This window comes from Cyprinodon variegatus, unplaced genomic scaffold (assembly GCF_000732505.1).
Source record: "Cyprinodon variegatus isolate N-32 unplaced genomic scaffold, C_variegatus-1.0 Scaffold1159, whole genome shotgun sequence".
NCBI classification, from domain to species: domain Eukaryota; kingdom Metazoa; phylum Chordata; class Actinopteri; order Cyprinodontiformes; family Cyprinodontidae; genus Cyprinodon; species Cyprinodon variegatus.
The window spans coordinates 169,598-233,885 of record NW_015151612.1 but is presented as its reverse complement, the minus strand read 5'-3'; the positions used below and the strand labels follow the sequence as shown (position 1 = coordinate 233,885).

At 37.5% G+C, this 64,288-nt stretch overlaps 3 protein-coding genes across 5 annotated transcripts; all 3 read left to right on the top strand.

Annotated features, from left to right (window-relative positions):
* Positions 1-3,599: 3,599 nt before the first annotated feature.
* On the top strand, positions 3,600-30,986 carry dcn (decorin). The gene is made up of 8 exons (XM_015400892.1): positions 3,600-3,912; positions 14,461-14,684; positions 21,639-21,751; positions 26,245-26,458; positions 26,688-26,801; positions 27,803-27,896; positions 28,269-28,407; positions 29,849-30,986. The coding sequence occupies exons 2-8, from the start codon at positions 14,480-14,482 to the stop codon at positions 30,047-30,049; spliced, it is 1,080 nt and encodes a 359-aa protein (XP_015256378.1). The 5' UTR covers positions 3,600-3,912; positions 14,461-14,479; the 3' UTR covers positions 30,050-30,986.
* Positions 30,987-46,998: 16,012 nt separating this feature from the next.
* LOC107101834 (lumican-like) lies at positions 46,999-52,289 on the top strand. 2 transcript variants are annotated; one of them, XM_015400896.1, is made up of 3 exons: positions 46,999-47,135; positions 48,647-49,525; positions 51,402-52,289. In XM_015400896.1, the coding sequence occupies exons 2-3, from the start codon at positions 48,652-48,654 to the stop codon at positions 51,554-51,556; spliced, it is 1,029 nt and encodes a 342-aa protein (XP_015256382.1). In that variant the 5' UTR covers positions 46,999-47,135; positions 48,647-48,651; the 3' UTR covers positions 51,557-52,289. The 2 variants fall into 2 exon arrangements, with proteins under 2 accessions (XP_015256382.1, XP_015256383.1); XM_015400897.1 differs by having other exon boundaries at positions 47,061-47,135; positions 48,620-49,525.
* A 3,641-nt stretch (positions 52,290-55,930) lies between these two features.
* LOC107101822 (keratocan-like) lies at positions 55,931-61,518 on the top strand. Of its 2 annotated transcripts, XM_015400883.1 has the most exons (4): positions 55,931-56,260; positions 58,698-58,757; positions 59,704-60,571; positions 60,661-61,518. In XM_015400883.1, the coding sequence occupies exons 3-4, from the start codon at positions 59,710-59,712 to the stop codon at positions 60,828-60,830; spliced, it is 1,032 nt and encodes a 343-aa protein (XP_015256369.1). In that variant the 5' UTR covers positions 55,931-56,260; positions 58,698-58,757; positions 59,704-59,709; the 3' UTR covers positions 60,831-61,518. The 2 variants fall into 2 exon arrangements, with proteins under 2 accessions (XP_015256369.1, XP_015256368.1); XM_015400882.1 differs by lacking the exon at positions 58,698-58,757 and having other exon boundaries at positions 55,932-56,260.
* The last annotated feature ends 2,770 nt before the right edge of the window (positions 61,519-64,288 follow it).

Below are 64,288 nucleotides of genomic sequence, written 5' to 3'. Positions count from 1 at the left end.
TCCAACCAAGCAATAGCACACCAGACTCCAGTCATCTCCTCAATTGAGTCCAATCTGAACATAATGACTTGATGAGATGCCTGGAGTCTGGTGTGCTATTGCTTGGTTGGAGAGAAAACCTGCAGCCACATGGCCCTTTCTGGAACCAGTTTGACACCTGTGCTCTAGGGGCACTAGACCTATAACTTCCAGATTTAGCATCCCTGAAATCAAATTCCAACACTGCGCTGTCACATAATCAGTTTTGCTTTCGCCGTTTTGAAATCTGATAGCTGACCACTTTAGACCAGCGAATGGAGACATCATGAAGTTACGTGTTAAGATGAGGCCGCATTCCCCCCTCTAGATTAAATCCTACATCAGAGGATCAAATAATCTGCTTGGATTATACCTGTTTGATCAACATGTCTGATCAGGCAGTATCATACGTTTTGCTGCATAATAACTTTGATCTTATGTTTAAGGGGAGCTCAGACTGTGGTTAAGTGGTACATTGGTCCACATGATCCATTCGGTTGCAGATTAGACCCCTTTCAAGTTGTATAGGTAAGTTTTTAGGAAATGCAGCCTGCATGGAGCATTGATACACACTTTGCTATATATTTACCTGAAAAATCCTTAAATCAAGCGAATACTCGGGTCAACATTTATGCATCTGCCCAGCCTCCCCCAACTGAATGCTTAGAATTGGGGTTTTGTCCCAGGACACCAATACCCAAAATCTGCAATTACTAATCTTAAAAGAAGAATTACAAATTAAATTAGGAAAGAGTTTTCTCTCCATAGCGTTATTCCATGATACACCAGTAGCTTAGCAGTATACTAACAGTGGCTAAACTGAAGGTATGGGAGTAAAGACAGAACCTGAACCTTAAATGATTCAACTTAAAAAAAGAATAACAAAGGAACAGACAAAGGTTGAGTCAGATTCAGTCACAATCACTGATAGAAATGTTGCATTAATGAAGCTGTCATTAATATAACTTTGACTTGACGTTGTTACAGAAGAGAACTCAGTTTTTTTCAAGCACTTAGCCCAGTGGTTCCCAACTAGGGCTGCGACTAACGATTATTATGCAAATGGCTTAATCTGGCGATTATTTTTTCAATAATCAATCATTAATCGGATAGACAAAGGTTCCACAAAGACGATTTTTTATTAAATTTATCTAGGTGAAACTAAAACTTTCCATTTCAAGAGTTCAGGATAGAGCATATTGACAGGCAAAAAAAATTATTATCTTATATGCAAAATGTTCATCAATTTTTTTGTTACACTTTTGATATAATTAGAGCTCTACGTGGGTCGCTCTGACCGCTAAAAAAATAATTTTACAGTCTCTATACTCCAGTTAACGATTTAATTGATTACTAAATTCGTTGACGATTATTTCAATAATTTATTAATCAAAATTGATCAGATTAATTGTTTGAGCCCTTTTCCAAACCCTGGCCTCAGGGAAACATGTTTTAGATATGTATCTGTTCCAGCACAACCGATACAAATTAGGACTCCTCCTCTGCTATCAAGTGCTGCAGAAGCCTGTTAATCATCTCTATTTTTCTGGTGTGATGCAACAAAGAAACACATAAAACATGTAGGAAAGGGGTCCCTGAGGAAGTGGGTTGGGAACCACTGACTTAGCCAATCTAATGGCCTCCAGTCAGAATGATGAATGAAGTACAGTCTACTTCAGGTAAAAAAAGAAAAACAAACCTAAAATCCTCCTACTTTCCTTGATTAGATGATACTTTTGATCAAACCTACACAAGGTCCACCATTTATTTTTATGTATTAAGTTTCCCATTAATAATAGGGAAATTACTTTGCCTTTTTAGTAATTGTCTTACCAGCTTGGTAGATACTGTGCTGTTTAGGTTAAACCAGCAGTGTTTTGATTTAATGTTTTGACTCAAGCACCTTTGACACCTGGCAGAAAGCTTAACAACACCCACTAACATCTGGCCTGGACTTTTAGTGGGAATTCACTCCCACATAACAGGAACCTGCATTGATGGTGGGGATAAATCAATCCATCCATCCATTTTCTCCTGTTTAATCCTGTGAGGGTCGCGGTAGGGCTGGTGCCTATCTTTGGCAGTCTATGGCAAGGTACACCCCGGAGCGTGCAGCCTAAATCATTTAGGTGTGCTCTCTTTCACTCTGGACAGGTCACCAGTGTCTCGCAGGGCAACACAGATACACTCAGAATATACACACTCACATCTAAGGAAAACTTAGCCAATGGGAGGAAGGTGGAATGCCCAGAGAGAACCCACACATGCATGAGGAAAACTTGCAAACCCCATGCAGAAAGACCCTGGGCCAGAAATCAAACCCAAGCACCTTCTTGTTCCAAAGCAGAAGTGCTATTCACTTTTCCACCATGCAGCCCCTGGATATAATCCCAGATTGCTAAACATCAAATACCTAAAAAAAAACTTTTTTTTTTTTTGTTCCAGAAAGCCAGGCTAAACTAAAGAGAATTTTCTGGATCTTTTCACTAAAATAAAAATGATTCACTTTGCTAATTAGGAATTAGGATATGAATCATGTTGCTTTACAAGAAGTGATTCAGAGCCATGTTTATATAGTACTTATTCTAAAAATGTAAGAAAGTCTCAGACTTTTGGTGGAATTATGGTTGCAGATAACTTTTACAGTGAAAGTTTTCGACAACTGTGGCCATTCAAATTATTTATTGCAATAATTAATCTCCCATTGTAGTAGCAGAATCTGCTTTTAATACAAACCTTTTGATCTTTATTTGATCACATTTATTTATTTTGGGTAAAAGGTCCGTTAGGTAATGCTTTTTTATAAAGGGGGTCATAGATATTATCATTAAAAACATTCGGTAACAAATATATTTAGCTTTTTTTATTTACAGTTACATTTTTTCAAGTAAACAGATCATCTAGTAGCTTTTAGGTAGCAATGCATGAAAGAGACCAAATTCTTTAAAACTTTTGTTTAAAAAAATGGAAAAAAATATATGTTTACACACATTTCTGTTAATGAACAATTGGATAAATAAAAGTAGTCAGCATTCGTTAATGATTCAATACTTACTGATCTTATAAGAATATATAGCTGAAATATAACCTGAGAAGAAGTGTGAATATGAAATTTCTTCCTAAATTCCATCGTTCATTGTACTTTGTTTAGGCCATAAATTTCAATTAGACTCTCTCAGATTCCCTGGAGGAGCCTAAACTAAATTAATCAAGAGATGCAGAGTGATTCAGTGGGTGATGTGTTTAAAGCAGTAATTAATTTCAGTTTTTAGTTAAATGTTTCTTTTTTATGTGTGTTTCAGTTTTACTTTGATGTCATTCATATCAAGGATGAATGCAAATGAATAAGATGCCATGACAGAGAAAGAAGGAGAGTTTGTGTGCACTGCTGCCTGCACAGCTCCTCAAGACCTATCATTACCAGATGTCACTCAAAGGTGGCCGCTTAAAACCCTAAACTTCAGCTCTCTGCCACTTTTTCTTCCACTTCTGCCTTCCTTCCTTCCCTCACTCTCCCCGTCTCCTTTCCTCTCCCACAGCCCTTCTATTTTTCCCTTCTCTTCTGTCCTTCCAGCTGTTTTTGGCTCCAAGCAGCGGGAACGGAGGGGAAGTTCTCCACCAATTGTCTCGGTCCTGAGAGGAACTGTTGATCGGACCCCACCCTCCCTCTGTCTCTCTCCTCTCCCTCCTGTCCCGTTCGCTCTCTTCTCCCTCCTCGCCGTTTTTCTCTCCTCCCCCTGTTGTGAGAGAGAGCACACCTGCTTGATTTTGGCTGCATGCTCTCCGATTCAAACAACCCCCACAGGCCCCGTCAGCCACATCGTAGTCTCATTTTGGAAGTCAAGCTCATCTCACCGGCTTCAACTCCACTTGCGTGGCTTCCACTGAGAACAGGTAGGTTTACTCCTCTATGGCTGGGAAAAAGGAAATTCATGGATAATAATAATAATGCTAAAAAGATTTTTTTCAACTCAATAGATTGCTCTCTTTAGATAATTGCAGCATCTTAAAATGTCTTAAAACTAAGGTGATTTACAGTGTATGCATGTTTCTTAATCATTTACAAGCATTACATTGTTTCTTCATCTACTCTTGTGTTGTTATATTCCAGTTATATTGCCAAGTCCTGTTCTCACAGCACTCCTCATATGTGAGGAGACTCCTTAATCAGTTCAATCTGCATACAGGACTAAACCAGTGAAGAAAAGAGCAGTTGCTGTAGGAAGGGGGTGTGGTAGGGCTGATCAGACTGGTACCCAACTTCTCTGGCAGAACTGAATTCCCCTGGCCTCTCGATTGTTTTTAAAGTATACACATTATAGACTCATATGAGGCTTTGGGGTTTACAGAGTGAGTGATTTCTTTTGAGTGTGTTGGCATTACACGTGGTTGATTTCAAGTAAGCACTGGAATCAGAATCACAATATTGGATAATTTTTTTTAAATTAATGAATCATAAAGACAAATACAGGGGCAAAAAAGCTAAGAGGATTCTGTGTATTTTTAACCTGATTATGCAGCTGTCCAAAGCTTTAAAATGAAAATTTCTTGCATTTACTCTCCAAACTTATCATTTCAGCTGGTAATTTGATATTACAGCCCGTTTCTTTTCAGCAAAAACATATTTGTAAATGGCCAGAGGGGGCAACTTAAAAGTAGGTGACTTTGAAGAGGAAATGAAGAAAGTTTTTTTTTTTTACCTGGCAACACACAGTGCCATTAATCCTATAATGTACAGCTTCCTCTATCAAAGAGACGTCTGAAGGCTTCCCGGCAAGCCTCTGCACAACTCTCTGCTAACTCATTAGATCTTTTTTTCCAACAAGGGGAAACAAATGCAACGTGTTTCAGCTGGAGTGAATAGATTAAAACTTAGAAAGGCAACATGGCTTCAAAATAGCACTCATTTAAATAAAAGCTAAAAGAAAAGACAGAAATAATGTACTAGAGAAAAAAAACTCAAAGCAATAAAAATGAGCAAATGGAAAAGTTAGAAAAGGCAAGGCCCCAATACTTGTACACACAAGCTGTTTTTTTTTTCCATCTGGACTTAATTTTTCCAGGTCAAAAAGAGCAAAAAGAAGTTTTCTCATCAAATGAGCTGCAGAGAAACTAATTTCCCTGTCTTACTTTGCTAATGCAGCAATGCAAGCTTTACCCTTCTGCATGGCCAAAGTTTTGAGGGTCAGAAAACTTAAAAAAAAAATTAAGAAAAAAGGGCACAGAGAAGAAAGGGGAGGAGAAGAAAAGGGAGGGAAGGTTGTTCCACGTCTGTGCAGTGCAGACTGATAATGAGATTGAGGTATGATGGCAGGCTGACGGTTTTTCACACAAAACAGTTGAAATGTGGTTTAGCCACTGGCTATCTCTCAGGCATGTCTTACTGTAGAAGTCCCATAATGATCTTTCAGTTATAGCTGTTGGCTCTAGGATGGGATCACACTGATCTTGGTGGTCCAGTGGGGTTCATTGGCTGAGTGCTTTTAGGTCTCTATAAATGAAAGCAGCTCTTGAAGATCAGGCTGATTCACTCATCACTATTAAACTTCCAGAGTTGGAATAACTTGCTCCACATGCTTTAATAAGAACAATTAACAATTAGCAAAATTGCTGGTTCAGGATGAGGGACTACAGCAAGAGTTGGGATTGTATCAAGTTAGGACTTGAAGCCATTGGCCATGCTTTTTAGATGGATAACTGTGCACCAACTGTCATTATATAATAAACATAAAAACTATTTTTGTGGAAATGATTAAACCAAATAGTACTTTATTTGAATTTGAGTCTTTCTATACTGTTGGGTTTTACTTAAACCAACTTCATTGATTTTATATTTCTGCCTTTAGCCTCAACTAGATACACAATCCTTCGCCTAGCAGAAACATTTCAGCAGTGAAGACCTCTGACTCCTCAGAAGACAGTCGAAATGATATGTTTAGGGAACCACGTGGGAGGGGAACTCACGGTCATTTGCTGACAGACTAAAAGGGCCTCACATGTTTTAAATGTCCTGTGGCCCAGTAAATACTTCACAATGATTAATTGCTGACAGACACTCTGCAGATTCAAATGCAGGCCTTTAGGGAGTTAGAAGGAAAAGGGGAGGTAGTGCACTAAGTTGAAGTTGGTAGTTTATGTTTTGAATGTTTTTTTTCTTTTATTTGCTTGATTTTTGAGTTCACAAAGTCAGGGATCATACTGATCTTCCAAGCCTGAACATTTCAAGGAAAGGCTTCTGCAGCAAAGGAGAAAAAGAATCAAGTAAAGAAAGGATAATTACTTCTTCCCATCATGAAAACTCTGCAGGCTTTCTATCTGGAAATCATTAGTAATGCTGTGGCCTAACCTAGGAGATTGTGAAGGGAGAGATGAGAGATACAGGAAAAAGGAGGAGAAGAAGGGAACCCAGACAAGGTGGCTCCCATCACAGGAAATGTACCCCTCCACCCCTTTTTTCTGGGAAGTCATAAAATAAATGATGCATCGCAGCTGAGAGAAAAACAGTAGCATTTTGTTTGTAACTTCAGCATGGCTTTTGATCTCATGCTTAAAAATTGTGTATTCAAGTGGTATTCAACTATTTGTCATCTTCTGCCTTGTTTTGTCTTTAGTGTTCATCAAACTGATCAAACTGAAACATGACGTAAAAAGACTCTAATATCGCCTGTAAATAAAAGTACAACTCTAACTATACAAATCCTCTTACAGAAAGCAGCGATTAGTGCCATTTTTTTTTTTTTTTTTGTCAAGGGTAATGACTATTGCTTTGGGTGTGAGCCTCTCAGGTTTCAAATCCCGGAGGAGCCCCCATTCATTTTATGACCCAACTCAGCTAGCAACAGGAAAATGTAACATTAGACAAAATCAGACAGGTAGAAAGAGAAAAACACATTTTATATCTGGTTACATTGTGTGAAATGTGTGACATATATCTCAACATGATACTTTTACAATGTAGCCGACTTTGAGGATGCCTGATCTGTGTTTACATTGAATATCTTAAAAGCCCAAGGATACCAATTTTCCTCAAAATATTGATGACAAATACAGCTAGTCTTCAATAACTCACATTTTGCTCATGCTGACTAACTGAAAAGTTAGCTGAAGTGCATTATACTGTTTTCATCTCTGTTTGAATTTTGCCTGCTTAACAAACATAGAGCTTTGGTTTGACTTCAGAAAACAAGTAATTTTTTTTAGCCATCCTCTCCATTGCAGAAAATGCAATGTATTTCAGTGTTAACCAAAACATGGTGGGTTTGGAAAAACCAAGGTTCATTAAATAAAAATAAGATGCACTAATGTATGATTTTTCCAGATTTACATAAAAAATATGCAGTCTTTTACTTAAAGTAGCTGGTAGTTGCAGTTGTAGGGATACAAAAACATAATATCCCATAGTACACTTACAACAGGTATTTGGATTTCCTATGCATAGAGGATACATTTTAAGCCCAAAAATACTAAATCTAGCAAGATATCAGTTTTCTTTGATCCATTCCTATTTTACCACCATGCAAAGTAGCCCTTACAATGGAAACAATAATGGTACTCAAGATTTGTCAATTAAATTCTTGTAACCAAGCATGCTGAAGGACAAACCAGACAAGCTACATGCAACAAGTTAGTCTAAAATGAAGCAAAGACCTGACTTTGATTAATTGTGATCATAATAATACACAGTATAAGAACCTTGTAAGAGTTTTGCTATTGTATTAATATGTTCCCATTTGGATGCTTTGCCCCTTTGAAGACGAGACATAAACTGTTTCAAATCAAATCAACTGCATTTTATCCTAGAAAAGATTATATTGTACAACAGGATGTTTGATATCAGTCAGAAATAGAAGCTCTTAGACGGCTATAAGCTTTCCAAGGTGGTACTTGGTCTAAAACCTTTAAGAACCACTATACACTATGTTGCTCTAACCTTGCACTGAGCTCAGTACACAAGCACAACCTTTGCCAGGAAGCATAAAACATGGAGGAAAGAAGTTTTCTTGGTCCTTTTCCAAGTTTAGTGGACATGTGTGAGTTGACTGGTAATGAGGAAACTCCCGTCTGGGGGCACAGCAGGTTGTCTCTTGTATTGTCTTCATACATTCAGTCCAGCTTAATCCACCTGGGAAAGCTCTAAATGCAATGGATTTTTGCTATGTTTGGTATTCTAATCTCTGTTGCAATTTATTGAACAAATTGCAATTTTTGCAAATCTTTTCTTGAAGCTAAGATTTGGTTTCCAAATTACTTGATCAGATAATTTCACATTTATCCATCAAGCCATTTATTCTCTGGAGTGAATATGCCTATCTGTCTCCTTTGAATGAACCCTTTCCAATTCATTCTGGGTTAATTCGGGCAATTCTCGGGCTACAAGGGATACATAGTACTTAAGTTGGGACTATCCTGATCTTCCAGAGGAACGTGCTTGAAAACTCCCAAAGTTAGGCATCATCTAGATTCTTCCCTCTGAATAACTTACCAACTCACCCTATTGCTAAGGCTGAGTATACTTGTCCAACAACTCATTTCAGCTGATTGTATCTTAAGACCATGTTTCAGGGTCTGAACACTTATCTAAAGCTTTCCATTTTGGCTCTTCTTTGTCTTCCTGGAAAACAGGAAAGTTTTGACAATCATACTCATACCAATAATCCTAGCAATCAAATCTGCTTAAGCTGGGCTTGCATATTGTGATATGGTTTTTACATTTTGTTCCAAAAAATAATCCCAGTAATTTTCAACAGTAATTTTCTATAATGTTGTTATTGTTTGTCACAATCATTATGTTATCATATAATGAGTTCCAACAAGATTCCTCAGACTTCAGATTTTTGCAAGAAAGCTGAAACCATTAAGACTAATGGTGCATTTTCTTGTCTGTTTGTCGAAATGTTTGTTGAAAGCATTTGACAGAATGATGGCAAGAAACGTGGAAAAATATTTGTAACAGAGCACCAATAAACATTTTTTTGTGTATATCTGTTTATATGCTTGTGGCCCAAGGTTAAAGCGAGGATCTATGGTTCATTATTCCAGCAATCAAATTGCTGTTATTTTGAGAGTGCTGGCGTTTCTATCAAGCAGAACTGCAGCAGAATATCTGTCTTTGCAGAAGTAGCCAGATGTTAATGTTTTACAATTTTTAAAGCTCAATGACAGAGCTGATGTAGTTGCTTTGGCAAGCTTGATTTTGATAGCAAAGAGACATAGCTATGTGTAGCAATTGTGTCTGCTCCCAATTAGGCATCCCAAAGATGAAATATACAGTAAGCTACACGCTCCATTTGACCCTGCGATGCTATAAACATTTAAAGATAGAAAACAGAGCACTGCTGCCAAGTCTCTTGACAAAGTTTTGGTTGGACTGAACTATCGGATTTTCTTAGATATGAGAATTGAACATCGCCAAGTCGGCCTGTTACAACTGTAAAAAAGTCCTTGCTTTGGAACTGGAGTATGCCATGTTTCCAATTGCTTGGAAAACTTTTCTCCTCAATTAAAGCATGACACATAATTCCAGATTCATGCGAATGAAAGTCGTTTTTAACAGCTTTAACCTCTTTTTTCGCATGCATACACCCAAAACAGGAGACAAAGACACTGAAATGGAAGTGACTCCAAACTTCCACAAACTGAAGCTATACAGTTTGATAAAGTACTGGCTTTTGTGGAGAGAAACTATAATTACTGTTGGAGTAGAGCCTTTCTCAGCTCTGATTCCAATGCATGACCTGACGTAACCCTAACCTGCATTAACGATTGTCAGTGTTTTCCATCCATCTCACAGTTTTTTAAACTCATGTATAAAGAAAGAAAGGCATTAAATAAAAGTTACTAGGAGCTTAAAAGTAACCATCTCCATAGGGAGGGGTTATAAAGTTAATCTCAATTTTGAGGTTTCCATGTAGTACAACTAAGGAGAAACAGAAGAAAATTATTTAGGACAAACAGGAGAAGTGTGGGTGATTTCAATGTACAATTGGTCCACAGCTGTAGTTAAAGCCCTTATAACGCTAAAGACCCAGTGCTATTGAGCTTAAGCAAGAAAAACATAGTTGGGAGAATAGAGATAGAATAAAGCAGAATGATTAAAAGTAGTCCCTATGTTCTCCAGCAGTATAAATCTATAACAGCATAACTATAGAGATACCTCAGGATCACCTGACACACTAACTATGACAATTCAAACAGAGTTTAGGTTTTGGAGTGACCTAGTCAAAGTCTAAACTTAAATCTAATAGAATGGCTGTCATATTTCAGGTTGAAAAACCAAACGATATAACTACATTCAAACAATTCTGCAAATAAGAGCTGATGATAAGTCGAAGAAGATAACTCTATAATGAAATTGCTGATGCTGATTACTTTATCAAAAATGAACAGAAACCTCATATTATATGCTTAGGTCATCAACACAAAAACCTTTAATATTGACACAAAGCAAACACATGATATTTTATAGCAAAATATCTGCTACACATATGTTATGCTTAAAAATCTATTAAAGAACATTAGATATATTAAGTAATTTAATAAAAATAGCATGCACTCGCAAGACAGAAAAGCTCGAAGGAACATTATTCTCACAGATCATTTGAATTGACTGAGAGTTTCTTTTAGGCCGTGACCAAATGCTGGTCTTGGGCAGGTTTCCTCTTCCCGATCATGTTTGGGTCAAGGTCCACTGCAGCTGTGGCTCAAATCCGCCCTTCAATTATTGTGGCACCGCTTTGCATGCAAGTGCTTTCAGCTTCTAACTAGCATTTTCTTTATTCCTTTTTTTTTGTTTTTTTTACTGTGTGAAAGAAATAGGATCTACTCTACGTGGGTGTGTGTAGCTGCTGAAAAAAGTTGAGACATTGTGTGTCTGCCGTGTGTATGACTTCAATACAACGTTCGCATGTGTCATCTTAGTTGTGGTGGAGTTTAGAAATAGACAAGAAAGTATGAATTTACCATTGCCTTCTACTTCCACAGTAAATTGATGTTCTCTGATGCATTTGACACACACTACTAATATAAAATGCTTGGCAGAGAAACAATCTTTGATTTATTACTGGATGAGAAAACGTGGAACAGCGGTATACAGTTACAGCCATGCAATTTCCTGCAATACATCCCCTGTGTATCCCTGTAAAAGTTAATGCAGATGTTGCAGCAGCAGTTAGTTCTGTTATCAGTGTTGGGCCTTACTGTACAAAGATGTTTAGTAAAAAAAAAAACAAATCACATAAATTATATATTTGGTTTTTTTTAATGAGTCAGTTAAGTTCAGTAAATGTTTAACTGTTATTGGTAGAGTCAGAAGGATGCTTAGTCTAGAAATCGGTTAGATTTACAGTTTAGTTGAATAAACAAGTGTCCATGGGGTTTATCCTTTGAGCATCAATGCTTTGGTGATGTCAGTAAAACATGCAAAGCATTAGAAAGTACCAACATCAAAATGAATTAATGACTTAATGATGATCTTCCTTTACAAAAACAGTATATTCAGTCTTTCTAGTATATCTTGGAAATAACTCTTTCCTTTACAGCTAGGTCTTTGAGTTTTTGCTGCTTTTAGGTGTTTTTACAATTTATTAAATCCTTAAAACATCTGGTGTAAGGAAGCTATTAAGATAACTTATTGTTTTGAGGAGCTGTTAATAAGTCTGTTGTATAAATTACAACGAAAATGTTTTACAATATGAGACCCATATAAGGTGTACTTGTTGAATCTTGAGAGAATAAGCAATGGTTGATAAGACATTAATTTATACAATTTGTTTTAAACAGCTATGATTTTAAATCATCTAAAAATTCCCATCATACTGTTCCTGCATTAAATGTAATGATCTTTTGCCACCATACCCCACCAGCTGGGTGGCACTGCCGGTCAGCTGGTTAAAAGAAAAACTAATTTGGCTATTTGAGATATTTCCTGCCATTAAAAACACAGTTGCTATGTTGGGGGAACTAAAGAAACAACCCTACTTTGAACTGTTGTTTATGAGCAGCATAAGTGTGAAGAAGCTGAATACAGGCTAGCTAACCAAGCAATACATCCAAACTAATGAACCAACTGCAATCAAAGAGAAGTACATTTAAAAAGTAAACAGTGAGAGCGGTGGAGCTTCAATGACTGGCTCGAGCCGGGGCTAACTGCATGCATAAATAATAGACGTTTGCATGCGCAGCACACGTTAAACTCGCAAGGAATGTGAGCACATAACGGCGTTAGGTTGGTGTCTGGGATAACCAATAGATAATATAATCCCCAAGAACTCAAAGCCTGCAGATCATCCACTTTACCTTTAATGCAGGCATTCCCGAAGTCGGTCCAAGAGGGCCGCTGTCCTGCAGGTTTTAGAGGTTTCTCTGCTTTAGCACAGCTGATTCTGATGATTGCAGTTCAACAAAAGCCTATTAATCAACTATCAATGTAAATCAGCTGTGCTGGAGCAGGGACACCTCTAAAATCTGCAGGACCGACTTTGGGGATGCCTGCTTTAAAATATGAAACTTATTTTTGTTAAAAATTAAAAAAGGAAAGAAAAAAAGGCTTTTCCAGCACAAAACCATTTAAGTGTTTCATTCCATGAAAGTTTTATGCTGGCCAATGCCACACTGACAATTTGCTTCCTATACAATGGAGGAAATATAGGCTTTTTGTGTGTTTTGTTGTTTGTTGTCTTTATGGTGTTTTTTAGGAAAGATACCTTTAGAAAAAAAATAAAAAAAGTGATCTAGTTTATTTTCTCTGACTATATTAAACCTTGAATGAGAATACTTAAGTCTAGCTATCTCTAAACCATATTTTTCTACAGTATGTTGTTAAATAAATGCATACTGACACGTACACTGTCATTTTAGTTGCAGTCCCTAATGCTGAAGTGGTTTAAGGTTTAAGGGGCACCTGGGTTTAAACCCTCATTGTGACTGGAATGGCATATGGTGTAAAAACTCTGCCCTCCATGTGAGCAAGTTGTAAGGACTTGCTGTGACGGTTCTTGAATATGAGAGCAACCAAAAGGACACATTGTCAATGTCATTTCACTTGAACAAGACCCAATAACAAATTAGACCTTCATTTTAGCTCAGCGTTCTGCAGTTAAAGTTGAAAATCCTTTTGTGCATTCTGTTTCTTTTGTATTCGGGTCATAATGACCTAAAACAGAGCTTAAAGGCAGAGAAAAAACTACCTAAATCTTATTTTTACAACTCAAAATTTGATTATATTTTTCAGGATTTACTGCAACATGAGAAAAAGTGAAAATGTTACATTTATACTCACATATTTTTTTAACAGACAGTCACCAATGCACTACTATTATGTGAAAATGTTTCAATTCTGTACAGATTTATGAAAAGCCAAAAAATAAATTACAAGACATACGATCTTCGCCAGCAGAATACATTGCCTGTACAATTACCTGGCTTTTATACTGTACAATACAGTATAAAAGCCAAGCAGATGGCACTATAAGTAGATAAATGGTATCTATAGGTGGCACATGGCCTCTACCTATGTAGTAAGTTTTCAAGTCAGGGGATGCCAAAGCCATTTACTGGTGGACCTTCATTTGTAAGACAAACTTCTGCATCCTACACCAATGTTTCTCTAACAAAATGCAGAAACGTAAAGAATATCAGGATGTGTAGATTCCCATCCTACAAAGGGCAAAAAAAGACCTGGAAAGTACAGGTTCACATGATTAAAATGTAACAGTACTGCTATTCTTTAAAGTTGCTGCAGATGATACATCAAATCCTCACTGTTGCAGCCAGGGAAGAATGTTTAAATAGGTTCTAGAAAAAGATTATTTCAAATGACCAGCAAAAAAACTCTTATTCAGAGGAGGAAGAAGTATCGTTAGAAAAATACGAGGAGGAAAATGCCCAATTTCATCTACATAAGAAGAAAAACTGCCTCAATCTGAATAAAAATCTATCCTGTCAAAAGACACTGAGCAGGTTAATAAATGCAATATTTCTATAATGGGGAAACTGAGGCATTTATTTTTTGTGATGAATGGTAAATCATTGTATCAGTGAAAATAGACTTGGCATTTAAAATTCAATTGTGCTGCTTTATTTTGAAGGTTTAGTAAAGCAGGGATTTTATAACCCATAGGACGGGGGAAACGCAGTACAAGGAGTGTTAATGCTACTAGTTGCACAATCAAAACTAACAAATGCCTCCTGTTTCTGACTTGCATGTATAATACAATCAGGTTAGTTATTATGTAGAGTAATAAGGCAAATCAAACTGAGTATGACCTTTCACCTTTTACCAAAAACAAACCAACATTTGACCAAACTTTAATTCTAAAACCCTCATCATTAATCTTCTGAAATTTTTATTTTCTTAATATCACTGCAGCTAAAAATATAAAATGAAACATTTATCCAAATAGTAGATTTGTTTTGTAACAAATTATTTCTATTGTGTTGTTATAGGCTCTCTGCAAGCAGCACCATGAGGACCGCCTGTCTCTTTTTGCTCCTGATCACTGCTTGCTGGGCTCTGCCCTTCCATCAAACCGGATTCCTAGACTTCATGATGGAGGATGATGCTGGATCAGGCATACCGGTTGGGGAAACCCCCCGTAGCGATCCTGTAGGACCAAAGTGCCCATTCAGATGCCAGTGTCATCTACGTGTGGTCCAGTGCTCTGACCTTGGTAAAACAGCACACCTCCAAATGATGGCTTGCATAAAACAGAAACAGTTTTGCATGATGTTCACACAAAATTACACCTCTCACAGTCAATCCAGCCTGCACTGTGGCATATTATGCGGCATCATAATATCTGAGCTGAAGAAAATGTTGCAATCCTTCACCTTGTTACCAGGAAATTAACCTTAACAAAAACAAAATCTTAAAGAGTAAAGTTTTACAGTGTTTTAAGCTCAAAGTAAGTAATAAAATGTAACAGCCATGTCTAAATATTACAGTGTAATTCTCAGATATGTAAATTGTTCAAATTGCATGACCATTTCTGGATCAATAATATTATCAAAGGTGTCAGGTGTCAGTAACAAAGTACAGATACTTTGTTACTCTACTGAAGTACTTTTTTCAGGTATCTATACTTTACCCCGGTAGTTATTTTTCTTCCCACTTCTGACTTCTACTCATTACATTTTCACACAAGTATCTGTACTTTATATTCCTTGCATCTTTAAAACAAATGTTACTCGTTACTCTTGGCTTCAGCTTAATGTTGATAAATATTTATTTCATGCCATCCAATGCAGATCATTGGCTCCATCCACATCTAGTGAAAACTAGTTTAATTGGATGAGTCATAAAACGCAAACACTCATTGGCTAATTAAAGGCAATCATCAGAAGCAAGCAGGTGTTCTTCAAACTGCAAACGTGAATTGTCTATGCCATGCTACAATGTCGGATTCAGAAAAAGATGTTGAAATGTCTGAAAGGTCAGACAAGACAAGACCTCCCTCATCCTTGGACCTATCTAAAAGAATTTTTCAGTATAGTCGAAAAATTTAGCTTTCAATTCATATAGTGGCATCTGGCTGTTTTTTTTAAGCTTACTTAATAGTTTTATACTTTAAGTAGTTTTTGGAGCACATACTTTTTCACATTTACTTGAGTAAAGAGGTTAAGTTGAACTGAACTCTAAACTGCAGAATCTAATCTTCTAAAGTAAAAAATGTGTGTACTTTTGACAGCACTGTCAAATTGTATACATGCAATAACAACATGCACTGATTAGGGCCCTCGGGGGTCAACCTCTTATAGGATAATGCAATCAATGGTTAAAGACATATTAATTTACATTTTGATATTACTTTGATGGCTCAAACTTAAAAACAGCAAAATACAAGATTTGCCAGAAACACATTAAAGGCATAGTGGAGGATGTTCTTTTTCTGGGTTGATCATTAAAATAAGTGGTCCTCCTAATTGTCAATCATTCTGGTGATATGTTTACGTAAGTCTGTCCTATGTACCCGTCCCCATTTTCATTTACTGGTGGTCAGTCTGACATAGTGGAAAACTGCAAATCTTCTTTTGGAAAGTGAACTTGTATGAGCGATGCAAACAGCAACTTTTAAATAGAGCATGCATGAGCAGAAATGGGCTCATGCATGCTCTCGCACGCGTTTAATAGGCGTTCCCCTCAGGAGCGGGTACAGGGTTGTGCATGTGCATTTTTTTTTAAAGTGGAAAGCAAAGGTTTTTTTCAAAAATTTGTGAAAATCCTCCACTATAGCTTTAAGAAACATGAACCCCTACGGATGTCTTTTTTCTTTCGATTCTAACTAAAATCAAAAACCACAGACATAGAAAAAAACAACCTACCTCTGTTGTTTGGGAGGAAATATGTTTATTATGTCCACAACAAAGTTGTGTAAGGACTTTCAAATGGGATAGGTTTACCGTAATTTCAGACTATTATGTGCCACCACTGCACTGTCAAAACAGCGAGGGTTAATTCATGTAATCCAATGAAATCAGAATTTGCCACACACACTCCTACAATCCTCCAGAGTGAAGACATTTATCAGCTATCAACCGACATATTGATGGGAAAGCTGCTTTTAATTCCAGGGTGAAAAACCCCAGGATATAAAGACATCTTGGGAAAAAGTCTGCATTTTATTCTTTAAATCTGTGAAAGTTTTTTAAGAGTTCTCATGTTCATTTTCTCCAACCATCTTGGATTTCATTCTTAAAAAAATTTAAAAAATCATAGTACGCTGAATTTAATGAACCAGGTCCTGGGGTCAGACAGACAGCTGCAGTTGTTTTACTGAAATGTGACTGAGTTAAATTCATGTTTTAAAAGCCATATAAGTCACAAACCCCCGACAGACCCACCCACCCACCCACCCAAACCTTGCTCGGTCATTTAAGGGGCGTATTGTGTTACACATTACTGCAAACCTCTCTAGAGGACATGAGGCCATGTGTTGATATGTTAATCACTTACAGATGCTCTGAGTCTTGCTTCACTTCCTGTAACAAATGCATGATCTGCTCTTTCTGGGAAATTTGTTTTCTTAAACATTGGGGAAGATTAAAGCTTCTCTCCAGTTTGGAAAGTCCTGAACAACCCCTTAAAGATGAGTTTCTCAGTGTAAAGCTTACTTTACAATTACTTTGTGCACTTTTTTAAACTTCAACATAAACACTTTTTTCAAATAGTGTCTTTAGTGTTTGAAACTCATCTGCTATGTTAGTTTAATCTGATGTATAGAATATACAACAGTTTGAGTAATCTCTGCAAATACTGTCTGAGAAACTGAAGTCTCTTCTTGCTTGTAACATAAAAAGGATAAGCCAAGCAGTAAGATTAGATATCTTTTTTGGCTCTTACGTTGTTTGAAAAGGGAGGGGCATTCTTCAAGAGAGCAGATAAAAAAGAAGGGAGGTGAGCCCAGAGACGTTTCTGTGAGGATGAAGTAAAACAGAAGGATACAGACAGGAGATGTTTTGGATTCACGGGATCAAACAGAATGTAAATAATAAGATAACTAAATCTACATTCATAAGAGCATATGTGTCAAATGTTCAAGATAAAGACAGCTTGTGTCAATAACGGTCACATATATTTGGCTTGATCCCACAAAGACATCAAATTGCCTAGATTGTACATAACTACACAAGCATTGCTGTCCCTGAACCCCCATCTGCTTCTCTTGGCATCAACACAAACTCATTTCCAGACTGAAACATGAAGGAATAAAAATCACCGCACAAACTCACAGCAGCTCAGGCCATATAGACGACTTCGCTCTGCTCATCATTTTAATACTAAAGGTTAAGGTCATGTGGGTAGTGTGATTAAGTCTAAGAGAAATATTCAAACAAAAATTGCAAATATTCAGACACTGATTCACCTAGTCTTAGTAAAAAAATTCTAAGTTGTATATATCTTTGAATCTTTTAGGTTAGTTTAATATTTAGCCAAAACATCCAACAACCCCTAAAAAAAGAGATCCCCAAACACATTTTTTACATCATAGAAATCTAATCCAAGCAGAAACAAAGTGAAAATTATGATTTCCTTTTTCAAAGAAAATAAACTATCCCATCTGACTTGGCCAAGTGAGAGAAATACTTGCCTCAAAAACCTAAAACCTATACCTCTATACAGCGTTTCTTTGATTCAGTCTCAATCAATCAATCTATTAAGGACAGACAGATTAGACTGCTTCAAAGATCTTCACTTTGCATTTTAGCCATGCAGACGTAGATGTACTGCTGTTCTTTAGCTCTATGGACCATAGTAAAACTCCAAGAGTGCTGGTGTTTAATGTATAAAAACTGACAGCTAGACATTGTTCCCTAGTCTTTGGATTTGAGCAGAATTAACAGTTTCATCAATAGGCTTGGTGGTTTCTCACCACATGATAAACCACATAATATTTTCTTTATTTATTTGTTTTGGTTGGAAGGTGTTTAAACCCATCCAGTGGATATCATTTTGATCAATCTCTTTATTATTGTGGAACACTCTACTGTGCTTAAGATATGTTCTAGATTTCTTGTAACCTTAGATGATTCATTAATATGCTCTTGCAGTAATTTTTGTAGGTTTTGCACTTATTGGGCAGTTTATTATTTTTCTATTTTTCTCAGTTTGTTAATAATGACTCTCACTGTAATTTGCTGAAGAACAAAAGCCTTAGAAATGCATTCCTGGCTCTTGACTTATTGATGGATACATATGACTGCTCTTTTCAACTATCGCTAAAAACCGGGACAAGATGTTTTGCTACAATATATGAGAGGCAGACAAGAAAACATTCAAAATTAATAGTGTCACTGTTTGATCACTATGAATCTGTAAATAAACTTCAAGAAATTGATGCATGCATTAAAAATCCAAACATTCTTTTGGAAACTTTAATGGTGATCTACTTGTTTAGCCTAATCACAAAGAAAAAAAAAACAAATGGGAAAAAATAATAATTCTAAAATAATGAACAAAGAAAATAGCACAGGTAGTACTATGGTGTATTTTCATAGTGATGTGAATGTACGAAGAATTCTGAGCTGCAGTGTGTTTTTCTGGAAGAACAAAGGCTTGCAAGCACAGAGGTAAAATATGAAACAGTACTGTGATGACAGCACTGACCACAAACAGCTGTGATGGGTTCTGGATCATTCGCTGTCAAACTGAGAAAGCTGACGGGGGGGAAAAAACTATTTGGAAGCAATGTCTGTCTGTAGTCATCACACGTTTTTTAAGCCAAAGTAAGGTAGACCAGAGATACAAAGTGAGTTGTTCATTGTTAAACAGTTTATTATATGACACTTCTCTGGAAAAATAAACTCCCCACTTTAAAAATATGTTTTGAACGCACTGAGACACATCTCCTGTCTTGGTCAAGGTTTCAAAAACAGTTCCTTCCACCAGATTTTAGGACTTTAAAAACAGATGTGATTTTCTGTCACTGAATGCCAAGTATAACAGTTTTGTGTGACTTTTCTTTACAGATATGCAGGTCCTTATATACTCTGAAGGAAATTTGTTTTATGGTCAATTTCCACCATATGTGCCTCCAAGCACAAAAAAATGGTTATTTAGGCACTCTGGAAAGCCACTGTTATGAAAACTTAACAGACTAAAAGAAACATTCCCAGTATTTCTTTCTTTGAGGTAAATATTCATGAGAGAATAAGCTGAAATTGAGAAAGCTTAAGAGTCAAGTCAAGGTACATGTTTGTATAGAACTACTCACACACAGGGTTATTTAAAAGATAAAGAAAAAATCATTAGAAAACACCTCAGTTTTTGCGGGAGTTGGTACCAAATCTGATTGAAAGCTTTGAAACAAAACTGATTCCTCCAGTCCTTTAAACCCAAGTGGTCTAGATGACAACGTTATTATGTCATTAATCCTATGAACGTTTAGCGATTTATAGCCATATCAAGACCTTGAAATTAGGGGTGGGCGATATCTTTGAGCTATATCATGATACACGATATATATCGTGATATGATCAAATAACATTGAAAAACACATTTATTGGTCACTTCGTGCCTAAAGTTGCATTGGTATATGTCCAATCAACATGTCAGTTTTTTTTTTAAATGTATTCCCAATTCAAAATTTATTTGAAATGTTTTACTTTAACCACTTTTTAACCATCAGCTACACATAGACGTTTTTCACAAATTGCAATATTGCAACATTAGAGCTTTTAGTGGCCAGAAGGAACACCAAGGAAAAATCTGACACAAAATAAACCTGAAATAAAAAGGAGCTTTTTTGTGTTCTTTTACGACACTCTTCATTTTGCACTGGATGATTTTAGGTGGTGGAATAAATTTGTGGTACTGCTACTTTTTGGGGCAATAGTTTTTCGGCAGTTTTGCAAATTACCGCATTTTGTTCAACATCATTCTTGTAAAATCCAAACCTATGCCATATTATTGATCCAGCACTGTTTTCTCTTTGGAACCAACTCACCTGGGTCCTGGGTCCACTTTCTGGTTTGGAGGAGGAGCGTGTGATGCATTTATAGCATGTGGCAGAAACTGAACTCACAGTAAATTAAATTCAATGAGTGAATAAATCAAACCTGCTATAAAAATGTGTACAATAAAGTAATTGCACAGCCATTGCACAGAGGAAAACTTGAGATACATTGAGTATATTCAACATATAGCCCAGCCCTACTTTAAATCTCTTCCATTACAGAGAGCCAATAGTGTAATTTAAAGTATTTTATAATGAGCTACTTTTCCGATGTTGGTATTAAATTTTGTTCATTTTGGATGGTTTTCTAGGCACATTTAAAGACACCATTACAATAATGTAATCCTCTAGAAATAAAAAACGCACTCCTTTTTTATGAGTTCATGGGTTTCTAGCGCACTCTGTATGGTTTTAACTTTTATACATTTTACATTCATTTAGTATCTAAATGCTCCTTTCAGCATAGTGAATAAAAGCAACACAAGAATGGAGCCTTGAGGAACTCCAAGCTTAATCTTTGAATTGGTAACTGACACAAAATACAGTAGAACCAGTTTAACATGCAAGCTGAACGATTTGAAGAAATTCCTAAAAAATCCTTCTACTTTTCTATCAACCCTTATGTTTTGTTGCCTGGCAAATCAAATTGATAATGTTTAGCCCTCTGAGTTTATCTCTTCACATTATCAGTCTGGTCTGCTCTCTTCAAATCAGTTCAGGATGAGAAGGACATTGAGCAACATTCAACTTTCCAAGCTGATTTGGCCGATGAAAAGAAAAATATGGAAGCAAATGTCTTAAGCTACAGGCGTCATGAGAAACCACAATTTGCACTTGCATGTAGTTCTTTCAAATATAAAATTTTATTTTTGCGTGGTCTTTGCTTTCCTCACAGCTATTCCATTTCTTAAAACTTAATCCTGCTATAAGTGAAAGGCTTGGCTGGGTCTCAAACAGTTGAAGCGGGAGTGAGGCAAGATAGATTCTCATGTGCTTGTGAATGCACAAACACACTAACAAATAAAAATGGTTTAAAAAAAACTCTGCAATTTGTGTGTTTGAACTGATTTATGTACACATAAATAGATAATAAATTCCTTTGAGGTCAAAGTTATTCAAAACCCTAAACAAGACATCTTCTTTCTCCATTTCTCTTTTGAAATTCTCCATCAGGTTTGAGGGAAGTACCTGCAGACATTCCAGAAGATGCCTCCTTGGTGGACCTCCAGAACAACAAGATTACTGAGATCAAGGAGAATGACTTCAAGCACCTTAAAGGATTACACGTAATTGACATTCACATGCATTTATAAGGTCTCATTTCTAAATAGTTTGTGTTGATTCACTGTGTTGCACAGTACAAGTTCTAACATAACTATTGTTGTGCAAATTGGAGTGTTAATTTAAAGGAGCAATAACAAAGAAATGTACTTTAAATTAAATCCAAATCATTCTCATTTGTTATCCATCAAGAAGAACATTCCCTGTAAGCAATCAGTTCTCTCCATTGACAATAACCCCATTTACGCTATACCTTTGAAACTGCACCAGGACCAGTTTGAGCACGGTAACCGAAATAACTGAGTGGAAATGGCACTCAAAACTGAACTGGACCACGCGAGACACAACTAAACCAGGCCAACATGGTATTAGTTTATCAGTAGGGCCATGCCACATGATTTCCAGTGATGATTCTGCTTAGCAGTGTGATGAATCTCAACATCTGTTGTTTATTCCTGCATCTGTAGGCCCTGATTAGACTATCATTTGTTCTATCCACTTCTCAAAAGCCGACTCTGTCAAGTAAATTCACCTAAGGCTGCTATCTTCACTTGACTATCCACCACCATGTTGATTTGCTTGTTTACCTCTAGAGAGCAGTAGTACCGTAGATCGTCACTAGGAGGTGAGGAATCGTGCTATCATGGTCTGTAAATGGTCGTAAGGAACTGAGCTCAGCACGGTTAACCGATCCAAGCTCGGCACCGATCAGTTTTCAGAGCGTAGTGTAAATGGGGCTAATGTGTTGGTCAAATTTTCCTCAATTCAAACCTTGAGGTACAGTGTGATGAAGTGTGGTCCCAAGTCAGTCATAAGAAAAAAAAATCCCAGGATTGCCACAACAGAGCACAGCATTTCGGATTTCGAGCCAGCAAAAGTGCAATAGCCTGCAAACATGAAAGCTAGCAAGAAATAGGCTGTGTCCGAAAGTCCGCCCTAATCACTATATTGGGCTCTATATAGTGTCTACGCCATTTTAGATTAATGTCAGAACGTCTAGTAGATGAAAAAGTAGTGGACTCAAAATTTCCCACAATGCACCTTGAAAAGTAGTGATCATCCATGGTTACTAGACGGGCAGATATATATACATAAAGTATAATTGGATTTTCTTGTCATAGTGGCCCGCTGTGGCCTACAGCTACGAAAGTTAGTGATCATCTGTCGGAATGATCTGTTAACTGCGTAAACTATAAACTCCACTATATAGCCTCCACTCTTTTTAGTGACTGAGGGGTTAGGACGGACATTCAGATACAGCCATAGTCCCAACACAACCAGGAAGCATTGACATCCTTCAAAAGTATTTGCATAAACACTCACTGTGACTGAATTGCCTACACCTAAATCTACATGTAGCGGGCCTCATCTCACTTGACTTGGCAAACTGCAGAACGCTCCCTGAAGCTGATGAAGGAGTGGGGGGGTGGGACTATTTATATATACGAGTTGTTCTGATTTGAAAATTTAGGTGAATTTATTTTATATTACTCCTTTACATTTTGAGCAACATTTCAATTCAGTTTTTATCCAAGCTGTTCTTAAATGATGAATGGCAACCTGTAAAAAAATAAGAAATACATTTGGCATACACAGTGTGATAAACAAAGGTTATACCTTTTTTCCCTTGAAACTATTAAATAATTCATTAACTTAAATTCTACAATCTAGAGTATTCTCTGCAGTCAAAGATTACAGAACACTGCATACTTTTTATCTGCAAACATAATTTGATCTCATAAGAACTGTTTGAAGAAATAACAAAACTAAATGTCTGCCATGCACAAACTCAGGGTAAGTCATCATGGTTTTGGCTGGCTATGCTTTGTCTCATTTAAACTGGATCAGGGCTAATTACCATACTTAATTATCGTCAATGGAGAATTTTAGAATGTGATTGTTGATAAATACAAAATTGAAAATTGAAATGTTCTTCATAACTCCAGCTTTAGTGGCTCATATTCTTAAGACCACTGATCACACTCACTGTAATAGATGCCTACGTAAGCATTTGCCTTTATATCAAACAAAAATGAATAGCAGAAAATATGGAAACCTCTATGGCCAAGTTATGTGGCAATTTTAAAGTCCTTTCTAACTTCCTGTAGTGGCTGGCTGTGCTGCTGCTGCTATAGCATTACCTTGCACTAAAACAAGAACAATGAATGGAGATTCAGTTTCAGTTCACTTTTTTAATTTCATATCTATCATTACTTAAAGCATTTTTGTTACTGTAAAAAGCTGCTACTTTTACCTTTTTGGGTGTAAAATGTCATCTACAGTTAAACTGCTGATTTTCTTCAGCCAACACAAAAGGACCACAAATACCAATATATCTATTATTTTATCCAAATAGGGCCAAATGATTTATATGAGAGTGAAAGTCAAGGTTTCAGTTTGATCAATAATAATCTGAATATCACATCTATGGGTGCAGGTTGTTCAGAATGCTGTTGCCAGGCTTCTGACAAAACCTTTAAAGTTCTCACATAGCCCTCAGCTGTTAAAGCGATTACACTGCCTTGCCCTGGCATTGGGTGCTTTTAATGGATGGGCACCTGGTTGCATAGGAGGAATTTGACAACCAAACACCCCTGACTTCTTGTGATCAGGTTCTGTTGATCTTCTGTCCTCCATAATTACTGGAACTCAACAAAAAACAAACGTAGAAAGGTCGTTTCTGTATTGGGCTGCACTCTGGATTCAGATTCAGGTGGTCTTCCCCCCTTTTTCCTCCAAGCTCGGGTCCTCTACCAGAGGCCTGGGAGCTTGAGGGTTCTCCGCAGTATCTTTGCTTTTCCTAGAACTGCACTCTTCGTGTATTTCCAGGGATCTGCTGTAACCACTCTTCAAGTTTGGGGGTCAGTGCCCCAATGTCCACGAGTACCACTGATGCCTTGACATTCCAGGTTTTGTCTAGCTCTTCTCTGAGCCCCTGGTATTTCTCCAGTTTTTCATGTTCTTTTTTCCTGATGTTGCGGTCACTTGGTATTGCTATGTCAACCACAACGGCTTTCCTCTGCTTTTTGTCCACCACCACAATGTCCGGTTGGTTTGTTGTTACCATTCGGTCCATCTGTATCTGGAAGTCCCACAGGATCTTGGCTTGATCATTCTCTACCACTTTTGGAGATGTCTTTGTCATTGGGGTTTCCAGCCCATACACTGCACAGATGTTCCTGTTTACTATTCCAGCCACTTGGTTATGGCGCTCCATGTGAGCTTTCCCTTCCAGCATCTTCCACCCTGCAGTTATGTTCTTGATTGTCTCAGGGGCCTCTTTGCACAGTCTGCACCTGGGGTCTTGTCTCGTGTGGTAGATCTGGGCCTCTATTGCTCTGGTGCTTAGGGCCTGCTCCTGTACAGCCATGATGAGTGTCTCTGTGCTGTCCTTCAGTCCAGCTTTGTCTAGACGTTGGTAGGATTTCCTGATATCTGCCACTTCGATTATGTTTCGTGGTACATCCCGTGTAGGGGCTTGTCCTCCAATAACGGAGTCTCTTGCACCTCAACTCCTGTTCCCCATTGTCTGAGACATTCAGTGAGGATGTTGGAGCCTTGTCTGTTGGAGCCTTGTCCTTGATGTACTTATGGATCTTGGATGTTTCATCCTGGATAGTGGCTCTTACGCTCATTAGTTCTCAGCCTCCCTCCTTGCAGCTGGCAAACAGTCTCAGGGTACTGGATTTGGGGTGGTACCTTCCGTGCATGGTTAGGAGGCAGTGCTTAGGTTAGTGTTTCGGGTTCTGCAGTCTTGAGCAACTGTTCTGTCTACCAGGAGTTGGTGTTTGGCTCCTCTGGTACTTTTGGCAATTCCCTTCTGAGCTGCGCTCACGTATTGATCCATGTGCCCCTTATCTTAGCTGATATTATCCCGGGCATGAGCTTGCACATTGTGGAGAGGCAGATTATGGGCCGATAGTTGGATGGGACTGTAGCCTTTGAGGGGTCCTTCAGGATCAGGATTGTACGCCCTTCGGTTAGCCATTCAGTGAGTTTCTGTGAGATCAATAGTCAATCAATCAAAGATTTAAAAGAAAATAGCCCTGAGATCAGCATATCATCTGGCTACTTTTTGAAGCAGGTCAGAAACTTTCCTTTCTGATTTAAGCCAATCAGATCACAGATCTATAATATTACTATTACATATCAAAAGAAACAGTTTACTTGATGAACCTATAGATTATATTTTCTAACTCCTGTCCCTCTATTTGTTGCAAGTTGTAAAATTTCTGTTCCTTTAACCAGAAACAAAATTATACCTAACACTACACCCTCTTACTTGTATTGGAGAATTTCTGTATAAATAACAACTTGTTAAGAAGTTAAAAAACACAAATTAATACATTTTTCTACAGTTTTTATTTTTAAAGGTCTTTTCATTCTACTCCACCTTACCTTTTGTTTGTTTTGATCCACTTTGGTAACGGCATATTTCTGGAAATTGTAATTATGTATGAATTCTACTAATTGATTTTCCTGCTATTTCTACACATAGGCTCTGTTCCTTGTGAACAACAAGATCACCACTATCCACCCTAAAGCTTTCAGCCCTCTGACCAAGCTGCAGCGCCTCTACCTGTCCAAGAACATGCTAAAGGAAATGCCAGCTAATATGCCCAAGAGCCTGCAGGAGCTCCGCATCCACGAGAATGAGATCACCAAGATAAAAAAGTCCTCCTTCCAGGGCATGTCGCAAGTCATTGTGATGGGTATGAATTGAAATGATATTGAATTATTATAATTTAAATCATATGTGCCTGCAGCATGTTGCAGTTTTCAGTACTGCTGAAAATAGAAATCTAAAGGCTCAAAATATATATGTCTTGGTGAAGCAAGCTTCTCATTAAAACATAAAAAATTTGAGTGACCTTTTATGTTTACAGAAATATAAAAGGATGACAGAATACCTTGTTAATACATTGATCCTCGATATTTCAGAACTTGGGTCTAACCCTTTGAAGAGCGCAGGAGTGGAGGCTGGAGCTTTCTCTGACCTGAAAAGGGTCTCTTACATTCGAATTGCAGATACTAACATCACAGAGATTCCCAAAGGTAACGATCCTCATCTTGCTTTATTTAATAACAAGAAGATAGAAAGGCAAATGCTTTAAGGTTAATGGAAAGATCCAAATGAAATGGATCTCAGGATTATTGCAAATGACATTATCATCTCGTGTGAAAGAATCTCTGTTTCATAGATTATATCAAAAGAGAAATTTTGTTAAGCAACAAACAGGGAGGTATTTGCTAAGCCATGGGCCAGATACTGATAACAAGTAACATTCCGTTTTCTTGAAATCTTTTGCTTAATGTTGTTTCAAAACCTGGAAAATAAATATGGGATGCATATAATGTAAATAGTATAACAAAAATTATAATAGTTGTACTAAAATTCTTCTTTTTTAATATGATATATTGCAACTTATTATATATTTTTCTTTTGAACAAGATATTTGGATAAGCTCAGTTCAAGAAAGTTAAGCAGGCAAACAAACAAGATGATTTGTGATGTTTTCAAGCTGACAGAATTAGTTGCCAGGTCCAGAATTTATGCTGACTAAGAACAAAGTCATTAAAGGCTTCAAACCCGATTTTCAAACTGAACCAGTTTCTAAAGTAAAGATCCAGACCAATTGGCTATGTATGGAAAAAATACTTCAATGGGTTAATGTACCTTGTACTTCAAACAACACATTTCATCTTTGCTCCAATACTTCAAGTTTAATCCAGCTGTGAAGGATTAAAAACACAATTTCCGAGAAACACAAATATGTGCGGCTTAGATTCACTAATTTTGAAAATCACTTCCAGGACAGACATGAAGCGTTCAGAGACGCACTCGCAGTTGATTTATTTATCGTAGTTGCATAAAATTCATAAAAAAATGTTCATGTATTTAGTTTCTTTCTTTTGATGAAAACCACAAAGCTCTTTTAGTGGGAATGTGCTGTGAACGGAGTCCATAACAAGTGATCAGATTGAACAGTTACATTATGATGCTTGAAGTCCTCAACCCTTGTTTGATGGTAATCCTTTCTTCCGTGGGTTGGCAGGTCTGCCTAGCTCTCTGTCTGAGCTTCACTTGGATGGAAACAAGATCACCAAGGTGACATCCAGCAGCCTGAAAGGCCTGAAGCATCTGGCCAAGTAATAAGAATTATGCTTCTCTTTACAGCCTTCTTTGCAGACTCGCTGTGAACTAGCCAGATGTAGCAGATCGTTGTATTAATGGGACAGTAGTTTTTGGAAGGACTAATGCATAAAGTCTTGCTTGCTTATACACTTTCTTGCATCACTCGAGTGATGCTAAAAAGTGAGAGATGATTTAAAGCAGCATGTGAATGATAAAGAAGATTTCCCTACAGCAGCTTTTTCTGTCTGTATTGTCTAACTTCGATTTTTGCAGCCAGAAGCTCACAATTTTCCAATTTTGCTTTATTTAGCCAATTTTGCAGGATGTGTTCCCTTGTCTTGTGTTCTTCCAGACATGACTCACCTCTTTGCTTATTTTTCTTTCAGGCTCGGTCTGAGCTACAATGAGATCAGCTCTGTGGAAAACGGCACTCTAGCTAATGTACCACATCTGAGAGAGCTGCACCTTGACAATAATGCTCTGACCAGTGTTCCCCCTGGCCTGCCTGACCACAAATACATCCAGGTACACACTGGTTTGGGAAATGTTTGGAGTTATAAATACCTAAATAAGGTTTCGTCGGACAAAGTGCTCCCTTGAGAGCATATTAATAGACCAAAGTGCAGTTAAATTCTCTCATGAACAAATAGAACCTTCATTAAATATTCTGTTCTTTTAAATTAAACACACTTATTGATTTCTTACTTTTTTTATGTTTTTTTCATATATTTTTTAAAGAGCATTTGAATTGCAGAAAAACACTACAAGGCGATATCTGATAGCCATCAGAATTGATGGTAAAGTATCTAAGAGACAGGTGGTCAGTTCAAAAGAAGTTCCCCAAACCATAATACTTCCAGCCTTAAGGGCTGGTTATACTCCCGCAGCAGTGTGTTACAGTGAGGTAGTCGCAGGTATGATGCAGATTTATTTATATTTAAATTTATGCTCAATAATTAAGCGTGGTCGGCGCAATGTTATTCTACGCCAAAACGCAAGAGAGACACTCACAAACTAGTTTTGGGTCTAGATACGGCCGAGGCGGTGAGGAAGTGGGGACAAGTTTGTGCAACAACAGAGGGACAATGACGAAAAAGGGCTGGTATCCAGGTAGAAAAAGGATCCCAGCTTTCTCGTGCACCTCGCTCTTCTAGGTGGTCCCACTTCAGAAGTCGGCTCCCGCAATAGCGGTCATACAAACAAAACAAGCCAGCAAGGTACGAAACAGGAAATATGCATGATTAAAGCGGATGTAGATTTGACCAATCCGAGGCCTCCTGTCTGCAGCACTGTCTGTGGTCACCTACAATTTGGGAGAGGTGCAGCAGAGTGTTTGCCGAGGGAGCGGGAACGTCTCTAAATTCACTGCTACACCTACGCTGACGACCCAGTTTCGAAGTATAAACCAGCCTTTAGGCTCTACAGTTAATAGAAAAACTCTTTTCCAGCAATGTCACATCTGGTTGAGCTCCTTAGTTATAGTTTAAAGATATTTAAAGGTTAGACTCATTTACCCAAAAATATCCTAACAGAAATCATTTTCTTTGTCTGCATAACCTCGATTTGTGTTTTCTTATGGAGCCTGGAAGTTAAACTTGTGCAGTCTCTTTCTCATTATACTGCGCAAGCATGCTTTAATTTCAATGGTAGCCTTCTTGGGAGCTCTTGCAACCCTCTCTCACAATCTAGACTTAGTCCACACAAGATTATATAATTTGAGAACCACATGGGCAGAATAGTTAACTGACAGATGCCTTTGTGGACACTGCTCGTCTTCTCGTCCATTAAGTACTTCATGGAGCCCCAGGAATGTATGATTAGTATAGGTGGAGGATTAGGAATGTTTACCTTACCTCGTTTTGAGACATGTCATTATTTTTAATTTTTTACATCAGAAACCTAAATAATAGCTGGACCCGTCTCATTTACAAACCACATGTTGTAATTATTTCAATCCCTTCTCCAGGTGGTCTATCTCCATGCCAATAAGATTGCTGCTGTGGGAACAGATGACTTCTGCCCTCCTGGCTTCAACACCAAGAAGGCCATGTACGCCGGGATCAGCCTGTTCAGCAACCCTGTACCTTATTGGGAAGTTCAGCCGGTCACCTTCCGCTGTGTCAATGAGCGCTCTGCTGTCCAGCTCGGAAACTATAGGAAGAAGTAGAGCCCAGCTCGTCCGCGGGAAAGAATGTGTTTATAGATGAGAGCATGAACGTTTTGTAAGTGTGTGTTAGATCATAACCCCACAACACTGATTTCCACCACTTCTGATGTCCAACTCTGCCACTGTACAAACGATGATGGTATCAGTTTCCACACTTCTTTCAATATTCTAGCCAATATGTCCCGGAATCACAACATTACACTATCGCTATTTAGCTTCCAGGTTTGTCCGGCGGTTATACACACAACTTATAGTAAACAGCAGCACATTACGGTGGCACTCACACACAACATATCCTTCATGGTACCAGTTAAGTGATGCATTTCTTTTTTTTTTATGTTTTTACATACATGCTTTAACACATTCATTTGCATAACATATAATATGTTAATAAAATCAGTGAATCAACATGGAGATGAACCCAAACCAAAAAGACGCCTCACTCAGTGGAGTAATGTTACAAATCCCACAAAGGTCAAATCTTTCAACTTTTATACATCGTACTAGAGCTGGCCTGCAGAGCAGGCAGCAAGAGTAACCTGTGTTTTAAACTACATTAACAATTGATTTTCTGCTGTGTAGTAGATACGTCCTGTGTAATAGGAATGGCTTTAGGATTGTAACATCAAACAAACTGCACAGAACTCAAGTTTCTATTTGTATTGTATTTTCTTTAAATAGAGATAAAAGCAAAAATGTCTCGTTCCATATTGTGATTTCTTTTGCTTAAAGCAAAGCTGTTTTAGTTTTCAAATTTTCTTCATCATATTCTATCTTCTGTTTCTCTTCCTAGTGCTTCCCTCCACACAAGGTGAGAAGAGACTAAACATTTTAGAATAAATAATATGTTTTGAAAAGAAGTCATGTCCAAAGATTATATGCATGATCTTTATTTCTTTTTTTTTACCTTTCCAATAGAACCAAGTGCTTTTGAATTCACTTGTTTATGGGCTCATGTATTTCTCTCTTTTTTTACTTGTTCTTCCTCTCTTTAACAGTCATGAAAATTGGAGGGTGCACCCAAGCACCCCTGTTGGTGTGAATGTTGTATGTATAGACGCTGTATATAAATGTATAAAAACCTCTCAATGCTTAAAGGCACAAGGCACTTACCTTAGCTCAGACTTAATATATCAGCAGGAAAGGTTTTTCTCTTTTTTCCAGGAGCAGGGGCTCCAGCTAAGGTGTCCTAAATAAAATAAAAGTACTAATAAAAGAAAAGTAGCATTTTTGTTTATGACTGAAACTTTCTGAATTCACAGTATTAATTAATTTATATCCAATCAACAATGGGTCATTTATGCATTATACATAGTATATAACATTTTATAACAGGAATTGGTTGCACAGATTTGAATGTGAAATTTATCTTACACTTTCGAAACAAAGTAGAAACTACAAAATACAAGCTCAAATGTGTACTGTTGATAATATTTGCATAGCTGTCTCATAGGAAGATTTAGGTCCTGTTTATATGGAGAGAAAAACTGTATCTTTGACAAAAACTGCTTGGAAAAAAGTGCCTATGCCGGGGCCATTGGAGGCGCTGTGACTCTGCCAGAGTTAAAAGTCTACAAAAACAAAAAACAGTGTAATTAACTGTCAATGTATGCAAAGTAAACACATCAACGTGGCGGCAAAAATGGCAAGCAGGCTGCAGGAGCTAAATCTTTATTCATTGAGAAAATATAAGGTTCATAAACATAGAGAAGCAAAACCAGCATTTGGATGGTGGTGTTTACGGTGGACCAATACCACATGATCATTCTACCACTTCTATGCCAGAAAGCTTCTACATCTTCATTATTATGTTATCAAAATCCCCACATTTACCTCTAGAAGCATATTTCTTGAAATTCCACCAAAATATTTCTTGTTTGACAGCAAACTTTTCCCCTGAGGCTAATGCTTAATCCCACAGGGCTACAGATTTAATGGAGTTTTAAACTGTCAGTTTGGAAACGTTGTTTTGTTTTTGTTTTTATAGTTTGAAACACAGTAATCAGTTACAAATATTAGTTCACTCTGTACGGCAGCAGATTCTTGGGTTTATTACTATCTTATTTACTTTCACCCGAAAGTGAGAGGTTGTATGAGATGGTTGGTATTTTAACACAAAATTTTATTAACAAAAGATGAATAATTCCATAAACTTGTTATATATAACATCCCCGCGGTCCTAATCTTCTGTTTATTGAAACGTTTTTGGCTATGATTAAAATGAAGGTGTCCAGAGGGAAAAAACTGAAGCATATTCTTCTTTTTTTTTTTTTTAAAGGAAAATGATCAAACTTCCTGTCAAATAGATCCCAAAAGATTTTTTATACGTAATAAGAATGTATATTTGTAGCCTGTGTATCTGTGCAAATTATAGACACTATGGCTATATAATCACTGAAATGTTTGAGAAATTAGACAAAAAAAGAAATGTTTCTGTTAAACAAGGGGCCTAACCAGATGATGTCTAGATACATAGATAAACTAAATAGTTCCCCTTTCCACACATTTCATCCTTATGCGTATGTCAGTGTTCACCATATTACTCCCTTTTTTTTATCACATCCTTTCTGTGAACAAACGGCTGGTTCCCTGCCATCTGGAAACAATAAGTCATATTACAGATGTTTTTTCACAGCACAGAAACTGTAGTACTGTCAGGGTAAATATGGATCAGGATCTTCTTCCAAAGAATTACACAATGGAATCAGTTCCCCACATACAAAAGTGCTTCACAATGGGATCCGAATAAAACTGCAGTAATTGTTAGGACTCTCAGTTCCCTGCAATTTTAACTTTGATTAAAAGTGTTTTAAAACAGGAGTAAAAGGACAAAGTAATTTTTAACCAACATTACTATATACTGCTTGGTAATAAAATGTATTTCCATACATGATTAAAGTGTTCCCAATTTATTTTCCAATTTATTTCAAATGAACAGAGGCCAAAACTCTGGGAACTCCCTGGATATTATATGCATCTATATATAAAAACAGTAAACACATTCAGTGTACAGAGTTCAGTCTGACATGTCTGGTTTGTGGGAGGAAACCAGTGCTCACAGGGGAGATCACCCAGACTCACAGCAAACTTGCAGATTTACACTTTTGATTAAACACCTTCATGCTTTAAGCCTCATATTTTCAGGAAATAAACTAATTTTCTTAGTAAAGTTTTAAAATTGAAGGGCAAATTATGTAAATAAAATCAATGTCAAGACAAATTAACTCTCTACCTCCTTATTCACATATTGTAATTTTGGAGATATATATATATATATATTTGCAGAAGAACCATTTCATGCTTCACACAGATTTATTACCCTGCAGCCATTTAAGATCCTTCAGTAGAAATATTTACACCAAGCAAAACAAATTAGGTCCATATGACATTTACTAGTTTTGACTAGAAGTGAAAAAAAAAACATTTTAAAGACTAATGTATTACACGGATGATTTAGTGCATACTGGTGATATTTTTCTCAGCCATCCATCTGTAGCGCAGGTCTGACATATAACCACATCTTTTTATTTGATTACTTACCTTTTCTGGTGGTTCATTTATTTTAACAAATTTGATTTATTTTCATGGTGGAAATTATCCCAGCTACTTATTGTAAGTTTATTTTGGTTTAATCAATTTTTAATCCAGATTTATATTTTATATTTCTATTCATTACCACTAAAATTAATCTTTTCTTTAAATCCGTAATGTTTTCCAGTAATTATAACATCATTATAAACCAGAAAAGTTGTATTAACGACCTTTCTCAAGCGAACGACTTTACAAGAAGGATACTAGCTGAATCAATCCCCACAAGTAAAACAAGGAATGATTATTAAAAGCGCAGCTGTTTTCTGGCATGCACAACTTAAGATAAGTCATTTCACAACGGCCCTATCAATGACTGTAGCCTCTAAGTCAATGACTTTAGCAGATAGCTTCAAGCTAGTTTCGTGGAAAGCAGTAGCTTGTCATCAAAATCCCCCAATTTTCAGGCTTGTGTGCTTCGCTGCTTATTTTTAGAGAAAATGCTGGAAAGAACATGGCAAGCATCTACTGTATCTTCTCTCAATAAAAGTCTGTTCATTAGAACATTTAAAACAGTAGCTGGAGAATAGATTTCAAACTGTGTCACAAGTTATATTATTGCAAAGTCATTATGTTCCCCATAAAATGTAATGTTTATCTTTATTGAGGATGCAATCCTTGTCCTGCACCTTTTAGGTCTGCCTATGCTTCAATACACCCAAGTCATTGGCAGGTATCTGGAGAAATCAACAGTATAATAAGAAGGTAATTCCGCCTTTTGATAGTGGTGCTGAAACAGAGACACATTTAAAAGATGCAAGACATCAGACGTCAAGGACTGAAACTGAGGAACCCTGGTTTAGAGTATAGTTTGACCAAAAGGACAACAGAATTCACTATACTAAGAAGTCCTCAGTCTGATTTAGGTATAGATCAGATCTAGTTTCCGAAGTTTAGGCCTACAAGAGTCCTAAACTTAATTCTGAGAGACATTGGCTGTGTCCAAGCATCCGTCCAAACCCCTAAATCCCTCACTCAGTATACAGAGCGGGGACTATATAGTGGACTTTATTGTGAACTCAGTTAACTGACCGTTAGGACAGATGATCACTACTTTTTGCTCCCTGTTGGTCACGTGACTCTGCCTCCCCGCATGGTGCCTGGGCCATCTTGGTCATGTGTTGCGGCTGTCGTGTAGCGACAGCGGAAGTGTTGGCCTAATGTGTTGGAGAAAGAGAAGGTTTCAAGTACCCGGTACGATCCCCACAGCCTGCAGTCTGGGTTCCTGAGCAAAACCCTTAACCCCTGATTGTTCCACGGGCGCCACACAATGGCAGCCCACTGCTTGCGAAGGGGGATGGGTCAAAATGCAGAGAACACATAACAATAAAGGGATTTACAACATCTGCTCATCTAGTGACCATGGATGATCAATACCTTTGTAAGGTGCATTGAAGGAAATTTCGAGTCCACTAATTTTTCATCCACTAGACGTACACTCATCTGAAATGGCGTAACCACTATACAGTGCCCTATATACTGGTTAGGGCGGACATTCGGACAAAGCCACTGTCTTGTAAATTTTACATGCATTCCTGCTCCAACTCGCCAAATGGCTGAATAACCACCACAGCATGTCATGAGGTCCTTTAGAGTCTGGTTAACGATTCATCTGATACAGGTGTGCTGGGTCAGGGATGTCTTTACAAGCTGCATTAAAGTGACTCTTAAGGACTGGAGTTGGAAACTGCATTTATCTTGGATACAACTTTGTGGAGGCTAGACTGGCGTCTGCAAATCCCTTGACTTATCATTGGTGCTGTCTACAGGTAATTCCAGCAAAGTTCAAACTGCTTGTTGAACGTGGTTAAACGTTGTTTCCATCAGCTTTGGGCCTTTGTACTTAAGCCTTTATACTTTAGCTATGAGCTGGGATTTGCTAGCATCAGGTTGAAACATAAATCGGCACAGTTTACGCACACTTGTAGGTTATTACATTAACATAGAAGAATGTGGATAAATCTTAATCTGCACTTTGATCGCCAATGTAAACATTTAAAAGCTTTAAGCAATCTCAAGGCCTAGTGTCTGCAACTTCTAGACATGGCTGTGCTTAATCACACCTGACTGAAATATTTAGTTTATCAGCAGAACTTGACTGCACAGTATGGATTTTGACAACCTGTGATTAGAGCAGTGTTTTTCAGCTCTTGTCCTCTTGGCACACTACTCTACATGGTTCAGAGTTATCCCTGCTATAGCACAACAGACTAAAATTGATTGCTGGATAACAGGCTTTGCTGAGCTGCAATTACCGAAATCTGGCAGAGAAACACCTAAATATTCAGAGCAATCTGCCTCGGAAAAAGAAATATAATTGAAATTGATTACTCTTGGCCACTACATCAATGATTTAGCATACAGCTCAAAGCTAGAGGCTAAAGCATGGCAAATCTTCAAGTTTCTTGATGTGCTGGCTCATGTCTTCTGCAGCAAGTTTAAGACTAATGGCAGAGGCGTACAGGCATGTTTCCCTAGTTGACTGGCAACTTGAAAATGGTGTATGTACTCATCCCAACTGAAGTTATTTACGAATACTTTATAAAAGTTAAAATATAGGAAAAATATGTATTGACATATGCAAATTTGAGGACTTTAGAAAGTGATAGCCTGTAATTTATCCCAAAATAATCCAGACAACCTCAACAGCTGTTCAGTGCAGACACCGTCTAGAAGTCAAGTCGTTATCTAAACCACTTTGGCAGGATACAAATGTATAATTATATGTACATTTCATGTACAATCGAATATGCTTTCTGAGTTGGTATCAAACATACATTCATTATAACCAAATTTTATGCATTTAAAAAAACTTTTTATTGATCTGAGTTAATAATCTGTTTTTGGTAGCTGTTAGTAGAAAATCATCTATATTTCCAAAACTGAAAGGTTTAAAAAAAATCAGTCTGCATTTAGCTGAACCATAAAATGTCTTTCACCGAGGGATATAAGCTGCTAAAATATACTGAGATAATAGATACTTGATACAAAAATAAATGTATTTAATTTAGATTTATCTGCATAAGAAACATCAAACATAGTGAGGAATATTCAGAGTGAAAACTTTGGATGGAAAAATGCCAAATGGTAATTTTAACACCCTTTCTGAATCTATTTTACTATATAAAATACAATATAGAGTTTTTTACTCAACTAATTTCTACAGTTTATTGCTCATTGAAGTAAAATACACTGGATTTCTTATAGATACCTTTGCTACTAATATGTGGATAGAAAAAAAAGCTTGAGCATTTTTGCAGTGTTTGACTTCTCTCCATTTGATGTGATTTTGCACCTTTACCTTCTGGACAAAGCATCAGTGTTTTATTTCTGGAGCTCATCCCAGGACCTTTAGAGTGAGTTCAACACAACACTACACTATGAATGCACTTCAATCTGTTGCCCCCATGTGGTGATTTTCAGACCAGCACTCTGTCCACCTCTTTCTATGAATTGCAACATGACAACTACAGGCATTTACTTCTTGGACCCTATAGGTATTTGTAGCTTCTAGATGGAGTCCTACTGCAGGTGTTTAGACGTGTGCAGGAGAGCTTTTGCACATGTGTAGAAGCCCTGAGAGGGAGTTGCTTGGATGTATGTGACTGCTTAATAAATATCACATTTGCACACACTCGTTTCTCAGTGTGTCTTTTCACATGTCTTTGTAGATGTGGCTGTGTGTGTGTGTTTTTTTTACTGCACTTATGCAACCAAAGTAGCCTGAGCACTTTAGCCTTGTCAAAACAGATTGGAGTAAGATCCTGAAAGAAGAAAGCAGATTTATTTTTTTATTATTGTTCAACGCAAATCACTTTACAATTAATATGAGTGCATTTGCATTGCAAAGCTTTACATACACACACAATGTGATTCTGCAGCCCTTAAAGTTGGCATTGAACCAAGCAATTACTGCAACCTTTATGCTTAACAAACACATGTAAAAGTATTCTATATAATAAAAAAAGAGCCCTCAGATGATTTAAATTATATTGCATCACATAATTTGGGAATGTAAAAAAGAAATCGAGTTGATGCTGTGATGTAAGGCACCTCAGAAGAACTAGAGCAGACGTCATGTGCGTTAAGAAGATCTCCGCCTAGGATTTTATCACCCCTGGGTCACTCCTGCAGCACATGTGAGCCCAGGAGACTCAAGGTGAGAGAATGGCTTGGCGTGCTCAGAGGATGAGGATCGGTTTAAAGCACAGTGCTTGACACATGACATGCGGCAGGAACAGAAGGTGGTGTCTGGGTGCCGTCTGAGGTTTTATTAAAAGCTTCTGTGTGTCTGTGCCAAAAAAATCCAGGAATATCCTGTTTGCTAATATGCTCGCTTGAATTTCCACATGTGTACCCTTTGACAGAGGATGACCATGTGCCTTCCAGTTGTAACTTTTTTTCTCGTTTTCACCATGTGGTGGAAATATGTTTTTGTGTGGTATTTACACCAGAAGCATACAGAAAAGTAGAAACAATTTATTTTAATACAAAGATTTATTTTAGTATTATATAATAAAGTCATCTCTACATTTCTTCATGTTTATATAGACTGTATACGAAAAAATATCGAAAAAGATAAATTATTAGCTGTACAAATTTATAGGACTATCAACATCTAGACATCTTACCAAAATGTCAGTTGGCCAAAACGAAGACCACTGTTTACTTCACAGATACTACATTGCTAGTTTGAAGCCCCTTTAACTTATGTTTCAACTTAATCCTTTGGGGCATTGATTCAGTTAAATTTATTGAAATGCTGCTGACATTTTGATCACTTTTGATGCAGATCTTCTAGTTTCACATTAATTATAAGACTATTTTCATATCCTAAAGATGCTCTCTATTGGAATCCTAGATGCTTCCATACATTAAACACAGCAAAAACAATCTAAGAATAAGTAAAACTCTATTGAAATAAGTGTATTAACCCTTAACTTGAGAAGATAAATAAGATGATCTGCCAATGGAATGTGCATTTTTAATGTTAATTGTCTTATTCCATTGGTCCATACCAAGTGTCTCAATTATCTCTCATTCAAGAAAGAAAAATTCACTTATTTTACTTTTTTCTGCATATGCTGCTGCCATACCACAGGAGTATGTGACGTAGCAGATGACTCCTTTTGCAAAAAACTTATTGCAGTGAAGCCAAATTATTTTTGGGGATCCACAAATTAATTCTGACATCCCCTTTGCTCATAAGTTTAAATTATGCATTCACAAAATGGAAGACCTATTGTACAGCAACCCATCTGTTAAATTATTTCAATGTTCAAAACTAAGCTTCGTACCTCATGTTTTCATTTTGTTAGTAAACTTTTGACCCTTTCACACAGAATTCTAAAGAATTAATTTGTACTAACACACTTCCTGGAACGTACTAGTTTAGATATATGTAAAACATTAATCCAACGTTTCTAATATAAAGCAGGTTTATTGTTTTGGAAGCTTTTATCATGTTGCGCTCTGTACTTTAGCTACTTAAAAAACAAACACTTTTTTCCAGTAATAAAAAATAAATAAATAAATAAATAAAATAGAAATAAAAACATTACCCTTTTATCCAAGAAGGCTAGTGTGGTCTTATTGGTAAATAATGTCAAGTGCAAGAAATCTGTCCTTATTTAGCTATACCTGACTGGTGCCTTGGCCAAATTTGTATCACATTTGAATGTTACCACAGATGGGTCTCTGCTTTATACTGTATCCTTGCTGGACAAACCATCCTTACAGTCAATGGTATACTTTCCAATCTGTCTACATGGCTTCCTTATGCAGACATGAAGTCTGGATTTTTTCCCAGTGCATGCATGGGTTCTTTCCAGGTACTCCAGTTTCTTCAAACCATCTCCAAACATAAGCACTATGTTGATTGGTCTCTCTAAATTGCTGAAAGTGGTTTCATAATGGTGTGTCCAGTGTGTCTCTAGTTATCTATCAGAGACAGTTCATCTGTCAACGCTGTATCCTGCCTCTGGCTCAATAATTACAGTGGGCAGTAATTTGTTGTTGCCTGAAGGAAGAACAATATTCTGTAAGTTTAAAAATGCATTCATTTAACAAACTTTATCCTAATAGGTGTATTGAACACTATGCACAACCACGACAGGGGATTACCTTGGTTACACAATGATGGGGGCGGTAATCAATTACTCAACCAAAATATGGAAAATTACAAAACGCATTCAATATGTATTCAGTGCGACTGAGATGGAGGTCTGAATTGTTATGAAGGATATTCAATCATCTCCATTCCCCACATGCCTGATAAACCCTGCTCTTTTAGGGCAAACTTTGACATCTTTGGGGGCAGGGTTTTGCTCCCAATGAAACTCAGTGAAAAGTAACTGTCTGCTTGTCATGCCGCTAACTGATAAAATAAAAGAAGAGATGCCAGAAAATTCATTTACATATAATATATAGTCTGAAGGGGTTAGACAGACATGTTGGAGGTTTAGGGACATTGGGAAGTGAACCACAGTGAGACATATTTTCTACAAACTGATTCATGGAGAATTTTTCAAAATATTGTATCAAGGTTAAGTGGAGGTTTTTAAGGACCCAAATGCAGAGGTGAGGAGGCAGAGGTGAGTCTTGTAGATTTAATAAACATCCAGAGGCAAACTGGGGCAAAAATACAAAACAGTGATAACCAAAAACAAGAAAACCTTAGGGGAAAACACAAATGGGGAGCAAGGAGACGACGGAGCAACAGAAGAACAACAAGGAACAAGCAAACAGTGACTGAACATGAGGTGTACAAATGGGAAACTTAACAAAGACCAGGCTAATCAGTAGATATGGATCAGGTGTGGATGGAAGAGACAAGGAGGGAGCTAGGGGAAAGGAGACAGGCACAAGGAGGCAACAGAGACCAACCAAAGACTGCTTAAACATACATTAAATGGAAAATAAACCAAAGATCAACAAAACAGGATAACTAATAAATGAAAGCCAAAAACTCAAAGTCCCAAACGGGGAGAACTACATGTATAACACCTGACTCATCAGACTAATGGTTGCTCCGGAAGCATGGCTTTATCCTGTGAGTTCTTCAGTGGGTTGCCAGTTTCAAGCCCCTAAGTTAGAGTCACCAGACTTGTTGAAGCACTTTGCAGACCCTTAATCATTTACCAGCATTACTTTTGGATTGTATTAAGGATACATCTAAAGCACTGCAATCATCCATATTTCCAAAAAGAAACCCACTGCTGGTAGAAAATACAATAAAAGAATGTCTAATGTTTACCAAAAGCCTTCATAAAGATTAGTCTTGGCAAATCGCTCCATGGATGTTTAAAAAGTGGGTTTTTCGTTATATATGTGGCAAATTAATGACAATCAAGGAAAAAAAACACTGTCTGACTATTGAGTTGGATCCTTAAGGTTGGTTTGCATACCTTTTTCCCTTGTTAAATAAAACTAATGGACAACTGTATTTAGTTTTTACTGAGGTTATACATGTGTGAAAAATCTATTTATTTGATGATATGAGGCAAAAATGCTGAAATACTTTTATTGATACATTTTAAATATATAAAAAATTAAACATTAAACACAAAGTAATTTTACCTGGCATTATAACAATGATACTGTTCAAGTTTTAACCAGAGTAAAAGGAAAACACTCTCGAATGCCAGTGTCTGCGATGTGGTCCAATGGAAAGAATTAGAGAGCAAAATCATCCAAAAAGAAATAATGTTACCCAACAAAACTGACGAAATGTCGGGTTTTTGCTGCTTAGTAAAAGGAAAAAGAATCTGGAACAATTTATGTGTGTCTTCACATTAAACACTACCAGAAAAAGAGGTAAAAACACAGGAACCTCAAAGAAATAAATATTTGTGGCAACGCAGAGATGAGGTGACAGAAGCATAAGCTGTGTCTTAACCAAGAAAACAACAGTTCATTTCCAAAGCAAAGTTAAAAGGGTAGTCATTTCAGTATATATATATATATATATATATATTTTAAATATGGGCTTTGGGCTACAAACTTTCCATCTAACCAAAAGGTTCATTCCAACCTATTTAAATGTGAGATGTGAAGGGAACCAACATGCATAGAGCTGGTTTATGTCTGTCCATGGGGCAATTCATCTTTTTGGAAATCTGGTTGAGTTTTAAGGCATCTAACTGACAGATGTCTGGTTTGAGTAATTAGCCATTTGCAGAAACCATCTACTGTAGCTTATGTAAAAATCTAGCCAACAAACTTAACCCTAGATCACACAAGCTTATCTGAGACAATGGAGGTGTTCATTTTTAGAGGCTGCATCCTCCAAGGACCCGTTCTATCTGACCTGGTCCTTCCAGGTTTGTGAAAATAGGGAGGCCAAAAAAGTTTTGGCTATGGATTCAAACAGGTGCAGCCTTCTTCAGCTTTCACCGCACCTATGCCCTGTCGCCTAGAAACCATGACAGTCGATACACAAAGCAGGGCAAGAATGGATACTGGACTCCTCGCTACTGTTCTGGGTGATAATTACTTTGTCGAGGAGCTTCAGCAGCAGTATTGTGGTTGCAGATATCAGATTTATAGTCCCCACATTGCACAGATATTAGAATCTGTGCTTAAATGTAAGCCAAACCCATTTTGTACAGGGACAAAGAAAACCTTTCAATAAACAAAACATTACCCGCCACATATCTGACTCACTAACGATTTAAAACAACTATTTTCATTAATTTCAGATGGAACTATTCACATACTTGTGTTATAATATACTAATTTATAAATAATATTCACCACTGTCGGGCGCCATTTACTTTTTTCCTCTGAGCATAGAGCAGCCGGCATGCATGGACTCGCAATGAATCACAGGATACCCAAGGCTATGTAGGATACACCGGACCTGTCCTTCAAAATGGGCAAAACGGAAGGCTGCATTTCTTGGCCGCATAACAAGTGCTTTTATGTATTCGGCCTACCAACCTTGCCTTCAGAGGACGCAGCCGCTGAATTCGAATTCAGCAAATTCTGATTATCTTAGCACTCGATTCATGTATACATTTTTAAATGAAGGAACATGTAAGAAACAGAATTAAACATTCCCTAAATAGCAAAATTGGACACAGGAACCACTTATGTTTGGACCATATTCACACCATGACCTACTAGCTAGCTCATTCGTAAAAAAAAATCTGTGGACTCATCTCAAAATATAAACATCTAATTAAATACCTGCTGGTCCAAATTTTCTGACATTACTTTCCTTAAAATAATTTTACTAACTGCAAATTTTAAATAAGCTGTAACATTTTTACAAACACCATGCAACTGTGTAAGAAAGTGCTAGATTTTATTTTCATTACAAAGTCCATGCAACAATCGGCTGTTTGAAAAGTTTTATTTTTATCTTTCATTTTATTTTTTGATATCTTTATTTTCAAGCTCTCTGTACAGTTTGACATCAAATGTTTTTAATCATTTAAGAATTGCAGGAGGCAGATCATGATGAGCTGAACTAACTTTGTGAGTAAAATGGGTTATTGTTTAATTCCTAACCATGAAAATTATTTTCCAAACAAGGCGAAGAAACCTGAAAAAGGTGTGCTATTAAAGGTATTAATTAAGTGTATTAATTACAGGGATTTACTGACATAAATAGTATATATAATCTATATATATGTTATCGATTATGACCTATAAACTCAAAGACTCAATCTTTATGTTTGTCTTGCCTTAGAAATTGCTATTTATAGGAGTCTGTTCCCATTTGTGGTGGCAGATATGGCTTACCGGAGGAGGATAGAGTGACATCACAGGAGCAGCCAAAGTGACAGGGCAGGAAGAGATGACCGCAAGCCAAGGCTAGCATTTATAGGCTAACTGCTGGACAAATGGACAGAGGGCCAGTGAGGATCACAGGAGCATGCAGCTGAAGTAAGTGGAGGAGCATGATGAGGGAAGAACCAACTGGTCTGTGTCTGCGCTGGAGGTACAGTAGGATACCGAAAGTCTTTCTAGGGCTAAACTAAAATGGCGTTGTTAAAAGCTTGATGCTGCGATTGTGTGCGATTGTCAATTCAAAAATAATTTATTTTAAAAATCAAATCTGCTGTAGCAGCGGCTAGGGTGTCTAAGGCAGGAACCTCTGCAGGAGAGAAACACAGGTTAGTGACCATGATGTTCTGATGCACGTGAGTCACTAACTTGGTTTAACAGTTCAGTCCATGCCCAGAGAAGGAGGTAGGATCCTGCTGGTGGGCAGCCAACAAGATGCGGCAACACAGCCCAGAGTGTTCCAGATGCTGCAGCCCCAGAGGACGGAGAACAAGCAGGAGACAAGATCCGAGCAGACAGAGGAAGGCAGGGAAATGTAGAGGCCGAAGCTAAAGCTGGGGTTGAGGATGTGCTCAGGATTCAGAACCAGGAGATCAGAAGTCTGAACAGGTTTTGAAGGGTAATCCAGGTTTGTGACAGAAAACGGCTTCCGGTTAAGCAAACATGCAGAATCCAGCAGGAGTCCAAAGAAAGTCCAGGCAAACAGATCAGAGGGGAACGGGCAGGCTCAGTTGTTGAAAGGCAGAACTGGATTAGGCAATCAGAAACACTAATGTAATGCTGGAACGGTCTCACCACTGACTCAAGAATAATCTTGCCTGACAACTGGAAGCAGACTGGAACTGGCGGGCTCAGTGGTTGTGAGGCAGAACAGGAAATCAGAAACACTAAGGTAACACTAGAGACACTCTCCCCACTGTCTCGAGAGATAAATCTGGCCCTGATAACTGGTAGCCGGCAGCTTAAATAGAGGCAGGAGCAGGTGGATCAGATGTGCAGTATTGAGAAACCGTGCAGAGTTAGACAAGTGAATGAAATGAGTAATTAAGCCAGTCATCAGTGCCAAGATCATAACAGCAATCTAAAGCAGGTGCCCTTCTTCCTTCTAGTTACTATTGAATAAAGGCTGCAACTGCCACAAAAACAGAAAACATTTGTTTACAATTTATTATATGGTTCTGCCAGAGCCTAACGAGAGCCCCACTGATTCCTTACTGTTACTTTCACCAAGGAGATTATGGTAAATGGTAAAATGGTAAATGGCATGTACTTATATAGCGGCTTTATTCAAGTTAGGAGACTTGACCAAAGCGCTTTACACTACATTCATTCACCCATTCACGCACACACTCACACACTGATGGTGGCAAGCTACATTGTAGCCACAGCTGCCCGGGGGCTCACTGACAGAAGCGGGGCTGCCGTACACTGGCGCCACCGGCCCTCTGATCACCATCAGTAGACAATGCAGGTGAAGTGTCTTGCCCAAGGACACAACGACACTGAAAGTCGGGGCTTGAACCATCAACCCTTTGATTTCAGGGCAAACTTCTACATCCAACGCCACTGTCAGGAAAGCAGGATAAATGTTAACGTTATAGATAGATTAAAATGAAATTGTTACCAGAGGCATGCCTCATTTCAAGGAACAATTCATTTAAATTTTGTAATGGTCCAGATCATGTGCAAGTTTTAGCTATAGGTTTAAATCACAATATGGGGAGAAATCTCCTGCTTTAGCGAAGGTCTGCTCTCTCAGAGTTTCTAGCTGTAAACGCAGTGATGCAATTATGGATTCTATGTAATTTTTTCTAAAGCCATGTACTTAAAAATGTCCTATAAAAATAACCACAGATGACAACATCAAATTTCATTTCACTGAGTTTCTGCTGAACAAAATCAGTTACATAACATGATGCCGCCATCACCTTGTTTGACCGTAGTGATGGTGTGTTTAGCATAATATACTGTATTCTTTTTCTATCACACATACCACCGTAGACCAAAGTATTATATTTTAGTATGATGCAACCAGAGCATCTTATGGCTATTCTTTCAACAATGGCTTTCTTCTTAATATCTAAAAGTAGTTCCTTTCAGAAAATTAGTTGTTAATCTCTATAGCTCCTTTAGATTTACCATAGGCCTCCTGCCAGCTTCTTCTATTACTGTTCTCCCATTGGGCATCAGCTGAGGTGGGCTGCGTTGTTTTAGTAGGTTTTCAGCCATGTGATACTATTTCCATGGTCTGTGAGATACTCAAAGCATGAGATCATGTTTTATGACCTGACCTTGGGTTAAAGTTCTCCCCAAATTTCAACCTGACCGGTATGCTTTGTTCCTTTGGCTTTCTGAAGCTGTTTGCACACTCTTGTTCTCTTAAAAATCTGTGCAGAATTCAGATTTTACAGTGAAATCATGCTATCCACTCTTCAAATATTTACATACAAGGTGACCTTGTTTGCACCTTCTTTGACTTCTATGCCAATATGTGACAAGTGAATTTCTCCGCTGTGAGATCAATAAAGCTCATCTAATCTAATCTAATCTAATCAAAACTTCTGAATTCCCTTCCTTTCATATGTTTTAAAGGTATCAGAGTAAATGGATTCAACTACAAACTATAGTTTTCCTTTTTTTTATATAAAATATCTTTGTATAATTTGTCCTCAAGATCAGAGTTATCCAATTACTTTCTTATGTTATCTATTCGATAAAATCAAAACAAAACAGATTGAAGTTTGTGGTTCAAATGTGGAAGGGTTCAAGTAGGATTATTTGTTTTGCAATTGACTGTATTTTGAGCAAGAATCAAAGGAATAAATGTTTTTGACAGATGAGGAGAGGGGTTTAAGAATGTCATTTATCAAACAGCACAGAGACCAATTAGATCCAGGTGTCAGTTCTAATTATAAGCTGATGTTGTGCTAACCATCCACTCACATATATTTTTTTTCCCATTCAGCTTATTCTTATTGCTTATTGTTTTTTAAACAATTCCTCTTCTTTTCCAAAAACCTTATGACCAGAAAGGAGATGAAGGGCCTATGGTCAGAAGGCGGAAACATATGGGATCAATTGGATTTGGTTCAACCTATAGTAAATATTTCTTCTAGTCAAAAACAGAGGAGAAAGGTTTGCCTCACATGTTATACAAGTCTGCTGTAGCTGTTTTTGATTCCTTTCTTTGTCAGATTTTCCGAAGCCTGGCTTGCAGACTGTGGGTCAATTTAGTCTTGTTGAAAAACAGCCTCTGGGTTGCAAAACCTGCCAGATATCATTTTCTTATTTTTCCTTGTCTAAATTTTTCCATAAACAGCCCCACAGACTGCAGGCTTTGGTTTTGCTTCCAAACATGATCTACTAACCATTTGTTAAGAGCGCTCTCCCAGGGATGCTTTACCTGGACATGCAAAATTAGAGGTGAATATAACAATTTTCCAGGACTCATCAAAATGCATTAATTATTTAAGCGCTTGTATTTTATGATAATGATCCCCCCTAACATTTCACGCCCTGACTCCCATTACTTGAGCCTCCCATCTTCTCCCTTTCCCTCCCCTTTCTCCCTCTGTCTCTCCATCAATACTCAACACTCCTCCCACTCTTTCCTTCTTTCTCTCTGATTTTCTCCAGAGACTTTCAGTGTTTGAACACCACATTGTTCTTACCGCTTGGCCCTCCACTCAAAAAAAGAGAAGCACAGGTAAGCTTGCATGGATTTGAGATTTCCTCTATGAATATTTTTCTTTATTCCTGTTTTCCGGATGGAAGTACTGGTGCTGCAGGGCTTTGGCTGATGCCTAAAACAGAGAAGGGAATAATACATCTGCCTGCCAGAAAAACAACTCTTGAATGTTATGATTTAGATTTTGATGGCTAAATATAAAATGTAGATTCTTGAAATGTTTTGCATTTCAAACTAAAGGGAGTAATTCCTAATTGCTTGATCCAGAGACTCTATGAATGTTCAATGGGTCTGTAATTAATCAGTAAAGGAAAACATTATCTGCAGGTTTGATTCTGTAAACATATCCCGAAAAAACACTTTTTTACTTTATTTTTTTTATGTATCTCAATGCCATTAGCATTGAGATACATTAATGTTTAAAAAGTAATGTTGAAAAAAAAAAAGTTTTGTTATTTATTGTTACTTTGCATTTATTTAAATCATTGTTATTTATTTTAGGATTCAAATGCAGTCATTTGGCTTTTTTTATCATTGATCAAGAATTATGAGGTTCCAACTGCTTTGTATTGAGTCATATGACTAAAATACCAAGAACAGTGGGTGTGGCTACTATGTATATTTAGCATGTTTGACTTTTTTCACCACTGTCAAATGTTGATGTTATTTTATTTCTCCATATGTTATTGTTTATTGCTTTAACATTTAATGTTAACAAACTAATCATCAAAAGCAGCTCTAGTACTTATCTTTCCTGCTAAACCTATTGTTTTGTCATAACATTATACGGTTCTAATGATACAACTAAAAAAAAGAAATATTTTTTTTAATCCTGAAATGTTGGCCAGAGAGGTCAGTCCACAGTCTTTTTGTAATTACTGTCCAGTAATAAATCAATACTTGATCAGGGATCCTTTGCATGCATCACAGCCCCAATGCAGAATGGCATAGAGGGGATCATTCTGTGGTTCTGCTGCATTGTTCCACTGAGTGGATTTCATCCTTCTTTTGACTTTAGCAATAATGGTTACTAGAAACAACTATGTATCATGACTCTTAAAACACTGACTCTATATGCAGTCACCTTCAATCCTTAAATTAGCTTTAATGTTTTTTTTAATATTGAATTTTCCTCTCAAACGTACCTTAGAATGCTTGGTTAGGGCACCCTGTAAACAGCCAACCATTGCAGTGACCTTAACTGTCTAAGGGCATTAAGTGACTACTAACAGGATCCTCCCCTAGATTGTGTAGGCAACAGCCTGCCCATTTAATGTTTTCTCAGTGATATTAACTTTTAATATCATAACATTATAATATATTAAAATACTTGAAAAGCATAATTGTATAATTAATCTATAAGGAATATGTTCACATTAAGCTGAATTACTATAATAAATAAAATATGTCTCATATTTAATTGTGGAAGAGTATTTTTAATGAATGTTTTCTTCAAATGTCTTCTGTCTGGTTCATGTAACCTTAATGTGTTTTTTTGTCAGCTTTTCTTTCTTTTCTCCTATCCACAGAAGCCATGTTTCCCCTACGTGTCACGGTCCTCTTAATTCTATCCAACCTTGCCCTGTGCCAGTATTATGATTACGACTACCAGCCTGTTTCCATGCTTGGACCATCAGGGCCAAACTGCAATCAAGAATGCGATTGCCCAATCAATTTTCCAAGCGCAATGTATTGTGATAACCGCAAGCTTAAGTTTGTCCCTATAGTTCCATCTGGCATCAAGTACCTGTATCTCCAGAACAACCTCATTGAAGAGATAAAGGCTGGAGTTTTTGATAATGTTACTGACACCCTGCGCTGGCTGGTGCTTGATCATAATATGATAACCAATGCTAAGATAGAGAAAGGCACAATCGACAAACTATCGGCCCTGGAGAAGCTCTTCTTCAGCAACAATGAAATCACAGAGGCAATTATCCCTCCATCAAAGTCCCTTGAAGAGCTGAAGATGATGCACAACAAGTTGTCCAAGTTTCCCTCTGGACGCTTGACTGACATGGAAAATTTGACCTCTATTAGTCTTCAGCACAATGAGCTGACTTCTGAGTCCATTGCAGATGCATTCAAAGGGCCAAAGAAGCTGTTGTCATTGGACCTGAGTCATAACAAGCTGAAGAAGCTGCCGGCAGGAGTCCCTACTTCACTGGAAATACTCTATGCTGATTATAATGAGATTGACAAAATTGGAGCAGGGTATCTGAAAAAGCTTCCCAACCTTCGTTACCTGAGGGTTTCTCACAACAAACTGCAGGATTCTGGGATTCCCTCTGGAGCTTTAAATGTGACTTCACTCGTGGAGCTGGATCTTTCATTCAACAAACTGCAGTCAATCCCTGAGATCAACGAGCAGCTGGAGCAGCTCTATCTCCAGGCCAATGAGATTAGCAGTAAGTTTATACTCAGTGTTCGAAGATAATTTGGTGTAGAACGAGGGAACATATTCAAATACTAATAAAGGACATCCACCTTATTTAACACAAGAGTTCAGGATCAATCTCTTACCTGAATTTTGTTAATAGCAACTGGTAAAAAGTTAAAATGAACCCCAGCCATTTTCACAAAGTCATTCGCTGTATATGAACGTCTGCCTCAACCCCAAATCCCTCAGTCACTATATAGAGCGGGGGCTATATAGTTGACTTTACAGTGAACTCAGTTAATTGATCATTGACTGTTAGGACAGATAATCACTACTTTTCACTCCCTGTTGGTCGCATTACTCTGGCTCCCCACAAAGTGCCAGCGCCTTCTTTGTTATCTGTTGCTGTCGTCGGGTAGTGACAGCCTGTGGTGACATTGTGCCGCTGTGACAACAGATCCCATGATATATCTGCTTGTGTAGTGACCATGGATGGTCTGCATTTGGGGAAATCTCGAATCCACTACTTTTTCATCCACTAGATGCTCAGACACTCATCTAAAATGGCGTAACCGCTAAATAGTGCCCTATATAGTGATTAGGGCGGGCTTTTTGACATGGCCATTGACTTTGCACCACTCCCTCTTATTAGGTGAAAATGTGGCAATAATGGAAACTAACAGCTCTCTTTTAACTTAAGGATCTTTCCAGCAGAAAGTTTCAATACAAGCTGCAATCTGCTTTAAGCGCTGGGGATTTGAGAAAACGGACAGCCAAACAAAAACCCAATCCTAGTCTCAATCACTCTTTAGAAAGGGGCCAGTAGATGAAAAAAAAAAGCTTTTCCTCCCTTGATGAAGGAAAAAAAGATCATTTAAAATAATGTGTCGAAAACTATAACTTAATAAACAAACAAATTACATTTCAATTGATAGTTGTCAACAAAATCAAACCAGTCAAAACATCCACTCTCCTGCATTGACATTCCAACCTAAATTTCATGTATGGCTTCAACAGGTCCAAGCTTTTATTAAAGCAATGTAGTAGGATAGGCTTTAAAGAGCCATGAGAGAAACAATGACATTAAAAATGACCCGACTGTATGGGCTATTGCAGAACCCAGGATAAACCGTGTTTAAAAATGTATCATGTCGTTATCTCAAGATGATGATGATGATGTATGTTTCAATAGGTTTATAAATCATTTATAACATCCTGAAAAGAGGAGTTTCTTATCTAGGAGGAAAACAGCTGGATTTATCCATTTCGGCTTTTTTTCTCAAAAAGAGTAGACATTCTTTTGAAATCCCAAAAAGAATAAAAGAGTTTATGCCTCAACACAGATCAAGATAATCCTACTATCAACTTATTAAAGTAGAATATTGAACTAAAGCTTTCAGAAAACAGAACTACAATTGCTTGACCAAACTGAATAGTTCTGTGTTGGTCATTTTAATTTATTTGCAATTTTGTAGTTCTGCAGTTTAAATGTTTAACAACCTGCTTTTTCAGATACATAAAAAAGAGAATACCTAAAAAAATATCAGTTTAACTGAGTAATAATAATCCCTCACATATGTAAGCTGTTCCAAATAAGAATCCTAACTGATATAAGACAGAGAGAAAAAAAATATTTAAATAATGACATAGGATTTGTTTGTGCTGTATACGAGATTTAAACATTACCAACATTAAATTTCTTAAAAGGTTATCAAAATATTTACATGGAACCTGTTTACAATAGGTTTTATGTTGTGTAGTCAATGTTTTGTTAAAACTGTTTAATTCACATCCAAAATACTGATCATTTAAAGCCATACATTCATCATCAATAACATCATATAGGAAGGATTACAAATTTGGGATAATTTAAATGTTTATCATTTGTTTTTGATCATCCACAGAGTTTGACTTGGCGAGTTTCTGCAAGTTCACAGGACCCCTGAACTATTCACGCCTCAAACATCTGCGTCTGGATGCCAACAACATCACACACAGCGACATGCCTGCTGAATCCGCAAACTGCCTGCGTCAAGCTTCCGATATCATGTTTGAATAAGGACCTCCATCCAGTGAAGGATTCCACCATCTACAGCTATGACAACTTCAACCCAAAGCCTTCTGGATTTAAGTCATTTCGTTTCCATCCTTTTGTAAAGCTCAATGTATGTGCACTTCCTCCAAGCATTATGCAAATATAAAATGTTCATAGTTATTTTATCCATTTCGCCTTTTATCTCTTTAGATATACTTAGTGAATTTTTTTCAAAATATAAAATGAAACAAGAAATGTATAATTTGATCGGAATACAATAAAACAGGAGACACACGCTTTAAACATTCCAACTTTGTATATAAATACACCAAATATTAACATATGGGAATGTGTTACTTTTTTAATTGTCCTAGTTTAGTCAGTTGTTTATGTCATTAAAATATATATAAATATATACTATCAATCAAGAAAAAAACTACATGCTTAGATTTCTGTGTGTAACGAAAGCAAATGTGAAATAGCAGTGCAGATTCATAACAGCTTTATTTTAACTTCTTGAATGTATTAAAGTGGTTAAAAAGAAGGTACCAGTGTTGTGAAATCACAGTTGCCTGCTTTAAATTTAACCCTTTATTATAGCAACAGCTTGAAGCCCAATAACTGTTTTGTTTTGATCAACTGAACGCCTACTGTACATTAAAATAACTTTTTTAAGCAACCAATAAGTAGTATGCTAATGTGCTTAATGTTTCATTCTCTCTGTATACTTGTAATAAGAAATAAATGAATAACCATGTCTGGAGTTTTTTTGTATTTTATTTTATTTTTTGCTTTCAGTAGAAGATGTACACAACGTGATATCCTTTTGTTGCTCAAAATTGTGCTTCTTGCACTGTTTGATATTAACTTAAGCCTTTTTGATCAATCTTTCTCTTGTTTTTAAGTTCTCAGCAATATAAAGATCTGATGCACATTTATGAACTTGTTGCTCTTCCTAGTTTAGTACATTACATTCTAACCAAACCTATGCAACAAACATGCATCTATGAAACTCGAAATAAAATATGAAAGCTTAGTCTAGATTAGAAATTGCCCAATCTAAATATAACTGATTTTTTTTTTTTATGCATAAAGAATAGGCATCAATTGATTTGGCCTGTATTAGATCAATTTCTCAGAATTTTAGACTTTAGAAGGCCTAAAATGATCTTCCTGATATCAACCACATAAGTTGGTTGGTTATGTAAAAGCTGTCACGATAAAATGCATCCGCAATCTGAAAAAGAGTCAGAGGATTAAAACATTGACATCAATAGTTGGGCTTGACCTAAACTATTTCAACAGATCTCTCTCAATGCATACAAATCAGACTTTGAAGAAAGCTTAAGGAAATTAATTAATTGGAATAATCTTAAACAGATTATTCTGAGATCAAGAAAACACCAATTTAAAATCAAATAAAATATGTTTTTTTAATATTTTATACAGTGTATGTACATACCTTATTGCACCAAGGCTAAATTGTATGTTTGCTGGTTTGATGTCTGATTTCAAAGTGAACGATATATTTTATTTATTCCCTCAAGCATTTTTCTATAAACAGTTGAACAACAAAAATGATCTCAAAAACCACCCTAAGTAACCTTCAACGATCCTTTAAAGGATCAGTAGCTGTCTTTCTTAAATGAGGTTTAGGACTTACATTGCCTCCTCTGGGATTATTCTAAATGTCTTTTTTGATTCGCTGTTGTAACCCTGATACCAGTCAGGAGTTAGAAGAAAAATAAATCTACCATCTTCACACCCCCAAAACCCTTATTACATCGTGTAACATGTTTCCTTTAACCACTCTTTCTTATTTCACATGTTTTCATAAAGTCATTTGCACCAACTCTAAATCTAGGGCAATTTCCTCCCTCTCCCTCTGCTGTTGCCCTTATTTGAAATCCAGGAGTAAAGCTCCTGCTGTCTGTGTCTAGACAATAAAGTCCTTCATGAAGAGGTAAGCCTCAAATCTCTTTCCACTTCACACACTGAGTGCACATACAATCAGCTTTTGCGGCCTGGCAGTCCAGCTCCAAAGTTTATTCTTTAGAACAGACCATCTCCAGATGTTCTTCCTGTTGGCACTTATCTTCTGTGTCCATCCATCATCTTTCTCATCTGTTTCTCCTCTTGATTCCAGATTTCCTTTCACTTTATACTTCTATCATGACCGACTATATTTTCAATCATTATCTTTTTCCTTACTTGAATATATATATATATATATATATATATATATATATATATATATATATATATATATATATATATATAATTTATTTTATTTATAAAAAAAATTTTCCCCATCTTTTAGCATTTCCATTTGTTAAACTCTGATTAGCCCAAAATAAAATGCAGGCTAATCAGAGCTCAAAGCCACATTTTCTGCACTTTTTTATCATCTAGTGCAATATTTGTTTCTCTACCAGCATTACAATCCACCCTACTGAATGGCAAGTTTTTGTACACCTACGTCTTAATTCAACCTTGCTGATTAAAGTTTTAGTTTTTTTTAATGATTTATGTTAATCAGCATTCAGCACACATCTAACAAAAATTCAATTTTCTCCTGTATTTTGTAGAATGGCCTTAAGAAATATGCAAATCGGTCATAACATGATTATAAATCTACCGATTAAATGTTGACGAACACTGTGACCAAACTAGTATAAATGATGAAATTGTTTTCCTAAACGTTTGTAGGAGTGACAACATCTTTGTATTTGGTAAAACAGAAATATCTCTTCAAAAGGGTTTAAAGATGAAAATAAAGGCTTGATGTTTCTACTTTACCAGTGGGAAGTTGCTTTTCTTTTTTCATGTCTTTACCAGTGATCAAACAAAAAAAGTGATCGATGATGATTGATGATGATGATGATTGATGATGATGATGATGATGATGATGATGAGTTTTTAATTTCCTAATTTAATTTAGGGAATTCAAAGGGTCCTCAAAGCAAACTAGTCTTTTTTTATTTTTATTTTATTAAAAGGTATAGAGGATGATCTTTTGTTTCTGGGTGGATCATCTAAATAAGTGGTCCTCCTAATTGTAAATCATTTTGGTGATATGTTTACATACTGTAAGGCTGTCCTACATGCTCTTCCCGTTAACTATCTTTGTCTGCGCATGCACACTTTCAGGCGTATATGTGTGGTGAGCCATGGTTTCAGACAGTCATTGAAGCTCAACCTTTTTCAATGCGGTTCTTTGAAAATGGCCCAAGGGTCGTAAAAGTAAATGTCAATGAAGTGTATTCGAATAAAAGAAAGGCCTAAGAAGAGGCAGATATAACCCCGAATGCTTTGTGCAGAAAACTCTCCTCACAAAGCATCATGGGATTTGCTGTAACAGCGGCCATTGGCTGTCATTACCCGGCGACTAATAACAAAGATGGTGCAAGCACAGCACAGTGGAGAAGGAGTGACTTGACCAACGGGCAGCAAAAAGTAGTAATCATCTGTCCGAGCGGTCAGTCAACTGAGTTCGCTATAAATTCCACTATGTATTCCCTACTCTATATAATGATTTAGGGGTTAGGGCAGATGTTTGGACACAGTAAGCTTGTATGAGCAATTAGAACAGCAACTTTTTAACAGAGCGTGCACGAGGAGAAATGGGTTTTGCATGCTCTCACACACGTAAAATAGGCGTTCCCTCTGGGGAGCAGGTACAGGGTTGTACATGGCAGGATGGAGATGGCAGGTCTTTTAAAAAACTCACAAAAATCTTCCACTATACCTTTAAGCCAAAATGAAAAGGAGACAGTATAAGGACTATTAACCTTATTTCATAATATCCTTTATTCTGTACAAGAGTTCTATTGAAATTCTAAATATTGTGTGATAACATGGTTGCACGAGTTTAAACACCTATTAGGTTATTTTCAGCCTTCAGTTCTGTTTGGTACAAGTCTACTAGCATCCCAAACCTGTTATGACATCACTTTTATAGCTGGACTTTGACTAGGCTGTGTTAGGATATAGGTCAAATTATGTGAGGATCAATGTCTAGTATTTTTAATCCATATACTTTGTTTTTAGGCATTTTTAAAAAGGTATTTTATAAAGACAAAAAGAAACAATATAAAATATTTTGTAGTGGACCCAATTTTAAAAACATACCGTAGGTGCGGCTTAAGTACATATTTTACAAAGAATTATGTTCAAAGAGTACCTTTGGGGGGGGCTTTCTTCTTTATTAGGGATAAAGAAAGACAAGAATTTGCCTTAGGTTGTAAGAAAAGAGGAGCGAGTAGCCCTTCTATAACCCCACCTGTCAGCCTAAGGCCTGTTTGTTAAAAATGAGCAATAAACTGACCCAGCACCGATCCTCAAGAGTTATGGGCAAAAAGCATACCCTTCTTGAAGGAATAAAGGGTTTAGTTGGGTTGGTTTCCAGTATTTTATCTCTCCAGGGCCAACAGAGGGCCGAAGATTTCAGAATAAAATGTAAAAGAGGTGGGAGAAAAACAGCTGGGCTGGCAGAAAAAGTTAAGTGACAATTTCTGAAAGGACATCCCAGCTTACAGTCGTCCTCCCACCAACAACACATGCTCTATCCACTCGGTTCACCCGGTGTGCAAGGTGTTGCATTGGGAAGATCTAACAACAGCAACTAAGGTTCAAGTGCTGTGGAAGAGGACAATCATCACTGGAGAGGAATCATAGCCAGACCTCAGCTGGCTGCAGGCAAATCTTTCACTTCATCTGGAAAACCAGGTAAAATTGATAGTTTATTCTGATATTTTGATAAATACTTGCAAAATGTTGCAGTTGATGTTTTAATGATGAATTAAATGACTGCAGTGATTTTGTTATTTTGTTTCCACTCTTCAGAGTTCTTGCCAAAGCTTAAACATGCATGACAAAAAGAAAAGTTAAATATAATGTGTTGTAGGGATTTTATATACATAAAATGTTACATTCCATTTAGCTTCACTTTGCAAACATACTATTATGAATTTTCCAAACAAGATGGATCAGTATAATTCACCTCTTTACAATAATTACCCATAAACAAAGCTGCCTTCTCCCAACTCTAGATATACTGATCCATGCTAACAAACTCCCACAAACTGCAAACTCATGTGGTGTATTTCAGTAAAGCTATAAAGTGGATACAATTCTGCAAATTCATATTGCACAAATGAAGGCTGCTGTGTAATTACATCTGCTGGCTCACTGTAAAAGACCCTGGCAGAAAATTTGCACTTTGAGAATCCCCAGCATGTGTTTCTCTTTAGTTTCCCAGGCACATTGTTGCCAGTATTTGTTTTCAGTAAACATGTGTTTCATTTTACGGGCATTGTAAAGCCCTGACTCACAGTTCGGCATCAAATTTTGCGCACAAGATAATTTTCTAGTCAGATATGCCGTCAGTTCCAGCAGCTCTTTGCTATTTTATTCAATCAATGTACATTACTGACACCCTGATGTTTTAAAACAAAGCAACACTTTGAAGTGTATATGTTTTCCCTTGGAGATACCAGTGAAAACATTCATAATGTACACATGGGCCATGCGCTAATATTGTCTCTTGAAGAGATGATTAAACCCACATGGCTTGAAGATAATCATTGTGCTTTGTCATGATAAAAAAAAAGTATTAAAACCTGTCTACTACTACTACTGTTGATATAAACAAAATCCTATTTTGGGTTAACAATCCATTAGGCAATCTGCAGAGTTTGTGCAATTCAACTATCAATCAACATAAATACACCATAGGAAGTAAAGCAGAAACTTTAATGGGCTTGCACTGCTGATCATGGATAAGTGTTGCTCCTAAGCTCACAGGTAGGCGAGGATTATCCTGCAGCATTTACGCCTTTGCCATCATTGACAGAAACTGGCACAGTCCCATTCCTGCCTGTTGAAAGGCCAGTAATCCTGATGTTATCTGGCTTCTGCACAATTTATATTGCATTCTTGTTGCAAAATCTTTTTACAGTTAGTGTAACCTCTGTCTTTTAAAACCTCTTGCACCTACAGCTAATATTTTTAACTTTCAGCATTGTTGTGAGAGGAATAATGATCTCATTGCAGCATAGATCAACAATGTGCAGTCACGCTCCAAAATACTCTCAGTGAAAATCTTCAGGCAAAATATATTTTATATCCAACTTATTTCAGCTGATCTAATGCCAGTTCAAAAACGTCTTTTTAGGTCATCTTACATGACAAAAAACAAAAAAAAATTATATGAAATCCTGTGTAGACAAATTGAATTATAATTAATCTTCCCAATTTGTATTAATTATATGAATTTAGATAAGACTGAATTTATTCATATACACTCCTGTTCAGTAAAACTCATTAAATACTATCTAATGAGTTACATAAATTACATATTAAGTAAAGTATCAGAAGGGGTCCTACCAAGTGCATCTAGTCACTGACTTTGCAGCAATCAACAACCCAAGCAAGCTCGCCCTGATTGTAGGGAGGACCCATCAACCTTTATGAGAAGAAACCTCCAGCAGAACCAGGCTCTATATGAGAGGTCAAGTGTTGATCAGGGGTTCTCAAGGAGTTAAGGGCAGTAATAGCCCATTCAAATCCTAAATTAACAAAATAATAAAACAAAAACAACATAAGCAAAACTAAAGATAAGAAAATGGACCAGGAACACTCAATGTGGGTAAGGAGAACAAAACAAGTATGCAGTTATTAGCAACCATTATTCCTCAAGTGATACGTCCCATAAAATGGGCAGATGTAATTACAGTATGACTGAACAGTGGGTTTCAAACTGACTTTAGACCCTTAATTATCATTGTTGTAAGCTGTAAACTTTTCCAACTTGCAGGGTAATTTACCCTAATTGTACTGTCAACATATGACGCACAAATCTAGCTCAAAGGTCGATAAAGGACATTGGATTAATTTGTTAAGAGGAGCCAGCATTGGGAGGAAGGACTGTCCATGTGGACATTAGCAGTCCACGAGCAAGAACATCTAGGCAAAGTGGGCCATGTCTCTAAAAGTTAAAAATACTTAACAACCTATACAGAAGATTATGAACCCTCTTGTTGGGTCCACCTGATTGGCTAAGAACAGCTTAAAGTTCATCCTGAGCGACAGGTTGGCACATGTTGAATGAAACAAGCTGTGGTACAAATACAGGGAAGTAAGAGGGGCATCCCTGTCATTTCAGACCACGCTTAATCATTTCCCAACGAAGGACGCTACAAAGAGAAACTTTGAAGAATTAAAGGTAAGAAGAACTTCCAAAAAAAGAGGTTACTCATGCTTCCATGTGATTATAGGTGAAGAAGTATATTAGAATGACAAACATCAAAATGTTCTCTATGATTTAGTGATAGAAACAGATCTGTTTTCTATTGTTGGTCAGTGTTTTGTCTACCAGGCTCATTGATGCTTGATGGAATTACATCTCTACCATAATGCCACATTTTGTGTACTAAATAAGGGTAGAAAGCTTTAGCCTCTGTAACCACAGGCACAACTCTGAAAGGAGGTGATTCAAACTTTGTCTTTGAAGTGAGCTCATCTGTGGAAAAAGCTTTGCCTATGCAAAATGAGTTCCAGACAATCCTGCAGCGCATCAAGAATTTAAACAAGCACCAGATGGCAGCTAAGACAAGTCAAGCAAAAGTTTAAAAAGGAAGACTGACAGGAGATGAAAAGAAATCCTCCAGATCTTTTCTAATCCTCTTGTAATTTGTATTTTTGAGTTTATGTGAATTTATGTTCTCTGTCACATACATCTAATCCATACATAATGCATATGCCATCAATTGCATCTTTAATTACTTAAGCTGTTCTTAATCAAGATGTTTAGGGAGCATTGTTGTAGCTTTTTATAATTACAAGAAAACAAGGAGCATCTTGCTACTGAAGAGCCAAGAGTAAGTTTTATCTAATGCAAGAGAAAGTTGACAAGGCTCAACAGCCAGTCTCCTGAGCTCTGTCTGTGACATCAAAGTAATAACAGAAGAAGAAACAATGACTTTCAGGCACTGTTTTTTTTTTTATTAGCACTTAAATTAAGCTCTATTTAATGCTGGAAATGTAGACTTTATTCCTCTATACTCTATCAAATGCCTTATGAAGACTCTTCAAAGTTACGTTCTTAAAGAATTTCTTATTGTTCACTAGCCATTAAGCTAATTACATTTTGTGCTTATCTGCTCTTTCAGGTTGACATGGCTACCCTCCAGAAGCTTTTCAGTATTTTGTGCCTGATAACTCTAGTTGTCAGCCAGGACATGCCTTACGAGGAACTTCTTGCCCAGATCCAAGCCTGTCCAAAGGAGTGCAGCTGTCCCCCAAACTTCCCCCGTGCAGTGTACTGTGACAACAAGGGGCTAAAGAGCTTCCCTAAAATCCCCCCCTACACATGGTATCTCTATCTGCAGAATAATCTACTTGAAACAGTGCCAACAGATGCGCTGCAGAATGCAACACAGCTGCGCTGGCTGAACCTAAACCGCAACAAAATTACAAGTGACGGAGTAGACAAAGGTGTCCTGGGTACAATGAAACACCTGGCTCACCTATATATGGATGATAACCTGCTGTCCACTATACCATCTCCACTCCCAGTCAGCCTTGAGCACTTACGTCTCTCTCGCAATCGCATCTCCAAAATTCCTGCTGGAGTGTTTGTTGGTATGGATAAGCTAAATTTGCTAGATCTCCAGGGGAACAAGCTGATGGATGATGCTGTCACTGAAGTGAGCCTAAAAGGTCTTACCAACCTGGTTCAAATCAATCTTGCTAAGAACCAGCTGAGTAATATGCCCCTTGGACTGCCACCCACAACCACCCAGCTTTTTCTAGATGGTAACAACATTGAAAAAATTCCTGCTGACTACTTCAAAGGTTTGCCAAAAATGGCTTTTCTAAGGCTCAACCACAACAAACTTGGCAGCGGTGGTGTTCCAAAAGACATTTTTAATATCTCCAGTATGCTGGACCTACAACTGTCTCACAATCAACTAACAGAAGTCCCAGTCATTCCGTCAGGCCTTGAACACCTTTACCTTGACCACAACAAGATTGCAAGTAAGTTATAATGCAAGAAGAAAATATTTCGGGAACCTAAAGGGTTGTTATTCATCTGTCTTATGGCATTTCTATTTGTTTCTTTCCAGGTGTGAATGGCTCCTCGGTATGTCCCATCTCTTTTGATTCTCTGGATGACTCCATGAATGAAAGTCTGCCAAAACTGCGTTATCTCCGACTGGATGGCAATGAGATCAGTCCACCAATTCCCAGGGATGTGGTCATGTGCTTTCGTCTCCTTAGGTCTATTGTTATCTAACCACAAAGCAACTAAATGTTGCTTGCTAATTTGGTAATTCGCAACTATTAAAAGGACATTGATGTTTTTCCAATATATGAGATTTGCAAAGTTTAAGCTAACATCAAGTTTTTCATTGTTACGTCTTGGGAAGCCTTTGAAGTGGAACAGGAATTAAATCTAAAAGAAACACACTGATCAATAGTTGTTCTTGATATAAAATTTGCTGACCACTAGTTGTGCCTTATGTCAGTGAAAAATAAACTGTGTGTAGACTTCTAAACTTAAAGATAGTACCGTCTAACAAGTGTAAATAAATACAGGAAGCAAACTGTATGTGTTAATGGAATGTCTAGAGATTTCGGACTGAATTTTTTAAATTGCAAAATCTCCATATTCTTATTTTTCTTTTGCTATTTTGTATTTGTAGGCAGAGGCTAAATAAACAGTCCTGTGTTAAATGTTTTTATTTTTATTTGCTTATAATAAGAAACTGTCTCCTTTAAATATGTATAAATATATAAAGTTGGTAATTTATTTGTATTTAATATTGGGATAAGGTGAGTAGAATACTGTGAATACTCAAGGCCAACAATGCTTATTGTTTTGCATACCAACAATGTGAATTATGCCAACTTTTTTTATCTTGGTCTTTTTTTTCCTGAATACACCGAGCAGGAGGTTCCATTTAAATTCTGATAAATACAAATAAAACATCTCAAAATAATCATACCATGTGATTGTGTCATTATCATGGGTTTTTTTTTCACTACCAAAATACATTCACATAACTATTGAATATCGAACCCATTTAGCCATTCGAGGTGCGTAATATATTTAATTGGACTGTAAACACAATTGATAACCATCATATGCATCATAAGCTAGTAAACAAAGTTTAAAACAAACGTTTAAGATGTTCTTTTTAAGTTGTAGCTGACTATTTGTTCAAAGCCCACCATAGTAGGGATGTGAAATAATTGATCTAATCAATATTTGGACTGATTATATATTGTTCTGTGAACATGTCATTTAGACAAGGCAGACAACACTGATGTCATGTTCTTCAATTGTATTTAACACAGTTCAGCCCGACTTACTTTGTGAGATACTTCAGAAGACTAGGGTGGAGGCATCAACAATTGCAGTTTGTTAGACTGAAGGATCAGCTGTCTGATCAAGTAGTCAGTTATCTGCAGAAATACTCAGATGAATCTGCAGTCATTGGTTGCATCAAAGATGGACAAGAAGCTGAGTACAACAAGTGGAAGTGTAAACTGAGCTCAAATCATGGTCAGACAGATAACTCTGTGCACTCTCTATGAAATAACTTTCTAATGGTAGTGGGGAAGACACTGTTATGAAATCTACTGGACCTGCATCCCATGCTTCAAAGTCTCTTTCCAGAGGGCAGCAGGGAGAACCGTGGTGGGGTGTGAGGGGTCATTTATGGTATCACGGGCTCGGGACACGCAGCGCTGGGATGAAATGTCTTTAATGGAGGGAAGAGGAGCCCTAATGATCTTCCCTGCTATTCTCACGACTCTTCTCACCTTCTTCCAGTCTGAGTTGCTGCAGCCTCCCCACCACACAGTTAGAAAGCTTGTAGCAACGCTCTCTATGGTGCTTCTGTAGAAGGTGGTGAGGATGGGTGGGGGCAGGTGGGCTCTCCTCATCCTCTGCAGGAAGTACATGCGCTTTTGTGCTCTTTTGACCAGCGAGGTGGTGTTTACATTCCAGGTGAGGGTGTCTGTGAAGTGCACCCCCAGGAATTTGGTGCTGTTGACCACCTCTACAGCTGAGCTGTTAATGAGCAGTGGAGCGTGGTTAGGCCGGTTCTTCCTGAAGTCCAAGATTATCTCCTTTGTGTTCTCAACGTTCAGGATCAGGCTGTTATCTTTGCACCAGTCCACCAGCTGCTCCACCTCCTCTCTGTAGTCCAGGTCGTTGTCATCACTGATGAGGCCCACCATCGTGGTGTCATCTGCAAACTTCACAATGTGATTGGAGGTGAACCTGGGGACACAGTCATGTGTCATCAGAGTGAATAGCAGGGGGCTCAGGACGCAGCCCTGAGAGGAGCCTGTGCTTAGAGTGATGACATCAGAGGTGTTCTGTCTGACCCGGACTGACTGAGGTCTGTTGGTGAGGAAGTCTAGCAGCCAATTGCAGAGGGGTTGTATTGAAGCCCAGCTGTTCAAGTTTTCCCATCAGATGCTGTGGGATGATGGTGTTGAAATCTGAACTGAAGTCTAGGAACAGCATCCACACGTGGGTGTTCTTCTCCTCCAGGTGTGCCAGGCTCAGGTGGAGAGCAGCAGAGATGACATCCTCAGTTGAGCGGTTGCGTCGGTAGGCAAACTGGAATGAGACAAATGTTGGCGGCAGACTGGAGACAATGTGTTCTTTAACCAGCCTTTCAAAGCACTTCATCATGATTGGAGTCAGTGTGACAGGCTGGTAATCATTTAGGGAGTTGACCCGAGGCTTATTTGGGACTGGAATAATGGTACTTGAAGGATGCTGGATCTATGGATTGGTCCAGCGAGGTGTTAAAAAAAAATTTCTGTGATGACACCAGCCAGCTGATCTGAACACTCCTTATACACCCACCCAGGTTTGTTATCAAGCCCTGGCGTCTTCCTTGGGTTGACTCTCCTCAGAGACTTCCTCACTTCAGCCATGTCCAGGTTTAGTGTCTCCTCCTCCTGGTGTGGAACGGCTTTCACTGCTGGAGTGCTGTTTAGTGCCTCAAACCTTCAACAGAAATCTTTCAGTTTATTTAGGAAGTCATTGTTTGCTGCATCTACTGGGGGGGGGAGCGTGTGTTGTAGAAAATTGTGAAATTGTCGAGAAGAGCTGTTCTTGGCCGCTGCTTTGGAGCTCCGCCATTAGCCATCAGCTCCCCATCAAGAAAAATTCAGTTGCTAATGCTTGAAATTCACATTGGAAAAAGAAATGTATCCGTAAATCAAAGCTTTAAAATGAAATTGTCATGTGTTTTTTCAAAAGTTTTTTCCCTCAAAATCTTGGTGTTTTTTGCAGCATCATCAATCCTCTTCAGTCAGGCTAGCAGTTTTTTAATTCTTTTACAACTTCTCTTAAAAAGTATTAACTTAAACAAATCTACAAAAACCAGCTTTAAGCATTTCATGTTCCAAATAATGCCCCTTCATGCAATCTTTCATCAGTCGCTTTATAAAGATGTAATAATTTGAAGATTGAATTTGATCCTCCTCATTTAAAAACTTCAAATCAAAAAAAGGCTTTGAATAGAAATCCTAGCTCATATAGCAGGCGCTGACATATTTCCAGCCTCCCCACTCCTTCCTGTGTCTCTCACTCATCAAAAGGTCTAGGGTTACCAGGGGATGAGCGGGAGAGGTTGGCAATTTGAGACAAAACTTAAATGTGTTTGTTGTACACCTGTGCTTAAAAAACACCAAATCACAACATTCTTTGAAAGCTCTTGTTTGCAC

Excerpts from the sequence above, each read along its gene's own strand:
- LOC107101822 (XM_015400883.1), top strand. The coding sequence starts at position 59,710 with ATGGCTACCCTCCAGAAGCTTTTCAGTATTTTGTGCCTGATAACTCTA. Across the intron at positions 60,572-60,660 it reads TGACCACAACAAGATTGCAA|GTGTGAATGGCTCCTCGGTA; the intron begins GTAAGTTATAAT and ends GTTTCTTTCCAG.
- LOC107101834 (XM_015400896.1), top strand. The coding sequence starts at position 48,652 with ATGTTTCCCCTACGTGTCACGGTCCTCTTAATTCTATCCAACCTTGCC. Across the intron at positions 49,526-51,401 it reads CCAGGCCAATGAGATTAGCA|AGTTTGACTTGGCGAGTTTC; the intron begins GTAAGTTTATAC and ends GATCATCCACAG.
- dcn (XM_015400892.1), top strand. The coding sequence starts at position 14,480 with ATGAGGACCGCCTGTCTCTTTTTGCTCCTGATCACTGCTTGCTGGGCT. Across the intron at positions 14,685-21,638 it reads GGTCCAGTGCTCTGACCTTG|GTTTGAGGGAAGTACCTGCA; the intron begins GTAAAACAGCAC and ends ATTCTCCATCAG. Across the intron at positions 27,897-28,268 it reads GGCCTGAAGCATCTGGCCAA|GCTCGGTCTGAGCTACAATG; the intron begins GTAATAAGAATT and ends TTTTTCTTTCAG.